We start from the raw sequence: 72,089 nt of genomic DNA, 5'->3' as shown, positions 1-72,089 counted from the left end.
ATCTAACTTCTTCAATATATTATCGCCATTCTTGTTTTGCAGCTCGTTGTGATAATCCAACTTCTTCTCTATAAAACCGTTATGTTCCTGTATTTTCTTTTCCAGAAATCTGTTATAATTCTCAAATTTCTCGAATTTTTTCTCCATTAATGCATCCTGTTGAAGTATCCTCTTCTCCAGAAGATCATTATAATCTTTTAATTTCTTCGTTATGAACGCATTCTGATCTTTGTGTGTTTCCCGCATAAGACTTGTCAGTTCCTGCCATTTCTTTTCTCGCAAATTTTTATCATCGCTTATTCTTTTCGAAATCAGAATATTCTGCTCCTCGAAACGCGTGTCTAGAGTTTTTAATTTGTTTGCCAAGAAACTCTGCTGTTCCTGGAAGTTATTTTCGAAGAAAGATTGCATCGCTTCAAGTTGTGTGTTGTATGTGGCATTCAAGTTTAAGAGTTCTGCCACCGAGCCCTTGAGATTTCCATTCGTGGTATTCGTGATGTTATGTACGACCAGGTTGAACAACTGCAGCAGTAACAGATGAAGAGGTGCGGGCACCGACGTCTGAGCTTGGACTGAACCGATGGACATAGTCTGCAAAAGAATAAATGATTACTGCCAGCGTTTAGAGTATAATGCACATATCATAATATACAGAATGTATCTTTATTAGACCGACACGCTTTGGGACTGGATAGAGAACTTATTTTTTAAAATATTTGTTAAGGAAACCCCGTACTGTGATGTTTCATTTCAGCACAACAGCGATCCATGTAATTACTTTTGTTGGTCAAATTGACACAACAAAATTGAGGAAATCAGATATTTGAAAATTAATGAGTCCAGATCGTGTATTCTGCTATAATTTTTGGCAAATTTAATGTAATGTAGTAAGAATTTGTCAGTTTGGGAATAGTTTCTAATAAATCGTTTGAGTCTCAAGACCATAACCAAATGCCACTAATAATGTCCTGTGCATATCCTCAAACTCGGTCCATAAGGAACTTTTAATGATGTGCCTTGGTATACTCAGGTTAAAAACTGCGTGGAAATGACACTCAGAACAGGGGATGTAATTAAATGAGGACGAGCATACTGTCTAACTTCGAAAATATGCCTCGAAACATGGAAGCATGCACCCAGCGTCCATATAGTCCTTACCAGAAGCGTCAAAGAAAAAGTTCTGCATCTGATCAAAAAGCTTGTCTAATTATTATGCATCCCTGGTATAAATTTGTTAAGTTCTTTCGTTACTTAAATATGCTCATATTAAACAAATGATCAAATATGTAATTCTTTTTCTAATTGATTTTAACTCACAATACTTAAAAAAACGTAAGAGTCAAGAAATTATTTATTTTATTTAATAATTTATAACATTAAAATTGATATTAAGTATATTAACATATCTACCTTTATCTAACACAGAAAATAAGTTGGTTTATATTAATGTGTATTTTTAACGTTGAAAACTGAACAGTAATGAAATTATTTTTTTGTCCATAAAAATGGGGAAAAACTGAAACGGATTAAAAATAAAAATAAGGTACAGATTGAAAAGAATAAAAGTTCCTAATAAGCAAGTATAGTTTTTAAATCACCTCTACATGCTGGATATCAGTTAAGATATGTCTTCTTGCGGAAGATGATTCCATTCCTGAATTAGTAAGCCTGGAAGTCTCCAAGGATCTCTTACATCCTTCATGCAGGATGTTGCAGACATGAATTTTCCATACATGCCTTATAGGATTAAAGTAGTGACTGGGCAAGTCAGGGCAATAGTAAGTCCCTTCCTACTTGAACCATTCACAAATCGTTCAATTAATATGGACACGGCCAAGCGAAACGTTCTCCTAGGCCATTAGCAAATGAACTCACAATTGGTTGCGGAATGAAGTTCAAGTATAAAGTAGGCTATGATTAATTATACTTTTCCCTAAACCGAACACTATGTGTTCTGTGCTTCATCACTTCTTGGTACAACTTGATTATTTCTTGTATTTGTTTTGTTATTTATAGAAAGCGCTGTTTCTTCATTTCAGAGTACGCGTTATTAATCTGATGCTTTCTCCCTATATGCTTCATACTAAAGACGCCATGAGTTTTGTCATTTGATTGGTGGGATTGGGTCATGTGACTCAGACTCACGTTCCGCTGACAAATTGGCCGATGCAGGAACGTCAAGAGACTTCTAGCTAGGGAAGAGGACATGTTCTGAGGAATGCGTCGAAAGAATTCTGGCTAGGGCTTCGCAGTGAAAAGTTCGAGAATGACTGTCGCCCTACTGGACAAGATTCGTAGTTACGTAAAGCCTTCTTTTACGAGTAAGTCTAATACGTATCTTACGTGGTTATTTTTATTTATCCGTTATTTAGCCCGACTTCGTCTTTTAGCGAGCACATATGATTAATGCTGTAATGGAACATTGATAATTTATATATTTTTTCGTGTCGTGTTTAGTACGTGGCTTTAAGTTTAATAATTCATTTTTATGGTTTGTTGATAAGTTAAAATAACGACTAGAGAGCTGAGAAATAGTACCAAAATAGCAATCTTTTATGTGATTACAATTACTGCGTATCTTTACTGTAGACGGTTGCGCTGCAAGATGGGCATATAAGTCACGATGTGCAGTACCTACATAACCATTGCAATTAGTGTTGGTCGGCAAGTGAGCTAATACAGTTGTTTTGTGTTATTTTAATGCTCAAAATTGCCGAAGATAAAAGTTATTAAAACAGACTGGATTGAATAAGACAGGAATTGAGTAGGCCCTACTGAATATTTCAGTAGTAGAGATCATATAATTACGTGTAAGCATACGTTGTGCATATAGTTATTGTACAGACACCAATATATTATACAGCAACATTGTCGAACAATGATAAATATTGTAAACAATGAACGCACTACACAAGCAACTGCGGCTTCATATTGGAATCCCATGTTAAATATGAAACCTGAGTTGAACAAAAATTTGCATAAAATGATGTTTAGCGATAATATTCCATTCTAATTTAAAAAAAAATTAATGATAAGGAAGATTCTTCAATTCAGACTACAAAATTTATACTTCCTCCGAATTTATTAACAAATTTAAATACAATAGAAGTAATCTTTAAAATATGTCTAAAATATGAAACATCTGGAAATATTTAATTTATAAAAGATGAAATAAAACTCTACGTGTTGTGTAAAATCTGTCGCACATCATTGATGAGGATGAGCCTGAACTGATTTTTAAAAAACTGGCGTAAGTTTTTTATAGTGTTCTCCAAAAGAATTGTGGTCAATCTGAACTGTGTTATAGAAGAGATGATCTGATTAATTCTTATCAACAAAGTGGACAGAATACATATTTTAAATTGTGTATCCTATTTTAAATATGTGCCCACCACTTCGTTCAATGTCTAAAGAAGTTAACTGCAATATAAACTTTGACATTGGGAACTGGAGGAACTTCATTTTTGAAAACTCATTTGTATATTGTTGTGGACTGCAGTAAATGACTGGGAAGACGGATGACTTCTGTTTTCTTCTTTTTAAGGTAAATAGATTGCATGGAAAATAAATGTAGATTAATCACGTAAGTGTTCAACATTTGAAATCCCAGATGTTGAATTTATTTTAATGCTAGGGCGAATCAGGTTATAAAATACTATTAAATAAAAGCCTGTCGTATTTAGATGTGCAGCTGTCAGCATATAGCAAAGTATAGAGCATTGTATGCATCTCCAGCCTATCCTGTGCGTTTATGCCTCAGCCAGTCGCTCGCTCGTAGTAAACAAAGCTAATGCATACCTATGTACTCTAACTGAACTATGTGAAATAATATTTTATATAACTTTAAATACTATTGATACATTTAAAATGAATTTCTGATATTGAATACAAATATTCAACTTCCATTACTCAGTATTTTTCCCCAATATATTCTTTCTTGTGTCAATAGCATTCAAAACAGCACAAAAAATTTATTTTCAATTGAGTTAAATTATGGGAAATTTGGCTTTTTATAACTTGCTGACATTGTTTTTGGCTTGAAATACTCCTAATATACCGTTACGTGAAAAAATTAGTTTGGTAGTTTTAGTAAGTTCAGAGATATACAAAAAAAAACTTATTATCTCATAACTTTAGTCAGTGGACTTGTGTTGTTCTGCATACCATGGCTTCAATTCACAAAACATAATGCAAATCTGATAATCACTTTGTGAGAGATCCTGATACATACAAATATAATACAATAAGTAATCTTGGTTTTCATTACTTTCAGTACAAGTTAGTTTTACGTCGATCTTACTAGCTTCGATTGGTACGGAGTGCAAGTTGCGAGTCAACAGTTCACGCTGCAGTGAAGTAGTCCCTCCTCGTGCTCCGATCCTGTGTGTTTACATCTAGTCGTATTTACTAGTGTGCCTGTGTGTGGGTGAATAACAGGAATAGTTCTCATTTACAAAATACCGCTTGTATTTAGAGAAAATAATAACAAAATGTTTATTTAAATGTAGCTTATATGCAATAAAAATTATTTGAACAATGGATAGACTAAACTAGATAATTTTCAGGAGCCAGCCACTTTATTTTCACGAGTTAGCACATTTTGCTTGCCCACAATTTCAATGAGAAAACCATTGAACCTAAGATAAAAATTATTTACTGAAATATATTAAACAATATTACATATTTATGCAGTCCGTGCATCACGAATCTCTGCACATTACAATCAATGGGTATAAATAACAGACTTTCAAATGAAACATTTCTCCTTCTTTATAACAAAATACATTTTCTTCTGTCCTTATGAACTGTTCACTACCAAATTCTTCTATTGGAGCGCTAATCTCCAATCGCCTAGTATTGTTTTGTTTTCTTAAGTTCACTGAACAGCAGACCTGAACTGTTTAAGTAGATGGCGCCTATCTATACTCCATATATGTCTACGCTTTGTAGAGGTTGACAACAGGTAACTTTTCATCATTCTGACATTTGCTGTGCAGCCAATCGTCGTGTATCTTCAAGCCTCCTCTTCAATCTTGATACTGTTCGGTTGTGAGACAGTGCTATAGCATACAGTGAGATAAAGTCAACATTTCATCTATAAAGCCAAAATTGATACTAACAAATATCGCACGTGTTTTGCTGTATTGATATATTTACGAACTTAATCATCTTTTTTACTTGGTTATTTAACGACGCTGTATCAACTACTGCAACAGGTTATTTAGTGTCGATGTGGTTGGCGTTAGTTAGATGATATTTGGCGAGATGAGGTCGAAGATTCGCCATAGATTACCTGACATTCGCCTTACGGTTGGAGAAAACCTAAAAAAAACAACCAAGTAATCATTGCAAACCAAAATCAAACCCACGAACGATTCTGCAGGCAATTACGGTTCTGCAAGCAAGCGCCTCAGCCGACTAAGGTACGTCTGTGGCTAACTTGTTCAGCTTCACCTTTATTAATATAGGCTATAGCCTAATACTTCAGTAGAGTTTTAAGTCTAGACCGCGGATCTTTAGAGGGGAGGGAACTATTTTTGTATTGATAACATAAGGACTTAGATTTACACGTTTCGTGAACATGTATACTTAAAAATGCTATTTGAGAGTGCTTCTTTTTCAGATTTTACCTATTTTTCATAATTTGAAACTAGACAGCTTTAGCAACTGCTGACGAAGCTGAGGAAGAGTTAGATGTTAATATCGTGTGGGACAATATCCGAGATTATATCAAAATTGCAGCTGAGCAGAGCATAGGTTATCATGAAACTAAGAAAAAGAAACCGTGGTTTGATGAAGATTGTTCCATTGTAGTAGATAGAAGGAAACTGGCAAAATTGAAATTCTTACAGGACCCAATTGTGGAGAATAGAGATAATTATTTCAATGAAAGACGGGAAGCAAGTCGTACACTTAGGAATAAAATGAGGGATTACTTGAAGGAAAAACTGAATGGGGTAGAAACAAATAGTAAGAATAAAAACATTCGAGATTTATATAAGGGTATAAAGGAATTTAAAAACGGATATCAGGCAAGGGTAAACGTGATCAAGGATGAGAATGGTGACTTACTTGCAGACTCTCATTCAATCCTGAACAGATGGAAAAACTATTTTGGGCAACTACTAAATATACATAGGCCAAATAGAAATGATCAAGACGAAATTCAAATACAAACTGCTGAGCCATTCATACTGGAACCCACACTTTCTGAAGTCGAAATTGCGATAGAAAATCTGAAAAAGTATAAGTCTCCAGGTATTGAACAAATTCCAGCAGAATTAATACATGATGGTGGAAGAGCATTATCTAGTGAAATTTATAAACTTGTACTTGCAATTTGGGAAAAGGAAATTGTACCAGAACAATGGAAGGAGTCCATAAGAAGGGGGACAAGACTAACTGTAGTAACTTTCGAGGAATATCACTTTTGTTGATGTCGTACAAAATTTTGTTGAATATCCTTTTGAGAAGATTAACTCCATATGTAGATAAAACTATTGGGGATCATCAGTGTGGTTTTAGGCGTAATAGATTGACTATTTATCAGATATTTTGTATTCGACAGATATTGGAGAAAAAATGGGAGTATAAGGGTATAGTACATCAGTTATTCATAGATTTTAAAAAGGCGTACGACTCGGTTAAGAGAGAAGTTTTATATGATATTCTTATTGAATTTGGTATTCCCAAGAAACTAGTTCGATTAATTAAAATGTGTCTTAGTGAAACTTACAGCAGAGCCCGTATAGGCCAGTTTCTATCCGATGCTTTTCCAATTCACTCTGGGCTAAACAGGGAGATGCACTATCACCTTTACTTTTTAACTTCGCTCTAGAATATGCCATTAGGAAAGTTCAGGATAATAGACAGGGTTTGGAGTTGAATGGTTTACATCAGCTTCTTGTCTATGCGGATGACGTGAATATGCTAGGAGAAAATCCACAAACGATTAGGGAAACGCGGAAATTCTAGTTGTAGCAAGTAAAGCGATAGGGTTGGAACTAAATCCCGAAAATACAAAGTATATGATTATGTCTCGTGACCAGAATATTATACGAAATGGTACTATAAAAATTGGAGATTTATCTTTCGAAGAGGTGGAAAAATTCAAATATCTTGGAGCAACAGTAACAATTATAAATGACACTCGGGAGGAAATTGAACGCAGAATAAATATGGGAAATGCTTGTTATTATTCGGTTGAGAAGCTTTTGTCATCTAGTCTTTTGTCAAAAAATCTGAAAGTTAGAATTTATAAAACAGTTATATTACCGGTTGTTCTGTATGGTTGTGAAACTTGGACTCTCACTTTGAGAGAGGAACAGAGATTAAGGGTGTTTGAGAATAAGGTGCTTAGGAAAATATTTGGGGCTAAGAGGGATGAAGTTACAGGAGAACGGAGAAATTTACACAACGCAGAGCTACACGCATTTTATTCTTCACATGACATAATTATGAACATAAAATCCAGACGTTTGAGATGGGCAGGACATGTATCACGTATGGGAGAATCCAGAAATGCATATAGAGTGTTAGTTGGGAGGCCGGAGGGAAAAAGACCTTTGGGGAGGCCGAGACGTAGGTGGGAGGATAATATTAAAATGGATTTGAGGGAGGTGAGATATGATGGTAGAGACTGGATTAATCTTGCTCAGGATAGGGACCAATGGCGGGCTTATGTGAGGGCGGCAATGAACCTCCGGGTTCCTTAAAAGCCAGTAAGTAAGAAAGTACAGCTAAGTTTTATTCTAATTTTTTGTGTTTGTTTGTGAAGTGCTATTAAAGAAATCAAAGTTCTATTTAGTAACAATTGCAACAATTACCTTTATCATTCATATTGTCTCTCTCTCTCTCTCTCTCTCTGTCTCTCTGTGAGTGAGAGTGCTTCTATTATTGTTGTCTGAATCTAGCTAACTTTACTGACAACAATGGGCGCAATCACATTTTGCTTTTAAAATGTGAAATACGCTAGGATTTCCAAGTTCAATATCAATCTGTTGTAAAAGTCTTGTTTTTAGTTGAGTTCAGTTTTCATGTCAGTGCAGTGGTGACAAGGCCGAAAGAAGCGAGTTCCAAAAAAAGCCGTATAAGTCAGTGGCTTCAAGATTTCCCGAACTTTTCGACAGTTGCAAAAATTATATTCTGCCAGGCATGTAACAAAGAGGTTAGTTGTTATGTTTAATTTTTTCGTAGTTATTCCTTGATTTTATTTTAAAGTTAGTATTCCTTCACGACATTATTAGATGAATGCGTTAGACCTAATATTAAAATAAGAAAATATAAAGCAGATGATATTGATTTCAAATCATCTTAAGTAGGAAATAGTTTACTTTCTGCGCACTATATAGGATTCTCTCTTTTTTAGGTTTCCAGTGATAAAATGTCACATTTAATTGAGCAAACACAATGAGCGTTACATAAGGAAAATGTCGAACAGATATCTGAAATTAAGTAAACTCTTTTGACACCATCATCTGAAAAATAAAAAAAATCAGTTTTAAGGTGACTTATCTCATGCTGTTGTGGCAGCTACCATTCCATCGAGGAAACTAGGAAATCCAATATTCAAAGCGTTTCTTGAAAAATAGTGCCATCAATCAGTCTCTTTTGAGTCAACGGTGGGTAAAAATTACTTCGACTCAACCTACGATGACGTATTGAACAGAATCCGATTAGATATTGGAGACTAACATATCGGGATATCGGATGACGAAACGAATGCGATCTTGGTCAATAGTCTTCGTTGCGAATTTAGTTGCCGAAGAATTGAATTCAGATGCTCCATTCCGAGCTTACTTGAACAAGGACACTACCGAACACAAACCAGGAAACACTCGCACACTTTGTCAACATTGGACCGAAAGTACTATATCAAAATAATGTTGACGAAATCAAAGTGCTGCTCGCCTACACAGATGCCGCGGCATACATGGTTGCTGGAATGACGTTGCTTGGAGTGTTCTATCCCGTTATGTTACAGGTGACAAGTCTTGCCCAAGGTATGCGCCGCGTAACAGAACAAATAAGAGTAGAAAGTCAATGAAATTACAGCCTAATCCTCTGCCCTAAATTTTACGCAAGAAACCAATAAAGAACACATTTGTTGGTATTTCCTCTACAATATCCTCCAAGATTACTATTCTAACGTCCACACCTGTGGAGTAACGGTTAGCACGTCTAGCCGCGAAACCACGTGGCCCGGGTTCGATTCCCGGTCGGGGCAAGTTACCTGGTTGAGGTTTTTTCCGGGGTTTTCCCTCAACCCAATATGAGCAAATGCTAGGTAACTTTCGGTGTTGGACCCCGGACTCATTTCACCGGCATTGTCACCTTCATCTCATTCAGACGCTAAATAACCTAAGATGTTGATAAAGCGTCGTAAAATAACCTACTAAAATAAAAAAAAACTATTCTAACGTCTCCCGTTTTCCTGAGTTACGCATTCCAATACTCAACTTCAAATAATATTTTTCTCAAAATTCTGTAACAATAAACAATAATTATTTTAGACTTTTATGTTTAATTCCCATCTCTGATATATATCTCATTTTTAATTCCATTATATCTTATTTATTTGCCACATACAGTTTCGAGTATAAACTAATATTTAACAACAGTTTCAAATAACTTACAGAGAATTTGAATACAAAATTAACAAAGCGTAGAAAATACCAACTCTCTTCCGAAATACTGTAATATAAGGATCAAGACACTAATTATGTTCAATAATTTATCGATCCTTGTTACCTGTACTGCTGCGTTCAATGAAGGTAAATTGTACACCTTCCTTGTTTATGAATATCTTCGCTAGTTTAACTATTCGTCATTAAACTGATATTAATCTTTATCACGCCACTCGTTACATCAAGAATTTTTGTCGAGTCTTTATTTTCTGTATACATAATATTTCAGGGTTACAGTGTTCCTTTCACTTTCGTGGCACATCTTTCCACTTATTAATATTAATTTGTCTGGATCCTTTTTTTAGATTTATTTAACCGGTCAATATCTAACGTAAAAATCGTCACTATCTTGCAGTCGTCCATTTCAGGTAACGGACCAACCGAAACTATAATTTACTTACAATTTTTGGTATTAAACTGTAGGTTGTTGTTTGGGAACACTACTGTATTTTTGACAAGAAATTGGATGATTGCTGAGATCAAACTATAGCTAAAACATAATAAAAAAAAACACAATTATACGAAATACTAGACCTACATTAAGTAAAGAATAGAGGAAGACAGGCCCAGTAGGAAGCCACTTACAATTCTGTCTCCATTATACTATGAGTGACGTCATCGTATTACAATAAAATGGACAATTTTATCCCCCTAGGTTTCCGCTAAAGCTTTTCACATTAAACAATTTTCTCATAGCAATAATTAATTAAGATGTATGCACTCTGTTATAAAACAATGAAAACTAAATCTTATCTAATAATAATCATACACCTTTTCATTCGACCGAATGGGACTTACAGATTATTATAATTTGTCCCTACTTTTAGCCATTTGTTTTCGCTTCTCACACAGAACTTTCCGTAAAATATGACAGGAATCGTTAGAAGTGATTTCTAGTGTGAATTATTGAAACTACACAGCTGCGCATTGCAACTAATATCTCTGCAAATGTATAGTTGAGATAATTTAGGCGAGTTTGGTTAACAGGACGTTTCGCTGTTCTTGTAATTTAGCCTCAAACATTATTTCAAATAACATAATCTTTCTCATGTAAAAAAAAAAATTCAGGTACGTAATTTTTCATTCTTTGTTGTAAGATGCCCCTTAAACATAGTAATAATAAAACATAAATAAATAAATGTAAATATGCACCACTTTTGAAAATCATAAAATATATATCAGCTTTGTAACTTGAAGACCCAATGTGATATTGAATAATTATTTACACACACATACGAATTTAGCTCTGGTTATGAGAATGTATTTAACACTTACTGAACTTGGTTGGATACAGTCCACAATTTTCCTTCTTTGCTTCTGCTGAACTTCACTCTGGGAAGTGAGCTTTCGTGTGAAGATGACTAAAAGCAGAGACCGATGACGGCAGTATTTATAACTGTATATTAAACATTGCTGTAAAAAGATTGCACTTTATTTCTCGTTTGAACTTCCTGTGAACTTCACTCGAGCTATGTGAGGTTTAATTTTGTAACAGATGGCACAATCTCGACTTACACAACGCAATAACAAATAAAATATAGAAAGTCATGTGAATTAGAATAAAAATAATGCGGCACTTTTTGTTTTAACTGTTGTAACCAACATTCCCTCCGAGGTTTATGAAATAATAGAAGTGAATTGAAGCAGTGAAACCAATAGACTAAGCATTCAAGTCCATTTACACAAGTTTCGAGAAAAATGCAAAAGAACTTTTTTTTTATTTTTTACCTAATTATTATTTTTGTACGTAATATTTATGGTTGTTTTAGAGATCAGGACAAAGTAGTATACGAACTTTTAAAGTCGTAACACTTTTGAACATATCCAAAATTTATTTTTAAGTTTGCAAAATTAATGGCCAGAAGTGGACTTGAATGCTTATTGATCACAGCGCTTCAATTTCATATACGATCCAAATTTTGATTTCTCCCTCAATTTCTCCATTATCTGATAATATAAATAAGTTGTCCTATTATCAACACATAGCCTCTTGATGAAAATTCACTTTTATTACTCTTTAGTTCGCTTCATTAATACATGTTTATTACAGTTGTATGTATTGTACGAGTATATGTACACTACCCAACAAAAAAAAATTGTCATACCTCCGCGATGAAAGCAGGTGATTCTTAACGACGAATTTGCAGTGATTTTGAAAATCGCCATAGAAATCTTCTATTACGTCAGGTTAAACAGATATAAACACATTTAAAATCTTATATACGCAATTTCAGATAAAATATTTTCTTAGATTAATTCTTATGATATAATGCTGTATTTCATGCTAGGTTAAGATTAATGCACAAATGTAGTTTTATATGCATGCATTATGTCATATTTTAAGGGAACATACCTGTAACTTTGCTTGAAAATGTTTCTTAGTATGTGATTTTCTCTTATACATCTGCGTCCTCTCCCTCACAAGAAATCAACAGTAATCCCCAGCATTACTGGATCCTTACGATCTTGGTACCTCTTCTTCATAATGGAAATGTCTTGATGAAACCGTTTCTCTTGTTATCACTAACATCATCCAGATTTTTCGAAGAAAAATTAGATGTGAATGAAGGAAATGAATAATTTTTAAGGACATTCGACAACCCATGTTTTTGCAGCATTTCAACAAATTTGACACCAAAGTTTTATATTTTTCTTCTTATATTGTTCCGAGAAAACAACGCACAACCCTTTTAAATGATTGCCAATCTGCTAATTCAACCGTTTGTAAATTTTTCTCAAACATTTCGTCCTCCATGACATGATTTGAGGGCCAATAAAAACCCCTTCTTTCAATTTTGCGTATGTGTACTGTCCTTGTTGAGTGCCTTAACAAAATTCTTCATAAGCCCAGGCTTTATGTGTAAGGATCACAAAAAAAAACAATATTTTGTTAAGCCCTCTTGCTTATCTATCAACAAACCAATTACTTTAAGGACACCACATATATTCCAACAAGGAGCCTCATATTTTAAAACACGCACAATCTTAGCCATACTTTCATAACTTTCTTTAAGACCTACAGAATGGAAAACCAGAACAGATGAAAATTCATTACAATTATGAAGTAACAGTGTTTTCAAGCTAAACTTAGATGAATTTATAAACAATCGCCAGTCATCTGGATTATGCTTAACCTCTAGTTCGCTCATTAAACCATTGAAGTCCATACAGAAACACATATTCTTCTCCATAGCAAAATATTTTTCAAATATCTGATGTCTATTTCGAAACTCTGTAATTTTTATACCAGGTGCAAGTAATTTCCATTGTTGTAGCCTAGAACCTAGAAATTCAGATTCTTCTTTCGACAAATTTAAGTCAATGCAAAATCATTCAAGTGTACTTGTTCTACAAAATGTCTTTCACTTTCAGAATTATCTGTTTGAAAGTCTGGATCTTTGTAAGTAGAGACCTCTGGCTTCGGGGCAACTCAGACCGAGGATCACCATTTCCTTCGCCACTACTAACACTACTCCACGTCTTAGGGGGTACAATTCCTCGCTATGTGGAACAGATCGCATGGCAGAAAATAGGCCTATATCTGGATACTGAATAACGTGTTTACTTTTCCCAGACATGCCAGATATATTTGTCATGCAGAACTAACAATCATTAATATGATTTGTTGGTTCTCGCCACACCATAGCTACAGCACATGGGAACGCTTTGAGTTTGCCATGTAACCACAATCTAATATTTGACATACAATTGATACAACGTTGATGAGGTGACCAATGTTTTTCTTGGTCACAAATTTTACACCCGAAGTATAAAGAATATGCACGTTTAGTAATGTTATAATTTTTCCCTCTGATTTTTGGAAGTAAACTGTCCACAAACGTAACAAAAATTATTCGGATTATTTCTGCACTTCCGATGTGAACCAGCCCTTTGCATTGCACTACTAAAACATTAAATTACTTCTAAAAATAACTCACATTAAGTGAAAAAGAAACTTCACAATATACTACACTGCTGATAACACATTCTCAATTAAACTGACAATTCGTTTCACAGGTGGAGTGCGCATATTTAAACTGGTAGACGACATCACCACCCAGGTAATACATTCAACTTCCGGCTAACATAATGCATTTTCCTGAAAGGAATAAAATAAGCTGTTTCTTCAAATATTTTCATTTACCGACAAATTTCCGGTTCTGTTTTTAGTAAACAGAAATGTGAATAACACAAGTTACAACATCTTTTATGCAGGAAATAATAATACTTTACAACCCCATAATAAATATAAGACCAGTCTCTGCCTGGGTTTATCTCTTTGCGGTGTTTACTTCTAGAAGAAAGGACAGATTTATTACCGGTATCCTGATAACTGATGATATGACAAATAATACATTTTCATCTTTCATTTCGTAAGTATGTAAGTAATCGTGTAGGACAGTGGTGCCAACATATGACGCGTGCTACGAGGTGGCACGCGAAGTAGTTTTCGATGTAGGATATCTAAAATATCTAAAAATTGTGACGTGATATTACTTTTTTTAAGCATTGTTTTCAGAATCTACGAGTGACAATGGACTAACAACATTTATTATCTTCACGGAGATGAATTTCATGTTGAGTATGCCTAGTGTTATTAATGTATTATTTAGGAAACATATTTGGATCGGATAAGATGGTAACTTTCCAAACTGCAATTGTGAAATGTTTGATGTACTAAGTTAACTTTTTCAAGAAGTTTTGTCTGAAATAATAATTAAGGGCTTGATGATGCATTTGAATGTCCTCTACTCCAACAGTTCTGTTTTTCTTCTTCTTTTAAGAATACTTAATGTCCACAGGACTTCGATACTCCATTTTCCAGCCATCCCTATTTATTAATTATGGAATAAGACGGAAGTAAATGTTTTAATAAATGTTGGTGTTTTCTCTCCAAGTTTGTGCAGATAACCGCGAAATATTATTTAAGTTCTTCATCCAAGGAAATATTTCCAAATATTTATTCTCGTATATTTTAATTCTTCCATTATAATTTTATACATAGACTATGCCAAACATGAAATTCATATTCATTATTGTGGCTTTTTGTTTTTAATAAATTTCGCAAACTTTTGTGTCCCCCTGATAAAAATAAACATAACTATGTTTCTTCTGTTTTGATAATCGATTCACTAAATAAGCACGTCCAGGAATATACAGTGTGTCTAAAAAACGTTAACACTTACATGAGCAATGAATTACACATTTATACACTAACTTTAATTACCACACTTGTTCACCATCCTGTCCTACATACGTAGGGAACTTTCCCATGTGGCATGCAGAATCCGCCGCGTCTGTGGATACAGTGCTATCGCGCTGGCCTTCCATGCAGAAGGCCCGGGTTCGATCACCGGCCAGATCGTGATGGAATTTATGGTGGACAAAGGAGACTTTGCAACGGTGTTTTCTCGAATTACTCCCGTTTTCGCTTCTAATTTCATCTACGTCCTCAATAATCAAAATTGGCTTAGTTGAATTCTTGGGAATAGTACGGGTTTCCGATGCTGATATAGGAAGGACTTAGGGCTCCGGTCTCCTGAGGCTCGTCAGGTTACTTGTATGCGGACGGGACCTGGCTCCGTTAGGTGAGGCAGTGATGTCAGGGTCGAATTCACGAATTCCACTCAGGTCACCAGTTGCACTTGGACGATCAGAGCATATTAGGGCGCACAAGGGGCCAAACCGTGCCTAAATGAGCAGACCCGCCCTGACTCGAGCCACGTAAAGCCGTCCAGCCAACCTAAACCAAGTAAAGTCAAATGGTGTGCAGAGTTCAGATGCACTTATCTTATGAAATTTCTGAAATGTACAGTAGCGAAGCTCTTAAGAGGCTTTTGAGGCTTAACTGACCCATAAAATTTGAGTTATTATATCTAGTAACAGTATAAGTTTGGTAGCCCCGCTCATAGGCAGGATCACACGCAAGTATGAGAGGAGTCCAGGGTGTGGTATCTATTCGCTACGACTCAGTATCATGATGAAGGGCTAGCCTCAACCGCGATATAATATTCCGCACTATATTGGTTTTATGTGAATTCTCTACATTCTTCAGTGTTGGTAAAGTCAAAAGTGCATGCGTGTGTGTGTTACATACTGATTTTGTGTAAAATGGCTCGCATTGAGAGAAAATTGAGGTCATTATTTGCAGAATTAAAATAGAAACCGTTTTCAAGCTGTATGTATAAAAAAATGAACTTACAAAAATGGGAGATCGACACTACATTTACATGTTAGAATAGTGGATGGAGAACAAAAATAAATATTAATTTTTAATTTTTCATGGCATAAGAAATATTCTAGGCCAACAGGGTGCTCTCATAATGTCATACATGTCCTATTCCGTTTTGGAGGTGAAAATGAGTGGTCATTACCTTTTTGTAGGGTCTGCGGTTTCGACACTGGCATTTACATGACTTATTCTCTCTCGCAGATCATCAACATTATGTAGCTTCATTACATAATTATAGAGTTTCTACCAAAGGATGACGGCCGTATTACCTGGAAAGAGGGTCATATATACTCATCCCTCTTCTCGCGTGACTTTAAGCTGATCCACTTACCGAAAAAGACATCCCTGAGTTTTAATATAGCCGAATGTGTGAGTGAAATGTCCCGGTAGATTTTTAACTTAGTCCTAAATTGCCGTTACAGTGTTTGGACTTATTAAAACATTAGGATCCTTCTGACATTCCCTTCTCGTGTTTAAGATATCTATCTGAAGTTCCAGTCATTTTTTTCGATCAGGGGATGACGATTACACTGAACAACATGAATTTTGCTCCCACTTAAAACAATGTGTCTCTTATGATTTGATGTGCGCTGAATCCGAAAATGCATATCTTTTCTTCGTATCACGTAAGGGTTTTAAGAAATAACATTTCACTTTTCGATAAGCGCTCCCCCAGGAAACATCTGGTGTTGGTTGCGAGTATAAACCAAAACAAAAGATAATGCATTTTATGAGTTTATGATTTATTTCCGGATTCTTATGGTTGTTGGCATGTCCTTTTGTACTTCTAATAAATAAACAGATATTGGGCCCTTCTATTAAGTAAATTTCATAATAGTTCAAATAAAGGTCTACGCAATGAACGAACAAGAGTGTTGTTTTCAGTACTTAAAGGAAAACTTTACCAGTCTGAGTGAAGGAAAATGAAAAGAGGGCATTTTCATCTATCCATAAATTCACAAAGTAAAGGCTGACCCTTGCTATGAGGAAAAACTTTCCGTTACAGAGAGAATGGCATGGCGTGCTTTCAAAGACGCTTGCTCAAATTTCCTTGGAAATTCTAGGGCAGAGAACTACGTAGAACTTATTGTGAAAATCATGTTAAGTGCATATGACAAAATGGAGTGTAACATGTGTCTCAAAATGCACTTTTTACATTCTCATTTGGATTTCCTTCCTCCTAACTTTCGAGCAGTAAGCGACGAGAAGGAGGAAAGATTTCATCAAGAAATAATTATCTGAAATGAAAAAACGATATAAAGGAAGATCATCATCCAGCATTCTTGCACACTATTGTTGGTTCCTCGTAAAATACAGTCCCGGATCTAGCTATAAACAAAAGTCATCCAGAAAGTTATTTTAAATGTAAATTTCAAATTCCGAGATTTTTCTCATTATACGCATGAAATATTTTTAATGTTGTTATATTTTAAACTATGTAGCATCATTTTTGTATCCAGTATACATTTTTCAAGTATTATGAGGAATTTTGAATCCCTAATGTGTTGTAATTTTATCAGTAGCAGTGAAAAGTTAAAAACAAATAAATTTTGTCATAAAAAATTCAATTCACTTTCCCCGGAAAATTGTATGTAATATGGAAATTTGAATTTTAAATTCAGATTTAGAACACACATATTAGTAATATTCAAATGTTTTTATTTCGGAGCAAGACAAAAAGTAAAAATTTGTTGTTCAGTGTTAATATTGATGTGGATAGTCATTCGAGATATCGGGTAAAAATTAGAACTGATTCTTAGCACACATACACACATAGCTAAACTTCACTTCTTATGTGTCAAGACATTATAACGTATAGAAACATATCGAAGTTTGAAAACATCGACCTTTTCCTTTACAATTGAAGAGTCCACTGCAAGAATGATGGATGTCATTTGGAATACATTTTTCAGAAGAAGCAATTGGATTTCGAAATGCTTAGTGCTCAAAGCTTAACTGTGACTTTCCGATCATTACTGGATAATGACTATCATTGTTAATGCCATATAACTCTTTATGTACATTCTATATGTCTTAAGCTATGCATTGAGAGCCTTGGTTCATTTTCGACAACAAAGTGACATCCATCATTCTTGCAGTAGAGTCTTCAATTGCTAGCGATTAAGATGTAATCATAGAGTAAGTATATAGATAGAATGCTCCTGGTATAACGCGCAGGTTACAACATTGGAAACGTAAGTCACTTGACCTTGGTATGCAGCAGATGACTTTGTAATGTTTTAGACTTGGGTTCTTGCTTATGATTCATTAGTGAAATTTATTCAAAGTAAGATAATAAGTTATTATCTACAGTAGTGGCAAACTAATGCTAATGCTTTGGAAGTAAAAAAATACGTGAAAGGAGAAAACATTAATGTAGCTTAATATCAAAGGCGGACATCTGCCCTCAGATCGAAATTTAGATAGTTGTGGATTCTTATACAATTTTCATGCTTTTTCAGTTATGGTGAAGCCATATGCAAACTCTAGCAAACTCTAACACTACATTTCCAAAATAAATTGTTTTAAAATATTACGAAGAACACTGTGAAACAAAAAAGTGCCTGTAGATCAAAACTATGGAGACGACAGATGTCCGTCTTTGATATTAAGCTACTCATTATTTATTATAAAGAGGTTGCCAAAAAATGTATACACTCTTTAATAGCTCATAACTAACTCACTTTTTTTTTATTTTTCAATTGTGATCGCTTAAAATAATGACTGAAGTCAGACTAAACTTTGAGGGAAGAAAATTAATTCTAAAGTGCTACTGGAAAACTGAGAACATAAGTGAAGTGCAAAGACGGTTAGAATGGAGTTTCGACGAGATTCACCAACACGACTCACAATTGCTCGTTTGCGAGATAAGTTTGAAGATCAAGGAAATGTTCAGAATATCAATAAGAACAATTCCAGAAGACCACAAACATCCACCAGCCCCACAAGAGAAAGAGAAGTCATCGAAAGGTTTCAGCAATCTCCTACAAAATCTGTTCAGCAAGCGGCTCGTGAGACAGGACTTTCAAAATCGAGTGTCCATCGCATTTTGAAGCGTGCTCAATGGAAAAGTTTTATTCCTAGATTAGTCCACGCTCTCAGTGAAGATGATCATGACCGGAGAATTGAATTTTGTGAGTGTACCAAGCAAAATGTGCGTAGCACAATCAATTTCCTTACAAGATTGTTTGGAGTGATGAGGCCATGTTTAAATTAAATGGTTCAATTAATCGTCACAATTGCACCTACTGGGCATCTAACAATCCTCATGTGACAGTGGAACACCATATGAACTTATCAGGAGTTCAGTGTGGGTGGTTTGTCAACATTTGATTTAATTGGACCTTTCTTTTTTGATGGTACCATGACTGATACAATTTACCTCAACTTGCTAAAGAAATCCACCATGCCATGCATCGAAGAGATGTTTAGGAATGAAGAATGGTACTTCTAGCAGGCTGGGGCACCTCCCCACTACCATGCGACGTGAGGGCCTATCTTAACGACCACCTGCAGAACAGATGGATAGGACGAAGAGGTAGTACTGAGTACTCCCCTCGCTTACCGGATTTGACTGCGATGGATTTTTTTCTGTAGAAACATGTCAAGCACACGTTTATGGCACAAAACCAGCTACAATGAATGAGTTGAGAGCAGTCATTGAAAGAGAATGTGCCCAAATACAAATCGAAATGATTAAGAACATTTTGGATTCCATCGGTCAGCGTTATCAGCTGTGCCTGGACCACAATGGCCAACAATTTGAACACTTTCAATAAATGACTGTTTTCTATATTGGTTCACATTATTTTTAATTTTGAAACTTTTCTGTATCATAATAATTCTTAAGTTTGTAGTCATTGAAAGGGTGTATAGATTTTTTTGGCACCCTCTGTATTTTTGTTTCATTCTTAAGTATCGCACACTCGTAACCTCAGTAGTAAATTTCATATTGAAGGCTTAGTTTCTAGTTCTTACATAATCACGTGATTTATAGCCATTATATGGTTTATTTTAAAGTTTTTTTAGGAATTCGTTTAATAATTTATTTTTTCTTCCGTGATGGTTTTCCATAACATTGCTGATTTTTTGCGATTCTCAATATTTTTGCTGAGTTTTCTTACGTTCATCTTGCTTGATCTTTAATTCTTGTAAATTCTAAGTTCAACATTGGCATTAGTACGCATAGATCCCTTCCATTTGTAAACCAAAACAAAAATAAATCATTTAAACAACACAGTCGTAGATTCATTTCCTGACTAGGAGATGTATTCTACATGCCTGTGCATCCCTGATACAGCGAACAATTTTTCTTTTGTACCAATGCATTTTCGGAGTGAATTCTCCTTTTCATGTAGTTCCATAAGTTTTTTATTTTATTTTTCTTTGCTTATTTTTTTAAATCCTAAAATAATACTGATTTTACGAGTAACATAGGAGTGTCCAATATGTCATTTATTAAGAATAAATTAATATATTTAGCCTCAGAACAGTTCTAAAGCAGAAGATTATTATTACTATTATTATTATTATTATTATTATTATTATTATTATTATTATTATTATTGTTCTTGTTGTTATTGTATAAAACAAGCATAACTGTTCAATTTGTTCATCTCCTCTGATAAATCAGACCATGTTCTCCTTTCCATTCATTCTTCACTAGTATGTGTTTTATGCAAAGACTAATAGTACGACGAACTTATACACATTTAGTAGTGCAGCGGCACGAGAAACTTTGAATACAAGTCTGAAGGTAACAATTTTTAGTACAAGTTTGAAGGTGAATTAAATCGGGAAGTTAGAAGATCAATGGTCTTATACCGAAGTCCATGTGTCAGGGAATTAAATTTATTAACCTTTAGCCTAATAATAATAATATTCTCCGACAAAGGCCTACGCTTAGACAAACAATGAAACTTACATAGTTATATAATAGAAACAACGTAATATTTCCACTTATTGTGCTAGATCGAACAAATAATGATATTTGCTTTGAAAAATGTTTACGCGCGCATGTCAGTTAATAGATAACCGCTACGTTCGTCGCAAAGTCACGTGACTCCTCCGTGTTTCGGTGTTCACACATTTCAGTAGCCTTCTGCGCAGCTATACGCTCTTTATATTATACTAACTCTGTGGGTATAATAGAATGAATGGTCTGTGGGAAAGCCGTCATGTGTTGTCACGAAGTTTACACGGTCATTCAGCATACCCCACAGCCGAAAATATCAGAGAGTAAGATCCGGCGAAAATGCTTGTCGTTGCATCGGTCCTCATCTAACAATCCATTTCTGTTGAAATGTTTTGTTAAGATACGTTTGAACATCACGAGCAAAGTGCAGTGAAGCACCATTCAACAGAAAGCATCTATTTTGCAGGATTCGTAGTGGTAGGCGGTCTCTGTAGTTTTATTGATTTTCTTGCACTACGTAAGACAGCCTCTCATACAGCAACTATGTTTCATGAAATCGGCTTGTACGTGTCAACCGCTGTTCGCATTGGAACTGTCAGCAAGTGAGTGGATTTCGACGAAGTTTTCATAAATGCGGTAAATGGTTAAGGTAAATAGTTGATCATTGTTGAAGTACAGTAGACTTCATATTTTTATGAATCAAAGTGGGGGACTGAAACATCATCCATGTCTCTATTTTTCATCTTTGGTGGAAGCTGAATCATGTAGGCTATAGATTACCTGACATTCGCCTTACTGTTGAGAAAAACCTCGGAAAAAACCCAATCAGATAAATCAGCCAAAGAGGGAACTGAACCCACGCCCGAGTGTAACTTCGGATCGGCAGTCAAGCACCTCAGTCAACTGAGCTACGCCAGTGGCCCTGTATTAGTTCCAAAGTTATGATTTTTAAGGTAAAGTGCGGCGTTGGCTATAATAGCTGTTACGTGGAATACGGCATAAGCTTTTTTTTCTTCTTCGCAAACTATGTTCCTTAAAAACCCTTTTCCTGGTAATTCCGAAAGTGCTGGATAGAATCGAATGAAATGTTTTCTGCATTCTTAAACATAATGTACAAATCAGGCCAGAATATTTCCGCAAGTTTATTTGCTGTTGGCGATATCTCTTTCGCGTATTGTTCACATAGTATTCGACGAAGTAAATCACGCATAAAATCGTCTATCTTACCGAATTCTGTTTTAGTTTATTTTCTCTTTAGTTGGTGAACCGTAATTCTTAATTTCTATATATATTTTTTACCATCTCCGCCGGTTGCGTCCGATGTTAAGTGATTAAGATTTGTATTTATCAAACTGCCTCAACTTTCGATTACTCTATGGATAGAATTTCTAACGTTAGACATAATTTTAACACTTCGTTTTCTTAGCTACGCTCCTCTGCAAATAAGATATTCTGTTTTCTTCGACGGTGTTATTTGTTCTTGTCGTGATCTTCAGGCGAATCAGGAGGCCTGACTGCTCCAACACTCTTTAATCATGGCCAGAATAAATTAGACATATTGAAGCGCACAACGGTATAAAACAACACGTCGACAAATGTCTAAAAAGACACTGAGAACGGGTGAAACCCAACAGGTAGATGCAATGACTACTAGATTTGGCAATGCTGGGATCTATTGTATTTCTGCCACGTGGCTAGGGGTTGAGTAGAGGATGGGGGTTTATGAGGGATTACCAATTCCAAGAAGAGAGGCCGTCATGTTTTCGAGCCAAGTATACCTTGTTTATACATACAGGTTTTCTTCTTACCTACACTGTAGGCATCTTTCCCCGATAGTCAGGTAAGATGGCAAATGCTAATAACACAATTACTGATATATGTATTTTACCGAAAATCGTTCGTGCTTAAATGCGAGAGGCTCATATCAGTAGATTTACTGGCATGTAAAAGAACTCCTGCGGGACAAAATTCCGGCATATCCGGCGACGCTGATATAACCTCTGCAGTTGCGAGCGTCATTAAATAAAACATAACATTTAACATTTCAATGTTCTGATATTCAAGTTTGTTAATGATTAGGTTATGTGCTTCTATTCTTTGTTTATTAACAGAGTGTAAAACAGTGTCAAGGAAATTCTTAAAATCCAAATTTGTGGACAGTAAAGCCTTCCTTTCCACAAAAATATATATATTTTTTGTTTTTAATTATGAAATATTATCTCATGTGCTTCCAAACTTAATTTCATTGCCGTTTGTCACATAGACTTGAAAATAGCGCCTGGTTTTTAGAACTGGGTAAAAAAATACCCCATATCCAAGACAGTGTGACAAAAATAATATGTCCCAGGTTGCGGGTTCTTTTATTTCGCGGTTCTTCTCTACACTGTCCACAAACTCTTGTTGGGGATTTTTAGTTCCTCTAACTTCCATCTCATTGTATCCGTTACTATACATTCCTGACTTTCTTCTTGCGTATCAGGACGGTCAAACTGCTTTCGTTTCCTTTCACATTCTCTATCACAATTTTTCATTGATGTTCCTCCGTGCATTCATCATCTCCCTTCCTACCATCGTCATTTGACAACCGTCCTTATCTCGGTTCTGTGTTGTGTGGTTTGAACAGATCACTAATCAACAGCTGTGTTCTGGCTACAGTTGTTATTTTCCTTCTCATAACTTGTGGACAATTCTGCCGCAAATATGTAATCTCTTTACATAAGAAGCATTGTTGTTCTTGACCTTCATACGTGATATAGGCCTAAGTTGAAGCTACTTTTAAATTCGGCGGACTGTGTCGCGTAAAATTTATTAATGCAATTCTAATATCTTAATCGACTTGGTATTTATATTTTATTAACCACTTGTCTTTAGTTACTTATTGCACTTTTCCATAGTTTAACAACGCATTGTTAATTCTGTCATTAGGAACCTCCAGCGGAATATTAAAAAATTTCACTTAAGTAGTTTCTTCCTCAGTTGGTGTTATATGCACATTTGTGGTTGACCCATCTAATAACACTACGTAACAAAATTTGAGCAACTTTTTGTTTACCTTATTCTTTGCTGTTTATTGCTTAATTTGGTCCTGCTGATTATGAATATGGTGTGGTTTTTTTTTCCAATGTCGATATTTTGGATGTAATAATCCATTCTTCAATATTCTTAAAAACAACCAAAATTACATGTTTACTTAATATAACTAGAGAAATAAAGTGAAATCTAACATACAATACATTCTATAGTGGTTCACACAAGTTGAAATAATATTGAATAACATTGAAAAAACGAAAACAACAATACCATCATTCAGAAATGTACACGTGAACGGCTTCTCCTTTTATGTTCTGTTGACTCCTCTGCACGTACGATGCTCCATATATAGTCTCGCATCATTGCACAATCCCAACGACCCTGATACCTTCTTTCCATAAGTTGAATGTCCTGGTGAAACCGTTCCCCATGTTCCTCGCTTACATCTCCTAAATTTGGTCTAAAGAAATCAATATGAGAAAACATAGAAATTTCATAGAAGGACGCAAAATCCTTATGTCTTACACTATATTTTGTTATTTTGCATCTTTTAGCAAGCAAGTTATGTTCCTTAAGATGGGATGCAAGGAGCCTTTGATTTGGTTAGTTCAACTCCCTTATAAGGTCGTCCAATTTTTGTTGAGTGAAGAACTGTGGTTTATTTGTTTGGCTTTCATCACTATTGCAGAAATCATTGTCATCACTAGGTTTTTGTACATCTTTATCTTCAGATATATTCTGTTGTGGTGGCGATGGAATTGGCAGCTCCTCAGAGTGCGGTACTTGAGCAATAGATGACTGTATGCTAGGATATGGAATATGTGTTCTGTTCTTGATAATTTTATAATGTGTAATGTCAACCATATAAAAGTAACAGTTGTCGTGATGGTTGGTTGGCTCTCTCCATATTCGAGGAACTGCAAAAGGCATAGATTTTCTTGTTCCACGTAGCCAACCTTCTATGGTAGACCTACAACTACCGCAAGACACATGAGGAGCCCATCCAACAGTTTGGTCTCCAACCGGTACACCGAAATAAACTTGGTAAGCGATACAGAACTTTGTCCCAAACACAATTCTATGTTTCACTTTTTTAGATGCGATATAATGTCCACAAACATAACAAAATTAGTCTGCAGGCAATTTACAACGGCTGGATATTGACATATTTCACTAAAAAACAACAATCAATCGTTTTTATAATCACTGAACTGCAATAGTTATAATTTAGAATTTCACAATCAACAGGAAGACGTTTTGTGCAAAATATCGATATATATCGATATACATAGATATGACAATTAATGATGTCGATGTATACTGATGTTACTAATGAAAAACGTCATTTCCATCTACCGATAATCGCTTTGAACTACTAAGATTGTCACAAAAGGGCGGAAAATTCAAAATTATTAGCAAATTATTAAAAAACCATAATAGTTGTTGATTTAAAAAACGTATCGACATTTGGAAGAAACTAACGGTATATTCGTGTTCAGCACGTCGATTTCATCCATTAAGTACTAAGAAATGAACATAAACAATTTATTGATACGTAGGCCTAGTGTAATAGAAGTTGAGACATACCTGCATTTTTCTTTAAGAAGGTTTCATAGCTGGTTGAATTGTTGAATTTGATGTAGACAGCATACTGCTTTCCCACAAGTTGCAGAGTCTGCAGATAATCATCTCGTATTTTTAACGTTTCATCTAACCAGTTGTGGATTTCCATTGCTGTAGGTCTATGTTGGTCTTTATTGAAGATTGCTTTAATTGTATTTTTCTTCACTATTTTATGTTCCATTTTAAAGTAACTGGAGGACCCCTGTTGTCTGAATTATTTGAAATTGTATTGTCACTCGTTACGAATAAATTCACTGCCCTGCACTATCACTGGATTTACTTCGAACTGACGCTTTTAGACACATCTGTTTTTATCGGAACCCGATATACACTCTCTATATCCTTCAAGAATTCATTCAAAATTTAGCTTGGTGTAACTTTTCCTGCAGCCGGGTTAGCTCTGTGGTAGCGTGTCTGCCTCCAGACTAGCCGACCATGGTTCGGTCAATGGTGGATAAGAAATTTTTATATAAATTTTCTACCTCGGGACTAGGAGAGGTGGGAGTGAACACTTTCTATTCACTAGATTCTACACTAATATACCTGGGTTAAATCCCAAATCTCTCCGCAATGCATATGAAGAGAAGACATATGTCACTGTTGATAGTGATTCGTCCTTCGGACGGGGACGTTAAGCCTGGCGGCCACCTTGGTGCTATTCGACAGAAGTAGGCTACTTTGCCGGCATCGAGTTTACCCTTCTCTCTTCCTCATCTTTATCATCATCACTCATTCCATACACTATACTTACATCAACACTTACATATACACTCAACCTAGTACACGACATATCTCATGTTCAACGTGTCCTGCTGAAGTAGTGTGAAACTAGAAAATGGGTCATAGTCCTGCTATCTATCCGCAATATGCGACACCCGAATCACGTAAAGTGAAGTTGGAAGGAATTTAATGCATAGCCTACATACAAGTACATACATTTTTCTTGCAGCTTTCAATGTCTGCAGATATATTAATTGAAATAAAAATATTTCGTCTTCCTTTCCTGGACGTACTTCTCTTTTTATGTTGTTTCTTAGCGATTTACATAGTCTCAACATTTCGAGCAGTTGTACCATATATACTGTACATCGACCTTCCTAAAATTTCTAACTCATGATTTACTACTTCGTGTATAAATTCTTCTTTCTCTAAGCCTTTGTAAACTTTTCATTCATCACTTACGATTTTTGTACCGGGTAATATATTTTTTTTATGATTGGAATAAAATTGTTCCAGTGTGTTGAATTTGCCCTATTGATAAAACAGTTTCTCGTCTCTCTCTCTCTCTGTAAAGGTATCCCCATCACATGCTATGAAGGTACTTGGGGGGCATGGAAGTAGAGCCCCATGTTTTCCATACCTCGGAACTAGAATGAGGTGGTGTGGTCAGCACCACGCTCTGACCGCCTTTTACTCCCGGTACTCAATTTTATAGGAGGCTGAGTGAACCTGGGGGCCGTTCTGAAAGTTTTGGCAAACGAGAAAATCCCATAACCACCCGGGATCGAACTCCGGACCTTCCAGTCCGTAGCCAGCTGCTCTACCAACTGAGCTACCCGGCCGCCCCTCTGTCTCTGTATACCCACTTTCATTTAACATATCTACCATGTTGGAATTTTTTAGTTAATATATTATGTGATTCATCAATTTCAACTATGCGACCTTGACCATCAATTGGACATGAATGTATTGTACCATAGTTATCACATAACATACTTCGCGACAAAACCCGTAATAGTCCATTACTGTATTAATATTTAATCCAGTTTCATTACTGGTTATTTCTAACGTCGTTGAATGGAGCCAACGGAATATGGGAGAGATATTTTGCTTGAATGACAAATTTGTCTTTTCAAACCAGGTGTTTTTGTGATTGAAGTTCTTTTTCTGCTCATAGAACGTAATAACTGATACGGTATGTTACGCCTACCAGAACATTCGATTATATTTACGTTTCCTTGTGCCACACAATATACGCAATTTTGACTCTTATTTGAAGGAAATAAATTATAATATTGGAAGCAATGTTCTGTACTGGCACTGAAGTCACTTGATAAATCCGACGTCAATGCTCCCATATCTAACTTCAAACTGATAGTTAAATTAACTCAAAATTTTCTCGGACTTCCAGCCAGGTCATAAGTTGGTGATCCACCGACGTTTCGAGGATGTTCATCTTCCTCATCTTCAGGGTTAAATAATAACTAAGGGCAATGAATGAATGAGGGGAAGTGGGAGGAGAAACTTTAAAGGTACGTGAAAACACGTCCTTGCAAGGGGGGAGTTGGGACTGTGAAAAACTGAATATGTGAGCTCCAAGCCTCTTGGCCACTTGTCTCACTTCGGGTTTCGCCGCTCCAGTGAAGGAGCGCTAGAAATTTCGAGTGGGAAAGCCGAAAATGGACGTAACTGTTTAGCTACAACATACGGGGGGAGGGGGAGAAGTACAGCTACCTGATCCGGAGGAGAAACCCGATGGTACCAACCAGGAGGAAGAGTGATAGAAGTCTAGGCACGAAACAGTAATAGCCAATTTGGCTGTTTGAAGATTCGAACGCGTAGGGATTATTCATACTAACGGCAATAGCCAATTGACTCTTTGATGATTTTTCTCAGATCAGGAGACCAGCCAATTGGCTCTTTGATGACTCCATTGATCTGTACAAGGGGACGATTCAATTCTGTTAGGGCCCGAGTTCGATGTGAAAAATTATTAATTTTGAGCCGTCACCAATGTCTGGGGAAGTGAATGCAGGTCCGTGGCCCATTTCTTTTAGGGCTCATCCCGACATGTCTCTTAACGCCTTAGGAAAACCACGGAAAAACCTTAGGCAGGATGAGATGTCTCAATTTCAGAGACTAGCCAGTTGGCTCTTAGGTAAAATGACTTGATTCGATGGATGTAGACTAGCCAATTGGCTCTATTACAACTCTATCGATCAGAAAAACGGAGTTATTGGGGACGATATGTTAGCTGAAGTTATTTAATCATCTTAACGGTATTAGCCAATTGGCTTTTTGATGGTTTCTGTCAGATCCGGAGACTAGTCAATTGACTCTTCACTCCGTAGACCTGTAAGAGGGATAGAATGGATTTATAGCCCGAGTTAGAGCAGGTCATTTCACGGCGGTTGCTTATTGGATTAAGTCATGAATTAATTATGTACCTAAATCTTGGAGTGACGCCTGCCTACCTGTTTTCCTGTCTTAAGAGCTGTATTTTTTAGCATTCATACATAAATGTCTAAGAAAAACATAGAAAAAATTGGAATCAAAATCTTTTATGGATAGTGAGAAAAAAAATTACTATCTTCGAAGTCACACGTTGAAAATAGACATTGACATATCAAAAGTTGATAAACAACAAACTTTTTTTTTAAGTTAAATTATTGATGTCATTATTATTATTATTATTATTATTATTATTATTATTATTATTATTATTATTATTATTATTATTATTAATGGAATGAAGCTTTGTTTCATTTTCCTGCCTTACCAGGATCAAGATTTGACATTACTATCTCCCACTTTCCTTTTTAACTTTTTCGAATATGTTTAGCACTTCACTTGGTTTACTGATTCTTGAGGTAAGAAGCAAACATTCTCATGGGGGCAGATAAAAAAGTTATTTTTTATTCCACCGTGTTAATAATGTCAAAACAAGTATTATTGGAACAGATATAGCAATGATTGATATATTTTTCAACATATTTCCCATCGAAATTCAGACATTTGTCACACCGTGGGATTAACTTTCATAGCCCTGTGTCGTAGATGTCTGCCGCCTGAGATCGGAACCAGTGAATGACAGCCGTCTGTCTGCACCTCTCTGTCGATTCCATGGTATGACAAATGTCTCAATTCCAGTGGGGAATATATTGAAAAATAGCTCAACAATTGTTGTGCCTGTTCCAATAATTTTTTCAATGAAATTGTGTTTTCTTTCTCTACACGGCCCCAGGGAAACTTATTTTTTACGGCCCTCGTAATTACGTTCGAGTGTCCAAAATTTGTACAAGCACTTGTTTTGATATCGTTAATATGGTGGAAGAAAAAAAATAATTTTTTTGATCTGCCCCCATGAGAATGTTTGCTTGCCAGATGAAGGGTAAGAAAATATTTATTTAATAATATGGAGATTAATATGCAATAAAATATGAAAATATAAATCCTTTTGTTTGGCGGCGTTAAGTAACTTGTGACCTATTCCACTCAATCAGGCCTACAATAAATACCAGTACAAAAGTTATAGTCTAATAATAATAATAATAATAATAATAATATAAAAATTATAATAGTGACAGTAATACCAAGAATAAATTCATTCTTATCATTTTTCTCAATTTCAAAGTATGTTATACTAGTTTTTAATCAGCATAGATGCTATTTATATAGGTACTGTACTAGGAATATTTTAATTACATTTCAAAACTTACGATTAACTCGAAACCTTAATCAATGGAAACATTTTCAACACAAATTTGGAATCAGAGCGATAATTTCTATGAATATCCGCAGTTCTAACAAAAAAAAGTTGTCACTCTGCATACAAAAGCCCGTCACGCAAACCCCCGCATTTAACTCACCGTAATTCGCAAACCGGTTCAGATTTTGAGTATCAGTCACTTTTAAAAGTAATTTCCATTTTTCTAAACATCTCTCTCGCTTTGACCCCCATCTAACGTGAAACATAAAAAAAATTTGTCGCTTATTACTTTTGGGAGTGTCAGTGTCTATTTTGAACGGGTCACTTCGAAGTTTGTAATTTTTTTCTCACTGTGCAAAAAAAAATTTGATTCCAAATTTTTTCTATGCTTTCCTTAGACATTTATACACGAAGCCTAAAAATTATAGTGCAATTCATTGTCACTCATAAGAACTACGACATGTTAATATTTAACGTTGCTGCTAGAGTCTACCAGAACAAACCGTCCATGTACAGATTCCGTCACGTCAACGTCAAAACATTCTCCTCGAGAATCCCAAACGGTCCGTGACGTTGCCTGTATATGTGAACGCTACCATACAAAACGCGTTGTACATTGTTTTGATGTAACGCTGTCGGTATGTGACGTGACGTGACGTTGACGTTCCGTATAATGTGAAACGAGCTTTAAGGACCTCATACACGCAAAGATTTAACTGGAGGTAAGTCTGTGGTAACCTAAATCCACAGGCAAGTCTCCTCGTGAATGGGGAATAAGTATAAGGGACGTTTCACACGGGTTGACACAGGCAAATGAAGCAGTACGCATGGAACATGACGCATGCATCAAAAGAGAATAAACAAACGCCTTTAGGTGCTGCTATTCAGACCAGATAACGCAGGACACAAACAACATGATGCATGTGTCTTGCATCATAGCCAAGATAAAACATGCTGATTATTTGTGTCGTGCTTCATGCAACCTGGTCACTATAGTCCAGTTCAGTGAACACTTTCCGACCATGAGGAACGACCAGAAATTTAATGTGGAATTTACAGGTGTGTTGGAGAGGTATCGAGTTATTTACGATTATACAAGTGCAGACTATTCAAAGAAGAAAGTCATAGATGAAGTCTGGGCGGAGATAGCTGCGGAAGAAAAAGATAACTAAAGGAGAATTGTCCGGCTAAGTAGCTATTTAGTTCTCATGTATATTTTATTTATTTGTTTGTTTCTTTCTTTGTTTTCTTTGTTAATTCGAAAATAAGTAGACACTTAAAATATAAGTTTTATACTTCACGACAAGTTTAATTAAGTCACTGGCAATTAATTGACACTTAAAAATAGTACTTATTCTGCCAAGGGAAAGCTAAACTGGGCTTCAAGAAATAAGAAACTAATCTGTCTCTCATATACACGCCTTCATCTGTAGGTCGCCCATAATACTGTGAGTGGAAATTATTTCGAACTACTGTTGCATCAGTGTTTGGAATATTTTCCATTGCAGGTTGGCACATTTTTCCTTCTCTTGTTTCAGAGAGTTGTGTAGAATAGACCTACATGTACACTTGATAATATCATCTACAGTTTCCAATTTACAGTTAATTGCTGTGTCCAGTACTTTAAATTTAGAACATAACGTCCCAAATACACATTCTACACTCTTTCTAGCCCTAGATAGCCTCTATTGTTAAAAACACGGTGCTCCATTGTCAATATTCTCTTGGAAAATGCCTCATCTGCGACGAAATAGAATGGAAAATTTGGTTTATCTACTTCTGTTGGTAATGGGCAAGAAGGTGGGAAATTTGTCCCTTCATTAACAACCTGGTACATGTCAGAATTTACGCCACAGGAAAAACTCAAATTTCAAAAAAATGTACTCGATGCGATATCCAATATTCATGATCAGCGGACACAACAACCGTATGATCTAAGATCTAGGGTTTGTCTGGCTTGTCCCATGGAAATCAATCCATCGACCCCAATATAAATAATCCTCCAGCGGACCATTAGTGCCAATTTAGTGGCTATACTGAACAAAATTCCTATTAAAGTTCATACTAATATACACAGTGAAAATGATATAACTGTGCAGGCAGAACGAGGCGATAGAATACATTAAAATAAATAGCTAACCTATAATGTGTTTTGTAAATTAATTTCATGGTTAATTAGAAGTTTGTAGTTTGGCATCAGCGCGTCGCCGACGCACCTACGAATACACGCGAACTCATGTCTGAATGGCAGCATTTCGTCCCTCTGTCACTGCAGTAGGGTGCCAGACTTCTTAATGACAGGAAATAACTACACGTGTTAATATTTTTATTTAATTTGCAAGAAAACCGCCCATTTTATTGAAAAAACTGCAAAGGGATAAATCATTCCTTATCAGTTTCTCTAATGATAAGAATAAAAATCAGAATCGTACATTTAGTGCTATCTTGTAAAACAAGGAATAAGCTGTTAAAGTCTGCACAGTTATATTACTTCCACCTTGTATAGTGTAAGACAATGTACTTATTGTATAAATACATCAGTTCAATATATGTTATTTATTACTTTCACATCTATCTAGGTATATTTTATTGAATAGATAATGTTTCTGTGCATACCTTAGTGTAACGAGTAATCTTTCAGCAGACAAATTGCACAGCGGTAGTTAGTATCTTCCTTCTCAGTGGCTGGGGTTATAAGACAGTAATTCTTGAAATGATGTTTCAGACATTCTGTAATATTCTGCGAATTTATCTGGATGCTGTGCTAACTCTACCGATGAAACACTATAAGCACCATGACTTTCAATGTTTTGAACAAATAGTGGATGAATCCAAAATCTACGTACACCTTTTTGTCGCCTTCTGATTATTGACAATAACAAAAGAAGTCATCATCTGACGATTCCATACTGAATGACTCATTAGCATCGTGCAACATAGGTATTATCCTGTGTGAACATGCATGTTGCAGCGTTATGTGTCACGCTCCATATGCCATGCATCATGCTTCTTGCATCATCCGGTGTGAAGCCCGACTAAAGATTTCTCTCTCGCCTTGAGACAAGCCTCCTGACTTCTACGACTGGTTGAAACATTCCGACTGTTGCGCTCTTAAGCGGCAGAAAAAGTAAACATAGAAACAAACATACTGCAAGCATTCGGTCGTTGTTCCATTTTTATTTCTCTGTAGTGAAATGGTGGCAAGCTATGACAATTCAAATTTAGATACTTAACTATTATCACGCATTCTGTTAGAATTTATAGAAATGTAAAAATACATCCTTTTCGTGCTTATGGAAAGTCAAAGTAAATAATATTCCAATAAAACGCAGTTTGTGTGTGATCTGTGTTCGATTTTAAGGTATAGATCTAGCTATAACAAAGAAAGTACAAATGTACTATTCCAGAATACAGGTAAGGAATCGCGAACAAATGAACGCAGAACCATGGAGGAATAGCATTTCTCGAGTGACAGCATTTCTACATTGGAAATAATTGACTCCAACAACCTCTTATGTATTCTTGAAGAACTATATGTCTACGACAGGCATGTCAAGGTCAAGGGCAAGGTTACGAGCAATAGTCTGTCAGAGTGCACTTTGCGAGCGTTGTGGATTGAGTGGGCATAAAAAACATCAGTCAGGGGTATACGTTGTACAGGGAATAAATTAATATAGGAATGTAAAGTTAATACTAGGTTATACATAACCCTACCACGATCATTTAATTGGAAATTTTGTTTCGACAATCATTTAAAATAATATTTATTTATTTGGAGATATACCTGACAATAATTCATAATAATTATTTCACATGATAACACAAACAATTTAAAATATTAATATATTGTAAATGAAAAAACCATTCATGAATAAATGCGCAGTAGGCTATAGCCTAATACGTTTTCAGAATTTGTATGTATTGACAAAATTTGTCAAAATAAAACTAAAGTAATTCAAATATTATCTTTGATTTTAGACACACATATATAAACATCACATATGTCATGTGCTCAAGGTCAGTTCTGCTGGAATCTATCCACACAATGGACTCTGTGTAAGAATCTGTCAAACGCGGTCTTTGCCTAGTTTTGTTGAGATTCATTTGTAAAAAAACGTTGTTCGCACCTATAAGTGATCCCAAAAATTGACATTATTTCTGTTGCAAACTTACGAGAAAATGAAATTTGAACAAATAAATAACAACCAGAGTAGAATTTTAAAATTGTTAATAACACAGCATTATAACTTCTAGTTAAATTTTCAATAAAATAGTAAAATTCTGGACTGCTTTCCGTTTCAAATTTTTTTCATTATCATAAATTATTTTCATCCTAACCACATCTGCAAAGTTCTTGTATCCATAGGAAGTATATACATCGTAATGTCGGTGTACATTAAATTTCTTACAGATAATGTGTTATACATTGTGCCTCTGCATCGTGATTTCCGTTTGAAAGCTTGGATAGGAATTCTTCATGCTAAGATTGAATAACAGTTACTGCTGATTCTAGAAATAGTATTGCGATTTGAGTGCCAATTATTAGTTTCTTAATTATGCTGATACTCCCAACATAATTTGAAGGGTTCAAAGCCATAGTGTGCCAAGCGCCATTTATTACAAACGGAGAAAGCAAGGGTTAAAGTTAAGTGAATGCCATAGTTTAATGAAGATTGGCATATCGTTTAGTTTTATATTACTTGCTATATATTTCCATTAAATTATGGTAATAACTTCATTTTAACCCTTGTTTCTACGGTTTTAGTAAATGGCGCTTGGCCCACTATGGCTCTGAACCCTTCATTTAATCATATAGGGCAATAAAGAAAAATGGGTCAGCTTCCCATAAACAAATGCATAAATATTAAAAAAATAATTATTCCCATCACCACAACAAAATAAGTTACATATATTAAAACAAAATAGTCAAATAGACATAATACATAAATATGTAAAACTCAGTAGGATCTCATAACAAGTGTCATCTTGTTGTTTTCAGTACTCACTGTAAAGCAAGAAATTGTATGATTCGTACCAAGAGTGTCTTATTTATTCCTGCCTCGTCTCTTGTAGCGAAAGAAGTGTATCGGTGCACGCCAGCTGGACTGCTTGCACCGCTGGAGGCTCACATCGTGCTCATACGGATATGACTGGTCTAGTTGGTAAGTTTGAGAGTGTTTAAGCAATCATTTACATAACTCTCAGAGATAATGTCTGCATAGACTTACCTGAAATTAAGTATAAGGCCCTTTACAATCGTAAGACGCCCTCTCCAGCCATAACTAATTTGGTTGCGAATTATTAATAATTGTTAATTATGTCAGCATGTGCGGCTTACAACTGTCTCGGTGCTACTTGACGAGTACACGAGTAAGATCGTCATTTAATCATTTATTTATATTCAAGTGTTAAAAGTAGTGTACGAAAGATTCAACAAGGATATTACATTCCATTCATGTAACATTAGTGGTCCGATGTATATTTTATGCTCGACCATGCCGAATTGTAGTAATTATACACCTGGTAGCAGCCCTTTAATGGACCTTATTAAAGTACACCTATTCATTAAAGTTCACTTGTTCAGCCAATCAGAAATCACCATTGTAGCATTATAAAAGCGCAAGTATCGATTATTCTCGGATATGCAATCGAAAGACAACTAGCGAAACGTCACGGAGGCTGGAAATCCAATACTGTCGCAGAAGGTTATGTTCTGTTACTATAATAATTAGCGTCAATTGTATAATAATATTCAAATAAATTCAATTTGTCATCTCGTTTTTCAATGTCTAAATCAATTTCCAGGTTATATCAAGATTAATGTTCATGTTACGCTCTAGATTATATCAACGTCAATGACATTCGTTCTCGGAAAAAATCAATATTTTCGCGTCTGCGCACATCTCACAATTTAGAAGGTCAGTTCCGCTCCTCACTTAGATAATCATAACATGAATACTTATGAATAATTTCAAGTTAGAAATATGGTCGAGCATAAAAAGTCGTATGAAACTTGCCTATAATGGTAATTAAGACGCTCGTATGAAAATTATGAAACGAGCGCCGTGTTGTATTAAGTAGAGCATGCAATGGAAGGTCGATCGAAACCCGATGAAACCATGGTAAGTGTAATTTATAACTAATTGTGGCTTGTAAGATGGAAGACATAATAACAAAATAAGGAGTAGGGAATAAAGAGATATAGAGAGAGAGGAAAAAATGAAAATTTTTCTTTTGTTGTAAGTTATGTAGAATGATGTAAACTATGATGTAAGAACCTCCCAATCTAAAAACTCCCGTTTCCACGCATATCCCATAGGAGGATTTAGTACATCGCTTCTATTAAATTACCAAAAATCGTAGAGAATGAAACATACTCGTAAATCATTAATAACTGGCATCGCATGCACAACGAAGTGCGCCAGGTCACTTAGGCCTACCACATAGCAACTGTAACATTGAAAACACAGCCATTGTTAACATAGCAACATGACTCCCACGCTATTTGATATTAATATGTTTTTCAGAGCACAAGTCCAATGCATATCCCATATGTAGAAAAAAATTGGTAGATTAGTGACAGACTACAATCGCTAATGCGATTACCAATATCGAGAATAGAGGAAAGAGTTTCCAATATCTTCACACACTCTCGATGTATTTCCTCTTGGATAACAGCTGAAGTTCATACTGGACCATGGCTCAGCACAATTATCTATCTCTGAAAACAGGTTTAAGCTTCTCATCGCGATCGGAACGTGTACAACTGTACACACTACAACTATGATCGAGATTTAGTTCAGCTAAGCCAAACCTGCATTCAGTGAGCCAGTTAGTCTCCAGTAAGTCATTCATTCGAGTTGTTACCCACACTGCTGGTTGCAAACAATATGCAGGCATTCATCGGGATATTTTATCCGTTCGTCAGGTTTGGTGGACGATTACAATCATGTAGACCTACAATCTTAGAAAAAAGTTTTGTCGCATAGATACTTCATAAGTTCCAGAAAGGAGGCAGTGCGCATGATCAGAGGACGAGTGACCTGGTTCACAAGAGAACGACTATTGAGGTAATAAATTTAGTTTTGTTTCGTTGCATGTCTAATCATGCGCAATGCCTCCTTTCTAGGACTTATAAAGTATCTGAGGGACAAACGTTTTTTCAAAGACTGTACATAGTAGCAAGTCAGATATCAAAATTACTCAGTCAGCAAAATCTGATAGTGAATCAATGAGTAAAAAAGATTTTACATCTGTCAGTTCAACGTTCAGTCTCAAAAGGAAACCTTCCATATTCGTTAGGTCGACTACCTCCTTGATTATTTGTACATGCAGAAGTTTTGTCATAATTTGTAAACCGCATGTAAGTATTGCGTCATTGATTTTCTATTAACAGATGCGTTTGGGAAATCCTCACAAGTGTTCAATGAGGTCAAAGTGTGTATAATGGGGCATAACGCAGCTATCCATAAGAAATGAGTTTATTGTAACATTGCCAGAACAGAATACAAGACCATTATGCTACTTATATAGTAGATGTTTCTGTGTATTAGAAATGGTGTTAATTGCTGTTAGCTTTTGTGAGCCGACTACTTTAACTGTAATTACTCTTTGGAAAAGTGTTCGTAGTATTTATTATATAATTTGGTACAGATAAGATCATCAGGCTTTGTCTTTACCTCTACCAGGATTTGGTTTCTACACTGTATCAGTCCTTAAGTCAACTACTACAAACACAGTGGTAATTGATAAAAGGGGTAGTCAATTTAAACACACTGCCAGTCAGTTTGAGAGGCTAGCCACTTTAGTTGTAATATTAACCAATCACTGAAGACATCATAACGTTTATGCCAACTATTTTTAAAATATGAGGTATGTTATGGTAATCAATGTCATCGATAAGTGTCAAGGGCCAGGTGTACCATTCCACTGAACCACTGAATGCCGCTTATGTTAGTTGTGACTCCAACTGCGACAGGAAGTCCACCAGAGACTTGTGATTCTTCTTTTGCGCCTGATGCAGTGGTGTACTCCCGCCATAGGTAGTTGCATGGATATCCGCTCCTCTTGCTACGAGAGCCTGCGCACCTTCCAGGTGGTTATTCCATGCTGCCCAGTGGAGAGGTGTTCCACCATATTCCGATCTTTCCTCCAAGAACGCTCCACGGTCCAACAATAAGTACAGCACGTCCGGAGAGCCGCAACCATAGTGCATGGCAGTAGCATTCCACTGCTTAGTTTTCCCGTTAATAGGCGCGCCGGCGTCCAGCAAGATTCGAACCACATCCACTTGGTTGTTGTCTGCTGCCGCGTGTAGAGGAGTCCTTGTGGTTTCATCCGCGATGGAGAAGTTTGTGCCCACCTGCAGTAGGCCCATCACCAGTGTAGCGTTACCGCTTGTGGACGCCTCAAGCAGGCGACGCTCCCTCTCAGACTTGCTGAGTGCAGCGAGTTCCTATGACAGACAAGGCGAATTACTGCATTCGTACCGGGTTTAATGACATTAGGCCTACCTTGATTTGCTGACGGTATAGCTTACTAAATGTTAATAAAGGTAGAATATTGTAAATTATACTAGAGTCAACCTCTGTGTTATTAGTATTTGTAGTCTATAAATAGAATTAAAAGCAGATATAATCAAAACTTTTATACAGAATGTCTAAGCAGGAATATAAAATACTTGACGATAATGTAGTTTGCGTCAACTTACATCAAGTTAACCTGATATAACTATGTTCAAAATTTTACGGTTGGGGAGATATAAGGGGGAGAAATACTGGAACGTCTTGCATTCCTTGTACTATGCTTCACGTGGCACGTTAGATCTTTTGCATACAGTAGCATCTGAACAACGGAACGCCTGCCGCAACACATACGAGTGAATACACGTTCAAATGACATTTAATTAATCTATTCGCATAGTGAATATGCAGACATCCTTTTTGTTTATGGATGTTGTGATGGCAATGCATTGGCTGCTGTTGAAGAAAACAGACGACGTTTTCACAATCGAAGAGCTCCATCTAGCTGTGTTTTCACGTGTTTACTGAATGTTATCTGATACTGGCAAGCTACCAAGTGTTCGTTTCATTGAAGTTGGAAAGAGAACCTGTACCAGCAGGCCTGCCTGATATTAATTTACAATTGAATCCTATAGATCACCTGTATCCAATTTCACAAATTGAAGTATTTTGACAGTAACTAGTGGCAAATAGTAGGAAATTTTCAACCAAACAGTGACTTTTAACAAACCTTTTGCTTTAAATTTATTGGCGTTTTGAATTCAAACTATATAAATCATTAGAATTCATTCTTAGCAAAGAATATGTGGGCATAACTCATTTGTGAACAAAATAGTCTTTAGGGGATCTTGAATCTAGAGAATTCAATTCATGGAATCCATAAAAAGGGCAACGTTAGTAATTTGTCTTGTGAAATTATTTTATTTTCTTACCGAGTTTGTACTAAAATATGAAATAAACTAATTTGAACAACACAAGTTGCAGCGTTTTCAATGTTCTAAAACGTAGAAATACACAGTGGCGTGTATTCCATAGAAGAAAAGTAAGCAGTGCGTACCCTGCATTTATGAGGAAGAAAATGATGAGATATACATATTATTTTGTACAGGATAGTCAATTACACTGATATAATTATAACATAATAGAAGTAATATTTACTATCGAAAATGTAGCAAGTGCCTCCTTTGGGCCAATGTCCATGCCATAGCTTAGTACGGTATTCCGTAGTATTATCACCACCATCCAGCACTGCGCGTCTCGCGGAGAAATCCCTACCGCAGTCGAGTCTCATTCATCCCACTACCACTTTCCAAACTCGCATGCTGTTTCGTTGGATGAAAGCAGGAAGCAATGTTTTGAACTGTTTTTCTTTCGCGCGCAAATAAAGTCTTGTTTGGTTTAGTGGCATTGAATCTACGCCCAATCCGAAATGATTTTTTTTTTTACAAAAATATTTATGGTTAACATCATATGTTGCGTTTCGTAAGTGTTTGTAACATTTTTTTTTAACTTGTTTAGTGATAAACTGAACTAGTGTTACAGTGAACTACTGTGCTGTATTAGGTGGCTGAGGTATCCAATTACATAAACTGATTATAACATTGATTCTTCGAAATGGAGACGGGTACCGGACCTCCAGCTAAATGTGATTGTGTAATATGTGATTTTCCTTGGTGTAATTTTTCTTCCCGGTCGTTTGAAAACAATCAATTAATTTTGCAGCAAGGTCGTCCAACTGCTCAATTAAATATTTGTACCAAAGTTAAAACTTGCGTGAGGCATTTTAATTCTAATTTGTATGTCACTTGACTGGTTATTCTTCAGTTCAAAAATTATATTACTTGACCTGCCTTCCTTTTTGAAACGATAAAATTATTTGGAATCACGACGGTTATAAAATGAACAATGTGCGCAAGGCTATAACAAAGCACAGTCTTTATCAAAATCACCTGCATGCAGTAATATTGAAAAAAAAAAAAAAACGTTTGGTACATCTATGATAGATCACGTGATAGATAATCAAAAATATGAGTGAGTGAGCAAAAGCATAATGAACTTGTTAGCAGAAACAGAGACATTACGAAACGTTTGATCGTTGTTGTTTGTGTTTAGAAAAGCAAGAACAAGCTTTCAGAGATCATAACGAGGGCAGAGATTCTGCAAATAGGGGAAACTATGTTGAATACTATACTATATAAGTCTTTGAACTGAACTTAATATTGTCACAATCGGTTTCTTATATCAAAGACTGCAGCGTATCCTCCTTAACTTTGAATTTACTGGCAACCATTTTTTAATCAACTAAGAGAAGTCATGTGATATATGAGGAAGTCAGGAAAAGATTGCCCAAAGAGTGGATCACATGCAGGAACATCAGTTCACGATTAGTAGGAACAGTTCGGAATATCGCGACCAGCTAATCTCATTGTTTTACAAAATATTTGGGGGTCACGGAGGCGTTGATTTCTGTCCGTGAGTTTTTAGTTTAATTGAAGGACTTTAACTTGTATTTTATGTTGACAGTATTTGAAAGTAATACTTTCCCTCTTACTGACGTGTTCTCTATATTCCAAACAAAGTCTCGTCATTTTGGTTATTGAGTAAATAAAGTCAAAGAGCTGAAAATAAAACTTGAAGCAAGACATGAGGTCTTTGAATAAATATGAGCCGTGATGGAGCTAAAAGGAGATGTAAATGAACCAGACAAAAAAGGGGTAAGATTAAATAAAGTACCGGATATTAAGATATCCTACAAATACCTGTTTTATAGTGGTACAATTTTATTTTTTAATAGCTCAACAACAGGTTCGAATTCTCTACGCTTTTCGAAACGCATGCCATTAATTCAGATCGGAATAAAAGGATGTGTCCCGAGATCGGTTTTGATTGCCATAAGGGTTAGGTACAGCTTACAGCAGTAAAATGTTTAGAATTATTCAACATTTTTTCCTCCATTACTGCACCTCGTACAAAAATGAAAATTGGTATGTCTTTCAGCTATACGAAAAAAATACTTTTACGATTTTAAAAAAATTATTGATATATTTTTTTTTAATTCATAATGTTGGTAGTTCACTGTGTAGTGATGAAGCGTTTCCCTCATAACTCATAAACTTGTTAGCTTTTTCATGTTCTCTCTCTTTTATTTTATTGCTGAAACTCATGTTTAAAATTTCGTGCTCTTTCAACAACATTCCTTAATAAATAATATTTTTTTTATTTTGTGTTAGAAGAAAATACTGATATTTGACCACTTTTTAAATTAATTTATTTTTATCAGACAATCTATCAAAGGCAGAGAAGACGTAATCTTGCATCATATTGTAGATATGACATGCATAAATTCACACAAAACATTTCATCATAGAATGTTGGATAGTTTTTGAGTTTTGTGGGAAAGGCTTTATCACTGCACAGTGAATTGAATTTTGAAAAAAAATAAATAAATAACGTAACATTTTTTTAAATAGTAAAAATATTTTTTTTCATATAACAGAAGGACAGTGTTTTACACACACTAATTTTCATTATTGTACAAGATACAGTAATGGAGGAAAAAAAATTGAATAGTTCCAAAATTTTACTGCTGTAAGTAGTACCTAACCCCTTAAAGAGAGTTACCCCAACATGTTTGACTTTTCTGCTCTTCGAACTCAATTAACTGCCACATATATATCCGACAACCTGCATAAAAAATGTTAATAAACTATTAGTTTTCATCTAATCAATCGATCTGAATGCAGCATTAGGAGAGGCAGTGAAATTCTGTGAATTTATTCTATCAATTCTTGCTACAAGTGCTTCCATAGAAAGAAGTTCCACTGCTTTATTGTTATTACTGTTATTATTATTGTTATTATTATTATTATTATTATTATTATTATTATTTTAATATATTATTCCTTAAGGATTCGGTACATTCAATTTTATGCTACAAAAAATCTTGCATTTATTACTGTATCCTTATTTATTTGTATCGTAATGTTTAAATTTACCTTTGCTTAAGGTCTACTGCTTACTCTATATAAAATACCATCACATGCTACTGGAAATACGTCTATAATACATCTCTCCATTTAAAAGCTCGAACGTCAATAACTTCCTGTTATATTTCGGACATAAATATAGGCCTATCAGTTTCTAGGCCTATCGATGTAGGTTAACTCAAACTACATTATCCTGAAGTATTTTACATCCAATCTTGAGGCACTCTGTACAAACATTTCTAGTTTAATAGTCATATTAATGTAATGATAGGCTACTGAAGTATTACTATGACGTTTTAACAGTTTTATTATATATGAAGATACATGAATCAATGTTACAGTGCTATCCAACGAAAAGTGGACTTCCCAGCTGCGCACACTAGGTCACTAATATTATCGGAAGATATGACGGAGATTTCCGCCAGTAAGCAGCTCATTTCCGTGTAGTTCGATATATATTGATCGTGTGTTGTGTTCATTGTGACATACTTTGTGAGTGAGTGTTAGTGTTTGGCAAATAAAAGAGAATGAAATGGCCTCCACTTTAGCAGAGAGAATGTTCGTTGTGAAACATAAAGTAAGAAAGAGAGATTACAAAAGTTTGAAGCTATCTCTTACGTAATATTGTTCCAAAATATTACAAAGAAGAAATTATTTGCCTAAGAGTAATATTAAGTTTCATTTATTTATTTTTTATTCATTTTTTATATACCATTGTTATTTATTAATTCAATATACTCACCATTATTTCATTGATTTATTAATTTAAACAATATTCTATATACTGTATTATATAGCACGAGCGGTGATAAAATCGGACAGCCGATGGCAGGCTCCAATATCGTTGGATATGTTTATTCAGACCAAAGATGTAAACAAAATTTTTTCTTCCTTCAAACATGGGTGAGACTCATATGTCAGAATCTCATGAAAAGAATTCCGCAACTGAGAGAAATGGGCTACTGAAGCATTTGTTTAGAAATAACTTAGTTATGTGCCTTGTGTAAATTCACAGATTGCAGAAAGTTTTCATCCATACGGTGTAGGATACAAAGTCAACGATTCTCAATATTTTTTAAGTCAACTGTCCGAAGACAGATTGGAATGTCACGAGTGACAACAATAACGCATAATTCATGAGGCAACTAATCCAAGAGATAATGAAGTATGTTGGCCAGTTTCTTTCCCCTTTCATTGCACAAATCGCTGACTAGTGACTGAAACGTGATTCTGAATTAATCTACCAATGATTTACTGTTCGCTCAACAAATAAAGAATCCTGTAAGCGATAGAACTATAAGTTACTTCTTCTTTTCATCTTTCCCCCATACAAATAGTGACAACTTTGATTAGTTTCTTTAGCACAATGTAACAATATTAGTTACACAGTCAGGCAGTAAGATCCATTTGTTTGCCCAACAAACAAAGAGACGCAGTGAAGGTTTTTAGCACTTTGAGACAACGGGGTAAGTGTTGCGAACAGGTTGTGAGAAGCAGTAGAGGGGAAAATTCGAGGAGTCATTAAAAGCAATATTGTTCCTATAGAGCTGAAGAATGATTAGCGGACTGAACACGGTAGTAATATCCAGACTTTATAACAGGAAGGTACTTGTTCTTACACTCATAAAGCACTGACATACAAAACCGTGTGCATTTGTTATACAAAATTTACTCACCGAATTTTTCACTAACAGACATATTTGAACAGAATAAAGTACTAAAGTGTAAATATAATAGTGTAATTTCCTAACGGAGGCTATAAAGTTATATTTTGTTATAGACTTCAATTCTTTACTTTGTTACACTAAATAATTTATTGTTTGTTTAGTCAAATGTCCATACACTTGTTTCAACCTCATAAGTGACACTAATAAGACATCACTCATGAGACAACTAAACAGACGATAATGGGAAGGTTGGCCAGTTCCTTTCACCCTCCATTGCAGACATAGCTGACAAGTAACAAATTACGTTAAGCAATATCGGAAATAATATATAATAGAATTAGTCGCAAAACCATTATACCATTGACTCATAGAAATTTTGTATTGTGTCCAAAATTAGAGGAAAAATTTGAAGTTATATGAAACATATTTTCTGAGTAGCTACCTGTAGGAAAATTAATTACTTGAATGTTATTATCAATTGCACAGCTAATGATAAAGATAAGAATCGAGGCATAATTAGTAATACGTTTTAAATATATTAATAGAAGAAGTGAAATATTATCCATACTAAATTTACTTGTGGCAATAGTAATATTATGCAAGATAACGATGAGCGATATTATGATTATTGAAGTAAAACTCTCCAGTTACATAATATATTAGCTTCACAAGTGGGAAGGCAGTATTTGTAATGAATATTAGAAGAAAGAGCAAATTGCTGACTTACCTTTCGAAGATCTCTCAGAGTGTCTTTACCATAATAAGCTTTTGACTGACTCTTCTCCAGTTTATCTAACGTCTTCAGTATATTATCTTCCTTCTTGTTTTGTAGCGCGTTGTGATAGTCTAACTTTTTCTCCATAAAACCGTTATGTTCCTGGATCTTCTTCTCCAGAAAATCTTTATAATTCTCAAATTTATCCCTTATAAATTTATATTGTTCCTCGAACCTTTTCTCCATTAATGCTTTCTGATCCAGGAACTTCTTCTCCAGAAGATCATTATAATCTTTAAATTTCTTCTTTATGAATGCATTCTGATCCTTGTGTGTTTCCTGCATAAGATTTGTTTGTTCCTGCCATTTCTTTACTAGCAAATTTTTATCATCGCCTATTCTTTTCGAAATCAGAATATTCTGCTCCTCGAAACGCGTGTCTAGAGTGTTTAATTTCTTCTCCAAGAAACTCTGTTGTTCCTGGAAGTTATTTTCGAGGAAGGAATGCGTCGCTTCAAGTTGTGTGTTGTACGTGGCGTTCAAGTCTAAGAGTTCTGCCACCGTGCCCTTGAGATTTCCATTCGTGGCATTCGTGATGTTATGTACGACCAGGTTGAACAACTGCAGCAATAACAACTGCAGAGGTGCGGGCACCGTCGTCTGCGCTTGGATTGAGCCGATGGACATAGTCTGCAAAAGAACACTTAATTACTGCCAGCGTTTAGAATACAATGCATATATCATACACAGAATGTACCTTTATTAGACCGAGAAATTTTGGGATCGGGTAGAGAACTTATTTTTAAATCATATTCTTAAAGAATCCCCGCCCGTACTCAGATGTTTCTTTCAGCGCAACAGAATATGCCTACCATGTAACTAATTATGTTGGTCGAACTGACAGAACAAAATGGAGGCGATCAGTTATTTCAAAATTAATAAGTCCAGATCGCGTATTCTGCTATAATTTCTGGCAAATTTAATGCAATGTAATAAGGATGTTGTCAGTTTGGAAATAGTTCCTAGTAAATGCTTTGAGCATCAAGACCCAAATACTACTAATCACTGCATGTGCATGTCCTCAAACTCGCTCCATACTAAACATTCCAGGATGTACTTAAGTATATTTAGGTTACCAAACTGCGTGGAAAGTACACTAAGCACAGGACATGCAGTTAAATGGAAAGGACCATGGTGTCTAACGTTAAAAATATGCTTCGAAATATGGAAGCATGCACCCTGCGACCTTGCTATTCATACCTGAAGTGTCAAAGGAGAGGTTCTCCACCTGATCCAAAAGTTTGTCAATCTAATTAAGATACATCCCATGTATAACTACGTACTCTCTTTCGTTACTTAGACTAATGATCAGATATGAATTTATTATTTTAATTAATGTTAACACACACTACTCAAAGATGTAAGCAGCAATAAATTATTTATTTTATTTGATAATTTCTAGGAATAAAATTTATATTCACTATATTAACATCCTAACTTTATCTCACATACAAGTTAAGTTAGTTTATATAATTTTTTTTATTTTTAGAGTTGAAAACTAAACAATGAATTAAATTGTTGCAAGTTCACTAAAATGGAGAAAAATTTGAAACAAAGCAAAAATAAAAAATGATACAGATTGAAAAGAATAAAAATTGCTAATAAACGAGTATGGCTTCCTGGGGCATATTTTAATACTAAACTTTTGGAATTCTCTGGTATCAGATAATCAATGTCTTCTGTAGAAGAATAGTGTGGAAGACTCCAAGAGTCTCTACATCCTCCATTTAAAGCCCTATGAATCACTCCATATATGCTCTATAGGGTTAAAGTCGTAGCTGGGCAGGTCAGGATAATAAAAAGACCCCTTCCTGCATGAACCATTCAGAAATCGTTGGAGTAGTGTGGCCACGGGGGTTTTCATGCGTGCAAGTGTAACGATCTCCTAGGGTATCAGCAAATGAACTTACAAATTGGTTGCAGAATAGAATGGAAGTAAAAATTATGATTCATTATTCTTTTTCGGAAGCCAAACACTGCTTATTCTGTGCTTCATCACTTCTTGGTACACCATGATTGTTTCTTGTATTTGTTTTGTTATATAGGAAGCATTGTTTCTTCCTGCGTTATTAATCTGATGCTTTCTCCCTATATGCCACATACTAAACGCACCCTAAGTTTTGTCATTTGATTGGTGGGACTTCGTCACGTGACTCACGTTCCACTGACTGGTTGTTCGATGCAGAAACGTCAACAGACTTCTAGCTAGGGAAGAGGACAATGCTCTGAGGAATGCGCCCAAAGAATTCAGGCTAGGGCTCCGCGATGAAAAGTTCGAGAAGGACTGTCGCCCTACTAAACAAGAGTCTGTAGTTACGTAAAGCCCTACTTGTACGAGTAGGCCTAATGCGTATGTTACGTGAAAACTTTCTAATTATTTGTCTGTGAATTAGCCAGACTTTGTTTTTTAAGAGGACATAGGATTAATGATGCATTGGAATTTTGATAATTTAGAGCTTCTCTTTGCAAGTTTAGTATGTGGCTTTAAGTTTAATAATTAAGTATTACGGCTTGGAGATATATTAATAAAATGGCTAGAGAACTGGGAAATAGTACCAAAATAATAGTCTTTTAAGTGTTCAGAGTTACTACGTGTCTTTACTGTAGACGGCTGTTCTTCAAATGGGCATATATGTCACGAAGTGCAGTGACATTAGTACTGTACCTACATAACCAATGCAATAAGTGTTGATCAGCAAATGAGCTAATGGAATTGTTTTGTATTATTTCAATGCTCGAAATGCGGAATGTAAAACATATTAAAATATAGACTGGATAGGATCAGACAGGAATTAACTATTGAAAATTTCAGTAATAGAGATCATAAAATTACATGTAAGCATAGCCTACTTCGTGCATGTAGGAATTTTACAAAAGAGGCAGCACTTATAGAGCAACATTATCGAACACTTATGCATATTGAAAGCACTGAACGTACTACACAAGCAACTGCAGCTTCAAATTCGAATCCCGTGTTAAATATGAAATCTGATCTGAACCAAATATTTGTGTCCATTGATGTTTCGTGATAACATTCCATTCAAAACGTTAGAAAATTTTAATGAGGAAACTTCTTCAGTTAAGGCTACAGAATCTATACTGTCTCAAAATTTATTAACAAATTTGAATATGATCAAAAATAATCTTGAAAATTTATCCAAAACATAGAAGTTCTGGAAATATCTAATTTGGAAGCAATGAAAGTTCTACAAATTGTGTTAAAACTGCTGCACATCATTGATATGACTGGGCCTTAACTGGCTGTTAAAAAAGTGACGAAATATTTTTGTAGTCTTCTCCAAAAAAATTGCAGTCATTCTGAAATGAGTTATAGAAGACATGCTCTTGTTAATTCTTATATACAAACTGAACAGAATACAAATTTTAATTTTGTGTCTTATCTTAAATATACGACCACCAATTCGTGCAATGTCGAAAGATGTTTATCGCAATATAAACATTGTCTTGGCAAATGGAGGGACTTTATTTTTGAAAACTGCTAGTTATATATTACTGTGCACTGCAGTAAATTACATAGAAATATGGATGACTTCTGTTTACTTGTATTCATATAAATTGAATACATAAAAAAGAAAATGTGGATTAATCACTCATGTTCAACATTTGATATCGGAGGTACTGAATTTATATTAAAATGCTACTGCGAATTAGTTTATAAAACATTATTAAATAAAATCATGTCTTATTTCAAATGTGCAGCTGTCAGCATAAACAGACTATAGCAAATCACTGTATGTGTCGCCAGCCTATGCTGTGCTTTTATGTCAGCCAGTCGCTCGCTCGTGGACAAAGTTAGTGCGTACCTAACTTCATTTCTACACAATTTTCTCTGGCTCTCTAATAATGAACGATTCTGAAAAAAATAAGTTTTTGTGCATTTGGTGTTCGTTGGTTTGAAGTTGCAATAATGCACATATTATGTACACTAACATTGCCACTGTTCGGAAACATTACCTAATTATGAATTAACATGGTCCCAAATCAATAACCATTTTCTGCAATACCATTACACCACAAATCACAAAACACAATACAGATCTGATAATATTTTTGTGGGAGATCATGATGTAAGCAAATATAATGAGTAGAGTCCTGCTTTTGGTTACTTTGAGCACAAGTTATGTGTACGTCTCCCTTTGTACGGAGAGCAAGGTGCGAGTCAACAGTTCTCGCTGCAGTGAAGTATTTCCCTCTCATGCTCCGGTAGCCCTACTTTGTGTTGACATCTACTCGTATTTACTCGTGTACCTGTGTGTATATGTCGCTGAATAACAGGAATAGGACTTATTTACAAAATACCGTTTGCAATTAGTAACAATAGTAACCAATGTTATTTCAATGCAGCTTATATGTGATAGAAATTACTATAATAAGGGAAAGACTAAACTAAACAATTTCCTTTCAGGAGACAGCACATTTTTTCCACACATGCAATGAGAGAACCATTCAAACTGAAATAAATATACGTTTACTGAAATATACGGTGCTATTCAAAAAGAAGGAGCAGATTTCAAATATTTATTTCTTCCAAACTATAAGAGATAGCAACACAATTCCAACGTTCCTGGACAGACGAAAGTCTAAATTTTGAACAGTCCGGGTAGAAGTTCTAATCACGACCGCATTGGCGCTATTGCTTGTTATGCGCGGCCGCATTGGCGCTGTTGATTGTAGTAAAATGGCGACACAATAGGAAAAAGCATTTTGTGTACTGTAATTAGCAAAACTAGAGTCCATTATTGAAGTTCAACGTGCTTTTCGCCGCCAGTTTAATAAACAACCACCTCGTCATAAGCAGATTTACCAGTAGCATCGAACATTTGTAGAAGATGGTTGCATCTGCAAACAGAAAAGCACGGGACGTCTACGCACATCGAATGAAAATGTCGAGCGTATTCGTACAGTTTATGAAAGGAACCAAAAAAAAAAAAAATCCACAACACGAGCAAGCAGAAAAGCGAACATTCCTTAACCAACGGTATGGCGAGTCTGCATATGAAGCCGTACAAACTGCAGTTATTGCAAGCATTGCATCCTGACGACCACAACAATGACACCATTCCAGGACGTTGGATTGAAAGAGGAGGAGGAGGAGGAGAAGATCAACTTCATTGCCGGTGGCCTCCCAGGTCTCCAGACCTCACTCCTTATGATTTTTACCTCTGGGGTTACGTAAAAGACCATGTTTTTATCCCCCCTATGCCTGACATTGGCCTTAACACTGAGTCCAATTTAATTCCATTCCGCCTTCTTTATTTATCAAACATAATTTGAAGCGTAAACTAATATTTAAATAAAATTTTCAAATAACTTACAGATTATTTGACCACAAAATTATTATATTATATTATGTGCTATAGAATATTTTTATATATTTATCAAAATATGTATTAATATTTTAAAATAAATATATTTAAATCACATTAGTACATGTATGTATTAGTACATCCTTTCATTGGTAGCGAATACTTGACAATTTACTGGTAAGTTACACATAGGCCTATTAGTACTTTTGTGAAACACAATCATTAAAGTTGATTGGTAATAATTAACAAAATAAGCAAAACACCAACCCTCTTCCGAAATACTGTAGTGTAAGAATCGTCCACTAATTATATTCACTAAGCTATCGATTTCAAGTCTGGAGCGGTAAAGTACTACTTAGAAAAGTCTTTTGTAGAACAGAAACTTAGTATTTTTACTACCTAGTAATAATTTACTTGTAATGTAGAACACCATACCTTTGTGGAATGGGCCACTGGCCTAGTTCCTCATAAGTGGTGTCTAGTTAGTATAACTTGAGAGTTTCAGAACTGTCTTCGGACAGTTGACTAAACGAAGAAACAAAAATATAACATATAATTATGTATATATAAATCACATACCATATTATACAGAGTGATTCAAAAGTCCGGCGACATAGGTGAATTCTGTTATTAGTGCAGATAGCGAAAAAGGGAAAAAGGAGAAATTTGTTGGAAATATGTAGTTTTCAATCCAACGTGCTTGAATTTCAGCATAGAATATACCGTTGATACTGTACACAAGTACGACTCTCCTGCCAGTCATAATGCTGCCAAATAGTGAATTTACGCCAGTTTTACTGGATTTTAGATACCTACGTATTATTTAAAGGAGGCTTGTTTAGGGGTATTGTAACAAGCTGTTTGTTTTACTATGATGGTTTATTAGCCGATCACCCAACCCTTAAGCTGGAGGATCACGCCATATCGGTTGTCCGCGACTGCTTATTCAATAGGCTATATTCTTATTGAATTGGAATTCCTAAGAAACTAGTTCGCTTAATTAAATTGTGCCTCATGAGACGTACATCAGAGTCTATATAGGTCAGATTCTGTCTGAAATTTCTGTAGTTCACTACGGACTAAAGCAAGGAGATGCACTGCCAACTTCAAATTTTTAATTTTGCTCTGGAATATGCCGTTAGGAAAGTTCAGGATAACAGAGAGAGTTTGGAATTGTAAGGGGTTACATCAGCTGTTTGATTATGCGGATGACGTGAATATGTTTCTTTAGTTAACTGTCCGAAGGCAGGTCTGAACCTCACAAGTGATACCAAGAAGGCATTATTGATGAGGCAACTAGGTCAGGAGATGATGTGGTAGGTTGGTCAGTTCTTTCCTCCTCCATTGCATGCATCGCCAACTAGCTACATATTACAGTATTCAGATTTCAGATGCTTACAAACAATTGTCCTTCCTCTGACACATATCGTCAAATGAGATGTACTGCTTGATAATAGATATAATCAGAATCTCAATCAGAGGACAATACGTTAGGACAAGATCCACATACTATTGGGTTAGGCCTAAATACGGGAATTTTACTAGACGCAAGTAAAGAGATAGGTTAGAAAGTAAATCCCGAAAAGACAAAGTACATAATTAAGTCTAGTGACCAAATCATAGTACGAAATGGAAATATAAAAATTGGAAATTTATCCTTTGAAGAGGTGGAACAATTCAAATATCTATGAGCAATAATAAACATACAATATGTATGTTTATTATCTAACCCATTAACATTGTTTTAATTGACCTTACATGTGTGAGTTATCTATGAGCAATATTAACAAACGACACTACGGAGAAAATTAAACGCAGAATAAATATTGGCACTGTCTGATACTATTCGGTTGAGATTTCGTCATCCAGTCTGCTCTCAAAAAAAGCTGAAAGTTTGAATTTATAAATACATTAGTACGTTATTTTTATGACGTTTTATCAACATTTTAGGTTATTTAACGTCTGAATGAGATGAAGGTGGTAATGCCAGTGAAATGAGTCCGTGACCCAGCACCGATAGTTACCCAGCATTTGCTCATATTGAGTTAAGGGAATACACCGGAAAAAACCTCAACCAGGTAACTTGCCCCGAGCGGGAATCGAACCAGGACCGCTTGGGTTTTGCGGCCAGACGCGCTAACCATTACACCACAGGTGTGGAGTGGACAACAGTATACTGTTGGTTGTTCTGTATGGTTTTGAAACTTGGACTCTCATTTTGAGAGAGGAACACCAACCAAGGATATAAGAGAATAAGGTGCTTAGGGAAATATTTGGGATTAAGACGGATGAAATTACAGGAAAATGGAGAAAGTTACACAACGAAGAACTGCACGTATTATATCCTTCACCTAACATAATTAGGAACATTAAATCCAGAAGTTTGAAATGGGCAGGGCATGTAGCACGTATGGGTGAATGCAGAAATGCATACAGAATGTTAGTTCAAAGATTTCAAGGAAAAATACCTTCCTTGAGGCCGAGACGTACATTTGATGATAATACTAAGATGGATTTGAGGGAGGTGGGATATGATGTTAGGGACTAGATTAATCTTGCTCAGGATAGGGACCGATGGTGGGCGTATGTGAAGGCGACAATGAACCTATGGGTTCTCTAAAAGCCATTTGTAATAATTAATTAATTAAGTTGTGTTGTTTAAGTGAGAAAAATAGTTGACATGCAGAGTTAAGCGGTTATTTAAATTATCATATTACAAAGAAGCATTTCTTTACATTGCTAGCATAAGAATTCAGGGAAATGTCATTGTTGCCTGGTTGTTTTCCCTGAACTTGTATTGGCAACTGCTAATTTATTATCGTCATAATTTTGTAATTTACTCGATACGCTAAGTATTTAAAATCCGTTAGAACTATTGGAACAGTCACTAATGTGGCAGACTGAGACAGGTGGTTGAGTCGTACTACTGTGGTCTCCTATTTGTTTGAAGGCTATAATTTTTAATATTCCACAATAAATCATCTTACAGACATGAAAAGAAAGTTTTACATCGCCTGTTCCACTTCAAGCAATGTCCACAAAAACATTTGAAAGCTACGCTTTTAACTGTCTATAAAACGTAAACAATGTTGAGAAACAGTAGAAGTCTACTCTAGAAACCGATTGAAAAAGTAAACAGATGTAAACAGAAGTGCAAGAAATTTCATCTCTCAACCAATAGCTCAGGGTAAAACAGTTTTATTTCATTCCATGGAAGTTGAACAATGACAAGGCGGTCAATTACGAACTTCAACCGTGTGAGGATTGTTTCTCTGTCAGGAAGGACTGTCAAGGCAAGTAGCGAAGCGCTTAGGATTGAACCAGAGTGATGTGGTACGAACCTGAAATCGCTTCCGAAATAAAGGTAATGTCGACGACATGTCTCGTAATGGTCGTCCACGGGCAACAACAGAATGTGATGACCGATATCTGCGAATTATTGCCATGAGAAACTCTGAGAATACTGTTGGCATGATTAACAATGACTTTCAAACTGCGACAGGAAGACGCGTATCCAATCAGACTGTACGAAACCGATTACATGATATCAGACTGCACTCCAGACGTCCATGTCGAGGCTCAACTCTTATACCTAGACACCATGGACAACGTTACACCTGGGCAAGAAATCACCAATGGACTGTACAAAATTGGCACTAAGTTTAATTCACGGACGAATGTCGAATATGTCTTGTGGCAGATAATCATCGACAACGTGTGTGGAGAGAATCAGGTAATCCTATACGACTCAGACACCCCTACAACCGAATGGAGCATGTGACGGGTCAGTGATGTTTGGGTTGGCATTATGTGGGGTCGCCCGACACAATTCGTGTCGATCCAAGGAATGCTGAGGTCTCCACAGTATAGGGACAACATTCTTTAAACCATAGTAGAACCGTTTAATTAGCACTTTGGAGAAGGATTCATGTTTATGGACGATAACTCCAGAATCCTTCGTGCGGCTGTCATCAATGACTTCCATAATCGTCAAGGAATTGCCATCGCGTCCTGACCCTCCACGCAATCTCGAAGACATATGCAGTGTTGCTGTTGAAGAATGGGACGAATGGATCAACAATTGATAAATGTGCTGTAGACAGTATGCCACGAAGAGTCCAAGCATTAATCAATGCAAGAGGAAGCACTACACTCTATTGAAGTTTCTAGGATAGAGATTTGGTACTCCAGCCAATACTCAATTTTCATTTGACCATCCACACTATTGTTATAATTTTGTCTACAACTGTTAAAAATAAATAAATCTTAATTCCTTACCTTTCCTTGGTCTTGTCTTTTATTGAAGGTCTGGTTGACAAGTGATGCAAAACTTTTTTTGATGTGTGTACATATGGAAGCTTTGACAAATACTTGTAGAAATATTAATTTAATATTTTTAAAAATGAATTATAAGAATAGGTGTAAATTTATGAATTTTATTAACGTTTTCATTGTTTAGATTGTGGCGAAAACTTTGCTAACATTTTACTTACCTTTATCAATATTGTTAAACTGTTGGTTCTTGTTTGGGTTCACTACTGTATTTTTGACAATAATTTAGATGATTGCTACAACATAATAAAAAAGAAATATAATTATACGAAATATTGAGTGTACATTAAGTAAAGAATAGAGGGAGACAGATACAGTAGGAAACCACTTACAATTTTGTCTCCATTATACTATGAGTGGCGTCATCGTATTACAATAAAATGGGACAATTTTATCCTTGTATGTTTCCGCTAAAGCTTTTCACGTTAAACAATTATCTCATAGCAATAATTAAGATGCAAGAACTTTGTTATAAAACATTGAAACGGGATCTTATCTAATAATAATCAGCACATTTTCATCCACCGAATGGGACTTACAGATTATATACAGTATGTCCCCACTTTTAGCCATTTACTTATCTCTTCTCGCAAGAACTTTTCCTAAAATTTGACAGGAAGCGTTAGAAGTGATTTCTAGTATTTAATGGTACTGAGAATACACAGCTGCACATTGCCACTAATATCTGTGGAAATGTATGGTTGAGATAATTTAGGCAAGTTTCGTTAATAGTACGTTTCGCTGTACTTGTAATTAGGCTCAGAAATGATTTCAAATAACATAATCTTTCTTCTCTAAGGAAAAAATTTCAGGTACCTACGTAATTTTTTATTTAGAGTTGTAACATGCCCTTTAAGTTAAACATATTAATAACAATAAAATACTTTATGTAAATAAATACTTTTGGAAATAAAAAAAATGGAAGAACCAATGTAGGCTAATGTTGAAGATTTATTTACACACACATACGAATTTAGCTCTCGCTATGAGAATAGGCTATATTTAGCACTTACTGAACTTGGTTGCATACAGTCCACACGTTTCTTTCTTCGCTTCGGCTGTACTTGACTCTGAGAACTGAGCTGTTGTGTGAAGGTGACTAGAAGCAGAGACCAATGACACCAGTATTTATATCTGAATATTAAGCATTGCTGAAAAAAGATTGCGCTTTTTCTCTCGTTTGAACTTTCTGTAAACTTGAACTATGTAAGGTTATTTTTGTACCAGATGGCACAATCTCGACTTACACAACGCAATAACAAATAAAACATAGAAAGTCATATGAATTAGAAAAAAAAAATGTACTTCAGTTTTTGTTTTACAGTTGCAACCAACATTCCCTCCGAGGTTTATGAAATGTAGACTAATATTCACCACATGATTGTAGTAGAAGTGAATTTCATATACGTTCCAAATTTTGATTAGTCCCTTAATTTCTTCATTATCTGCTAATATAAACAGGTTGTCATTTTATGAACACATATCCTCTTGATCAGAGGTCTCCAAAAAGCGTATCGTCATTCGTGCTCTCGATGCTGCCCGCCGAACACAATGTGCTGTAAGGCTAGAGAAGAGGGAGAGACTGGTACCTCAACAGATGGGAGCGATCAGTGGGGGATCGCGGCAACGGTCTGCTTATGTTTACAAATAATAACATCAAAATAATAAGAAATATCATACGTTTGTTTATTATTTTGACATACTAATAAGCTAGAGCACCGTCTGTTACTATTGTCACAAGCCATTGCAAATTCAACCTGTTCTATGGTGCTTTCAGTGCCTGGAAAAGATCTTCTCTATTTGTATTTTGTAATTACATCTAGAAGACATTCAGGCACAGTAAAATGTTGACTAACGACTCGGATGAAAATGGCTAGGTGAGCTTTGTCATTTCTGACTGTGCTTTCGTCCAATGCATGTGAGTAAGCTACAAACTGGTTAATTGTGGTTTCGACATCAGATTTAATTACATTTACAATCTTGAAATTCCTTCTCTGAACTGTAATTGGAAACAATTTAATTTTCTTAAACTTTGACTTTGTTCTGGACACAGTATTTTAGTAACGTCCTGTATGCACTATTTTACAAACGATGCTTCTGTAAAGGGCTTCATTGATTTTCCAATGTTCCAAGCTAGAACACAGCTAGCAAGATGCTTTTTCTGTTTAAGACTGAGGACACGTGTGTGATTTGTGTTCGTATTGTCTTGTTTTATATTTAAAAAATTATTTGTAGGCCTACACATCTCACCCATAATTAAACGAAAACTATATGTTTGTCATGCGGAACTGAGTGTAAACGTTTTGTAATATACTGATTATTATGCATAACCAATAGTTATACAGATGCCCCAAAATAAATTATTTTCACATGTCCAGCATACCTGTAATTGTATGATATTCTTTGTGAAGAGTCGAGTATTGTCGTAGCATGTTGAATTTTAACACACCCTTAAGAATTTTCAAACAAATTAAGCATTTCACATTCTCCCCACTAACACAAAAAATTTCTCTTCCTATTCATCCTTGAATGTACTATGTCCATGATTAGAAGACATTGTGAAACGGTAGAACACTCCGACCAACACAATTATAATTTTTTTTGTTTTTTTTTGTTTTTGTTTTTTTCTTTGTTTTGTTTTGTTTTTTGTTTTGTTCTTTTTTTGTAATTTTTTTTTCTCTCTCCAGTCATTTACCATCGCAAAGATATGAGATATCACAGAATACAATGCATTAATTAACAAACAAAACAGAAAAATAAGATCACAGAACAATCCGTCTTTTCTAAATTACTTACAATATTGTATTGAAAGAAGAAGATTATATTTCAGATAGAGAAAACAATAATAACAGGGTCACCAATTAAATTGAACACCTCGCTTATAACACTTATGCAATAGAGGATTGTAAACCTAAGTGGATTAGCAGGGCATAGTATGTTCAAACTATTTCTCCTTACTCACATATTATTGAGGAAATTGCCATAAAATTTTTTCCCGTGTTTTTTATTATAGGCTTTGTACCTCGAACGTTTTAGAATTTCCATAAATTCTTCCATTTCCATTTTCCTGTTGTAGTCCATTATTAGGAATACTACATTGCTAATGATCCAAATCACAGCATTATGTTTTTGAGATTGCAAATAATGAAAGTCAGGTTGCGTAATCATGCTAGGTTGTATTGATGTATATGGTGTGTTAAGCCATATACTTATTATATGTTGGATTTTGTACCAGATTTCCTTAACTTTGTTACATTCAGTTAGACGGTGGATAACAGTATCTATCTGGGCACATATAGAGCATAGCATAGTTTGTGATCTTTTGATTTTATATAATCGGAGGTTCGTTGGATATATATCATGAACAGCTTTAAACCAAGATGTTTTTAGTTTTGCAGGAATCAGTTTATTTGTAATATTGGTCCACACTCTATTCCAATTAACCTGGGGGTAGTAAGACATTATTCTCATAGGTTTATCGAACGGGGAAGCGTTACAAACCGTTTCGAGATACAGTTGGTATATTAACCTTGTTGATATTTGGTTACCATAGTTTGTGAGTTGTAAACTATTAATACTTTTTAGTATTTGATGTACATAATCAAAGTCTGTATCATTTTTGGTACCTGACTGAAGGGCGTTTTGGAAGAATGTAAACATTTTAGCTGCTATATTATCCGTCTGTTGTTGTTTTAGGTAACGGGATACTAATAAGGAAGCACATTTAGTTGGAATTTGTATGAAATGTAATCCTCCTTCTTCTCTTCTCTTAATGGCTGTTGAAAGTGGCACCCTAAATATGGCCCCTTTCCAGAGATACCATGTGATTGCTGCTTGTAATTGTCTGGAGTAGTTCATGGGAATTGGTATGACTTGAGCCACATACCATATGAGAGACAATATATAAGTATTAAGGATTAAGATTCTGTTGTTTAGACAGTTTTCTCGCGGGTAAGATGTTTAAGTTTTCCCTTGATCTCTGCTACTATGGGATTCCAATTCAGATCTTGAATTTTATTCCAGTTCGATGAATATATGACATCAAGAATCTTTAGCTCGTCTGTTGTGAGAAGTGGAGGACAGTGGGGTGGATTTTCCCATTTCCCTAATGGTAGAACACGTGATTTAGAAATATTTATATTTAAACCCGAAACTTCTTCAAATTTTTGTAGTATTTGCCACATTCTAGGTATTTCTAAGTCATTATATAGTAATATGTTTACATCATCAGCATATGACAGTGTCGTTAGACGTGTATTTTGCAAATTTAATCCTGTTAGACTTTGGTGGAGATATTCCAGTAAAGGATTAAGTGCAATTACAAAGAGGGACATGGATAAAGGGCAGCCTTGTCGAACTGAACGGTTTATAGCTATCGGTTTGGAATAATGTCCATTAATTTGTAAGGTTGATGAGATATTGGTATAGAAAATGTTTACTTTTTTTATAAAATTAGTATCAAATCCATATCGTTGAAATGTATGAAATAGGAAATCATGTCGAATTTTGTCGAATGCTTTTGAGAAATCTATGGAGATTAAGAGGCCCTTGTGTCCCAATTTAGTATGGTATGCTAACAGGTCTCTAATGGCATTTGTAGCATCAAAGATTGATCTTGTTTTAACTCCAGCAAATTGAGTTTCATGTATGATATCTTGCAGTATTGATTTAAGACGATTATTAACAATTCGGGCTAAGATTTTATAGTCAGTATTTAGTAGGGTAATCGGCCTATAGTGTTCAGCTGTTTTGGGATGTGGAATCTTTTTTATCAGTACCATTATTCCTTGGCGTTGAGAAGGGCATAACTCTCCTTTCTGAACTATTTCATTTAAGACATGTGTGAATTCATCCCCAAGAATGTCCCAATATTGCTGATAAAATTCATTAGTGATACCATCCGATCCGGATGACTTGTTTGCTTTCCCTTGAAAGACTGCTATTTGAACTTCTTCTTTTGTGATAGGTGCATTAAGCTGTTTATTTTGTTCAGGTGTGACATACCTTATTGGATTAGGATTAAACGTTTGAGGAACATGTGCAGATTTATAATCAAACATATCGGTAAAGTACCGATGAAAGATAGTAATTATATCCTTTTGTTTACTATATTCCATTTTTCCATCTTCGATTTTAGTAACGAAGTGGGATTTGCAGCGTTTTCTTTCCTTTACCAAATGGAATATGTTCATTTTATCTTCTTCTTCTGCTGAAATAATTTTACTAGTCACTATTGTTCTCTCCATCCTTCTTCTGTATATTGTTCGTATCTGGGCTTTAATATGACTTAACTTTGCTTGCATGGGAGCATACTGAAAATCTGGACGTTGCAAATCGCGGATACATTGAAATAGAAAATTTAATGTTGTATTCTCATCCCGTTTCCTTTCCATCCTCTATATTTGAAGAAAGAATTAATCTGTTTTTTTTACATATCTATCCCACCAGTTAGTTTTCGTTACGTATTGGGCCTGTTTTCTTATCCATTTTTGCCATTCAATAGTGAAGTCTTCTTTTATTTTAATGTCTCGTAACAATTGACTATTGAGTTTCCAAAGTGTTCGTCCACGCGTGATGAAGGAAATTGGGATTTTAATCGACACAATCAAAGCGTTATGATCTGTAAAAGGGGCAGGAACAATTTCGGAGCTCCTTATACTATTTTTTAAATCTGTGGAGACATATATTCTGTCGATACGTGATGCCGACTTGGTAGTGTGATACGTAAATCCCGCAGTTTTATGCGTCACTCTCCAGACGTCGGTCATATGAAAGTTGTTGATAATGTAATTTAGGGCCGGTGATTTAGGTGTACTACCGGTGCATTCGATTGAGTCAAGTACGCAATTGAAATCGCCTCCCATAATATATTTATTGTGTAGTTTCGAGAGTAAATACGTAATGTCTATTGTGAAGAACTCTTCTCGCAATTTTTTCTTGTGAGTACCAGAAGGAGCATAAATAGAAATAAAATGAGTCCCTTGATACTCTCCTAGGATGGCTCTACCATAAGGGAGTTTTTCTATATTTGCCATTTCTATACCCTCTTTTACCATTATTGCTGTGCCTCGTTTATTTATGCCAATATTACTGTAGGTATTATATCCATTAATTTGGATTATATCTTCGTCAACTACTTCTTGTATGAGGGCTATTTCTATGTCATGAGTATATAAGAAGTGACGGAACATGTCCTTCACTGGTGAATATGATCCACATATGTTAATGGTAGCAATTTTTCGAACTAAAATATTAGGGTAGGGGTAATTCATAAGTAGATTGGTACTGATAATGTTATTAATAGAAAAATAATAGCAAAGGAAGGTTAGTGTTGTTATTGCAATGGTAATATGGCTACCGAGGTTAACAATATTATATGAATGAGGAAGAAATTTCCTATGAGTGCCATTATAGAACAGCTGGCAAAGAAAAAATAGCTTTCATTACACTTATTATTTCCAAATAAGGCACTGACATTTGCAAGGGGATAGCTATAGCCATGCAATTGAAAAGAAAACATTGTTTCCTTGCGTATATGGTATGCCAGGTTTGGTTAAATTAGCTATTCCTGACAGGTAGGTTCGATATTAACATAAACATTATAATTTTAGATACAAGTGAACTCTGAATTATGTATTTCCTGCATAAAGAGTATGGCGATGTCGTGTGCTTTCGGAATTTTATTAAAACCATGGATGTTTGCTGGCGAAGAACTGCCACCGGATTTTAAGGTTGTTACAATCAAACGTAAGCGTCATAAAAAGCATCTAAATATTTTAGCATACGATATGCGCCATGTACATATGTTATAGAAATACTTATGCAGTGATGACTTATGATTTTTTTAAAGTAGGAAGAAAGATTTGCCTTCTTCTGATTTATATGGATGCTTTCTATTACTAGTATATGTTTTTGTAGATTTGGCAGGAGCTTTGTCTACGTGTCCATGTTCATTACTTCCTATTTTCCTGGTAAGGTTATGATTCACAACTTCCATTTCGTCGCTCCATATGGTGTTATTGGTCGCTGTCAGTGTTTGTAGTCGAGGATCTTGAATGCAGTCCATTGAGAAAAAGGGATCCTCCCCTCATCTTCACTTGGAGCAGCTCCTGTATCTTGAATCATTGTTTGTGGGTTGTGAATGTCACTTATCCCATGAGGTGAAATCGCATCAAGTCTATCTCTAGTTTCTTGTGAACTGCTTTTAGTTTGCTTGGGAATTTGCTCCGAACGCTCTTTCTTACGACGTTTATTGTCAGGAGTCTCATCCTCATTTTCAATTGAACTGTTCTCAGTAACTAATACGATATCGTTTTCGTCAGCCGAGTCGGTTTCAGATTCGTTCTGTATATTAGTAACTTCATCATGTATGCTTGGTTGAGTATTCCGATGTACGTCAATCTTGTCAGCTAACTCGGGATAATCAGCAGCTATATCTCTATGGCTGTCGGATAGTCGTTCCTGATGAGATACTAACATCTCGAGGTCATTGGTCTTGTTTACAGTGGATGTAGTAGGCAATGGGGCATTCGTCTGTCCGTGTGGTTCATTCTCGATATGATTACCAATTATCTCATCTGTAGACCCTCGCGATTGTAGTATATCACTAAAGGTAAGCTTTTTTCTTGGAGCTACAGTGACGGGCTGACGGAAGATACGTTGTGGGCAATGAGAGCGAACATGTGAAACACTGCCACATTGATAACAAGTTTTTTCTTGCCCGACATATGTAACATACGCTTCATAGTTGGCAATTATTAAGGAAGATGGAATAGGCTTTTCAACTGACATCTGTATAATACGTATACCAGTATCAACCGCGAAACGATATTTATGTGTCCACTTTTCATTGACAATTGATTGCACTTTACCATAATTCATTAATGTATTTGTAATCCTGTCGTTTGGCACCTCTGGTGGAATGTTAAATACCCTAACTGTAGTCATGTCGTCATCTCCTGATGTTATTATAACTGACACAATTTCACCATTTTGCAATTTTATATTTGTTGACCCTTCATCTTTCCGCAAATAATTTTCATATACACTGCTACTGGTAAATTTCAAATAAACCGCATTCTGTTTACTAACTAATTGAATAGCTTGTAAGTCCAATTCTCGTACCTGTAAATATTCTGCAATCCACTGGTGAATTTCTATTGCTGTTGGTCGTTGTTGTTCCTTGTTGAATGTTACTTTCATGGTATTCACTCTATTAACCTTAGAGCTCATATTCGAAGCACTCTGCTCTATGTACTGTATCAAACTGGACGCACACAGCAGAGCTTCACCACACAACCTCACCCGAGCGCTGTCAGAGCGCGACTGATTATGGCAGTCCGCCACTGCTCTTCGTTTGCGCATAAACATTGAGTACAGTACAGATGGAGATGGGTGAGTCAGAGCGCGCTCATTACGTACTGGCTTCGGTTCTGTTCAGGGGCTTACTCGCGAGTACGCTTTTGGAGACGTCTGCTCTTGATTATAAGTCACTTTTATTATACTTTAGTTCATTTCATCAGTACATGTATATTACAGTTGTATGTATTGTACGAGTATAATTAATGTATTATTTAGGGGACATAGTTGGAAGGAAAAGATAATAATGTTCCAAACTGCGAGTGTGAAATTTTATTGTTTGATGTACTAAGAATATTTTGTTTGAAATAATTTTTTAAGGGTTTGAGGATGCATGTGAGTGTTCTCTAATTAAACAGTTCTGTGTTTCTTATTCTTTTAATAATACTTAATGTTCACAGACTCCATGTTCCATTTTCCAGGCATCTCTATTTATTAATTATGGAATAAAAGACAGAAGTAAGTGTTCTAATGAAGGTTGCTGTTTTCCCTTCAAGTTTGTGCAGACAACCGCGAAATATTATTTATGTTGTTCTTCCAAACAAATCTTTCCAAATATTTATTCTCGTGTATTCGAATTCTTTCATTGTAATTTTATACTTCGACTACGCCAAACAAGAAATTCACATTCAGTATTGTAGTTCTTTGTTTTTTTTTTTTAAATAGATTTCGCACACTTTTTTGTCCGCCTGAGAAGAAAAAGACTTTTTTCTTCTTTTTTGATAATCGATTCACTAAATAATCACAGGCAGCCACTCCCATATCACCTGTCAACACTTCTTCTGCTGTAACTTAAAATAAATTAATTTAGCGAATTCAAATACCGATACATAACTTTAAAAATTTAACACCTTCCTGGAAAACCTCGGCAACCAGACTAACCATCTCCTGCTACCGATAATGTTTTATCATATTATGTTAAAAAATATAAATATGTTTCCCTTTTATCATCTTAACATTTTATAAAAATTATTTGGTGCCACTACAATGCTCACAATTTTATTATATTTTGTCGTACACAGATCTTCAAAATGTTTCAAAATATACTCATTAACTTGATGCTATTCGCACTATATAACGTAAAGTAGCAATGCACGCATACTTCTTTTTATAGACTACTTTCTGTTCTTCTCCCCGACATTTTTATGAAAGTCATATACACACATTACAGCAATCACAAATTATTTCAACAAACAACGTCGTGTCATTAGGCCTACCATAATAACATATTTTTAACTAAATTTTGCACATATTACAATACTTTATGCTCTTGAATCATGAGACATTTATTGTTTTATTTTTGAAGTTCAGTATTATTCTATATTTCAAAGAATAGTCACTGACATGAGGAAAAATGCTTAAAAAATTCTGTAGGTTACAGTTAGGGCACAAACCTAGGTGTATTACACTACACTTGGGGTATCTGCACATACATCTTATATTATAATCATGTATGAAATATAGTATAGTATACTATACCCTGAGGACTGACTAGGTAAAATAAGAGTGGAAATGTATTAGCAACAATAAAATCAGTATTTTCAGACTCTTCTCAACTTATCTTCAGCACTTCTCAGAGGATTCTGATTCATAAGAGCTATAGTTTAAAACATTATTTTGCAACCAATCACCTATTATTTCCTTATTAATTTCTGATTACAATTAAAATAATTTTCGTGCAATTTCATTACCAAATTCGCATACAACCTCATTAATATCTGATTCTAATAATTATTCAAGGAATGAAAAAATTTTCGTGCTATTCCTCATTATTCCTTTACTTTCCGGATGATATTCAAATGCTAATATTGGTTGACTGTGACAGTCTATAACATTACTAGCTATTCACAGTTGGTTTCATGGTAGAAACTATATCTGATTCTAATAATTTTACTGTACTTGGGAGTTTTCATTTTACATTAATATATATATATATATATATATATATATATATATATAATTTTTTTTTTTTCAATATTTGACTTTGTTTACAGTCTCTCAGACTTAAAATGTAAGTGGCATAGAATTTCCCTCACCTTGACAAAAGTCCTCTTTGAGAAAATTTAGCCCATTTCCTACAACATTTTGGCGATCGAGATCGATTCGTAAATGTAAGAAAATATTTGTTCTTACTACAATCCTCAGATTTCACTTTTTATGTTTCAGCCATACACATTGAACAAAGGTAGTTTTCTTTTTTTTTTTTTTTTTTTGTAATTTAAAAAAATTATAATGTGCAGTTTGAAAGCGTAACTGAAGTAAATTAAGAACAAGAATATGCACCTTTAGGCCTAATGTGGCAATATTAGCAAAAGAATTCCAACCGTCTGTAATCCAATGACGTCATGGCTAGTTATACGTATTTCCTCATAATGCCGGCAAATGAAGACCTCTCTGTATGTACTTAGCAAGCATAACTGCCGAGAGCACTAGATAATTGGAATAGTTTTAATATTGTGAATATTACCAATTATTACTATTTTGGCAGATAATTGCAATGGATTTAGAATCTTTATATATACACTTTCTATAAATAATACAGTGCGTTCGTAGCTCTGCTGGACAGTTCCTGTCGTTTACGTGTAACTCTGGCGACAGGCGCGCCAATCTTCACCCAGTCCAATGCCGCCGCGAAACGGTCCGGCCGAGCTACGAACGCACAGTTGCTCTATAGAGCTGGTAGTGAACGCATCGCTTAAGCAGTGTAGTGTAGTGAGAGTTTGTTTACATAGTTATACCTAATTCAGACTAATATAATATACCACAGACATACGGTAGTGCCTTTAGTTTAATATATACTCTACATATTTTTTCTCCTTTTATATTTCTTAAGTATATCGTGCAAGATCAATGGCTACCATTGAAAGAAAAAAATAAAGTGAAAATAGTGTTTACAACTGAAGCGCAGAGACCGTCGGCATTAGAAATCCATAATTGGATTGATGAAACGTTACACATCATAGCAGACCAAATTGATATGATGCAGCTCAAAGGACACTGGAAAGGTCAGTATATATAAAACTGATATCAGCTGTTCATTATGATCGCTTGTTGAATAAATATACAGAGCCAGTTAACTTTCAATATGATAACGGAACTATAGTAAAAGTGGCCCTACAGCGTGCCGATGTCAACACACTTACAGTGCGACTATTTAACTTACCCCCAGAAATAGACGATAATACAGTGGTCCAGTCTCTCTCACCATACGGAGCTGTTTGACACGTCCGTTCCGAGGTTTGGAGTACACAATACAAATACCCCGTACGTAATGGTGTTCGAGCGGTCCGTATTGAGATCAAGAAACACATACCGATCAAATTGGTCATTGCCGGCTATGCTGTCATAGTGCATTAGCCAGGACAACCCCAGCTATGTCATATATGTGGCGAAGAATCACATCTCCGATCACAGTGTTCGAATAAAAAGTTTAAACTGCCTGTCAACATTACAGGAAGTAAGCTTTTGTTAAGCGATGTTGAACGTGGAGGGACATCTAATGTACGGGAGCCAACAAGGGTGACCGAGGGAGAAGAAGTCACAGTAGACGAGAGTAAACAACAAAATGTGGATATGATTACGGAAGCTACTGTAGAAGAAGAGACCGACACATCCTCGGAGACAGATATGGCAAAATCAGTGGTACCAACAATCGATCATCTTACGCTAGGCGAACTAGACCAGCCACAAGATACCGAGATCGAGCAGGAGCCCACCACAAGACAAGCAACAACTGACGAATGCATGGAAACAACTTCAGTTCCTACTATAGTAAAACCACTCCATTCTCCTGGAGAATTGCCATCAAACACAGATGGCAACGAACAAGAGGAATGATCTGTAGGTACTCCCTCTAAGAAACTGAAACAAACACAACACGACTTCCCACGCGACCCACGCCTCAGAGGACGTGATTCGGGGTCTAGTGTTACATCCCCGGAAAAAAATTATTTTCGACTCATACAAGCAATATAATGAAGACTACCCAATGCCCTCACCCATACACTATACAGGGTGTTTAAAAAATACGGGGCATAATTTCAGGTATGTATTTCCCACATGTAGACAATCAAAATAGTTCACTACAACATATGTCAGGAAATGCTTTATTTCCGAGTTATGGCCTTCACAACATTGAAATTCACCGGAACGTTTTTCTTTCCGCAGTTCGTTGCCGTCAAAGGAGACATTAAGAGGCACTCTGACAGTTCATTCCGAGGCGAAGGTTACATTCAGTGTTGTGTAGGCGTTAGACTGTGTGACATGTATTCAAATCAAGAGCTGGCAGAGATACACTTCATGTACGGTAAGGCGGACGGCAATGCTGCGCTGGCTCGTCGTTTGTACCAGAAGAGGTACCCACAGCGACTATGTCCAGATCGGAAGACATTTGTACGTCTCCATTACCGTCTGTGCGAGTATGGAAAATTTAACTCTCCTGGTTTGGGAAGGGGACGACCAAGATCTACAACTCCAGAAGTACAGGAGGAGAGTCTGGAGGCTGTGAACATGACTCCTTCTATCAGCACACGAAGGGTAGCGTTGCAAGTCAGTGTTCCTCATACCACTGTCTGGAGACTGTTGAAAGAGTATCAATTGTATCCTTATCATTTGCAACGTGTACAGGCCCTGTCACCAGCAGATTACCCTGCACGAGTTAGATTCTGTCAGTGGTTCTTGCAGCAGTGTGGTGTAAATCCGAACTTTCCTGCCTTAGTATTATTTACAGATGAAGCACAGTTCACACGAGATGGCATAACAAATTTCCACAATCAGCATGTATGGGCGTATGAAAACCCACGTGCAACTGTTCCATCTCATCACCAGGTGCGGTTCTCCCTCAACATGTGGGCCGGTATCATTGGTGATCGATTAGTTGGACCCCATGTACTTGTAAACAGACTTACGGGGCAGGCGTACACAAACTTCCTGGAAAACACCATACCTCATGTTTTAGAAGACACTCCACTGATCAAGCGTCAACACATTCACTTCTTGCATGATGGCGCTCCTGCACACTTCAGTCGTACGGCTCGCCGGTACTTGGATCGAAGGTTTCCTGATCGATTGATAGGTAAAGGTGGCCTCCACGCTCACCTGATCTGAACCCTCTCGATTTCTACTTGTGGGGCCATTTAAAATCATTGGTTTATTCGTCTCCGGTGCCTTATTTGGAATCCCTTCGGAATCGAATTGTGGCATGTTCTGAGGAAATACGGAATACTCCTGGAGTTTGGGATCGTGTTCGCAGGTCAATGAGACATCGATGTGAGATCTGTATTCAAGCAGGAGGTGGACATTTTGAACATCTTCTGTAATGACAACGACCTGCGGAAAGAAAAACGTTCCGGTGAATTTCAATGTTGTGAAGGCCATAACTCGGAAATGAAGCATTTCCGGACACATGTTGTAATGGACTATTTTGATTGTCTACATATGAGAAATACATACCTGAAATTATGCCCCGTATTTTTGAAACACTCTGTATATGGACGCACTAAAGAGGGCGGTAAGGAGGACAGCACCGACGAGAAATCCGTTCCCCAAGACAATCTACAAACTTCGAATACAGACTATACTAATGCCTTGGACACGTCCCAGACTTAACGAAGCTGAGGTTCACGAGATGACGTTCTTTTCTACAATAATGATATTGATGTCCGATACAGGAAATAACATACTTAATAAATATTTTTCAGCAGCACATCAGCATGATGAAATATGATCATTTTCGTTTAATTTTAATTTTACTATTGATGACTGCAATTGAAAACATCGCAACCTTGAATATTGATTGTCTACGAAGTCAAGGTAAAAAGCACTTATTACGAGAATTTATTTATGATAATGACATCGATCTTTTATTCCTACAAGAAGTAAATATCGACAATTTTGATTTTATAGGTGCTAGATATAGTTCGGTGTGCAATATAGGAGAGGATCAAAGAGGCACAACCATAATCTATCGTGCAGGCTATACAATACAACTGAGTGAGATTCACCCTAGTGGGAGATTTACAACTGTATTAATGGGCGATAACACACTTTTAATTAATCTGTACCTGCATTCCGGTTCGAACAGACGACAGGAAAGGGAAGATTTCATATCACGCGATTTACCCTATTACTTAAGTCAGAGATATGAGAAATTGATCATTGGAGGCGATTTTAATTGTGTTCTACATTGTAAGGACCAAACAGGGACATATAATCCGTCTCTCGCACTGGACCGTCTCACCAATGACTTGCATTTAGTTTATGTATGGGAGAAGTTAAGAGGCAATGACGTTCAATTCACCTTTCATCAGGGCAACTCAGCATCAAGAATAGATCGATTTTATATTAATAGAACAATGTAAACTTTTCTACGGCGGATAGAAGTTCACTCTGTACCTTTCTCTGACTACGATTGTGTACTGATGTTTTTATCAAGGATTCATACTGCTCCACAAATTGGGAGGAGTTACTGGAAACTCAATTCTAAATTAATATGTGACGACGAAGTCATGAACGAGTGTTCTTCTTGGTAGGAGACGTTGAGTGTTCGAGCAGGAAGATCGAAATATACTGAATTAAGGAAAGGGATGTACATATATAAACCAGCCATAAGATCTTTCTTTCGAAATGAAGGGATTATTAAGGCAAAAGATCGCAAATCCAAATTACAGTTCTATTACAACGTAATTTATGATCTATATAAGTAACAGTGCGAAGGGAAGGACGTTACTAAACATATGAATACTGTGAAAACAGACTTTGTAAACTACAGGAAGACATATTAAAGGGTTCCACTGTTAGATGTCATACAGAATCGACAATTTCTGAAGAAAAAGCTAATTATATCGCATTGCGTGCGAAAAGAAACGAGGACAAACGAAAGTTATGAAAAGTTTGTTATTAAAAAATAATGAGAGGACCACTTCAACTACAGAGTGTTTAAAAGAAGATGAAAGACACTTTATAAACATCTTTTGTAGAGAAAATTGTTCACCCGACGACCAGCAAATCTTATTCAACAATATTCAAAATACAATTACTCCAGACGGTCAACTGCGGTTAGAAGAGGATATAAGTGAAACCGAATTGAAGGAAGCAATTCTGACAGCTAGCTCCAAATCATCTCCTGGACCAGATGGTATAGACTATAATTTTTGCAAATAATGCTGGGCATACATTAAACGACCTCTACTAAATATAATGAAGGAAATTTTTAAAACTTCTGTTGAGTGTGTAGGATTTAATGAAGGAATAATTGTGTTAATCCCTAAAATCCCGAAACCTCAGATGATTACCGATTACCGACCTATCACTCTCCTCAACACTGACTACAAATTATTTATGAAAATATTAGCAAATAGATTTCGACTTTACATGGATCATCTTATTGGGCCCGGACAAACCTGTTCAGTGCCAGGAAGAACTATAATCAATAATCTGGTATCAATAAGAGACACAATCATGCAAGGTAGTGAAATGACCATGCAGAAAGTTGCTATTTTAAACATCGACACGGAAAAAGCATTTGATAGGGTTAGCCAAGAGTACCTGTTCACAATTCTTGAACAATTTAGGTTTCCTCGACTAATTGTCCATCCAAAGATTATATAGAAATGCTCATTCTCGTATACAAATCAATGGATATTTTACAAAACCTATACCGATACAGAAATCAGTTCGACAAAAATGTCCACTTTCAATGGTATTATTTACACTTTGTTTGGAACCATTTCTTCGGATGGGGTATACCAACAGTTCAAGCTTATGCTGATGATATTTCTGTCATATGTAGGAATGAAAGTCATCTTGGCAACCTGGTGGATATTCTAATATTTTACTGTAACGTAACAAATGCTACAGTTAGTTATAAGAAACCATCTCTATTACCCCTTGGTGAATGGTATCCAGCAACTTCGATAGCACACATACCAGTCCGTTTTGAAGCACGCATATTAGGAATTAATTTTTCTCCACGATGATATAATAGAGAATAATTGGCAGTCTACGTTAAATAAACTGCGTGGGACATTACATCAGCATCTAAGTAGGAACCTAAACTTACTACAGAAAGTATGGCATGTTAATACATTTGCCCTCTCAAAATTGTGGTACCTTGCTCAAGTATTACCAATTCCGGACAAGGTATCTCAGAAAATTTAACAGTTAATCAGATACTATATATGGCGTGGATATCCATTCCGTGTTGCACGTCCGCAGTTGAGACGGAAAGTTACAGAAGCCGGACTGAATCTAATATTTGTAAGCATAAAATGTAACTCTTTGTTAATGAAAACCATAATATTAGCTAAAATGATATTGGTCATCCACAAGATATAGTTTTTTGGAGACAGTTCTTCCAGCAATCCATCAGTTTTCCCGTTCTTTGCCCACCACGAGAATGGTTTCTGTAATATGCTGCACTAAATATTATTAACTGGATTTATTCATCATCGCTAAAATCATACTTCCTTTTGTCTCCATACTTTTGAATTTACAATCCCGCATTGTAGAGGCTGAAGATGGTTTGACAGCACTAAAAGTCATTCTGCTTTAGAGATGCACCCTAGCCTCGAAACAGGTATTTCACAAACATAAGCAGACTACCGTTGTCATGACATCCGGGTGTAAATATGCAGCTCCTTCTCACTGCTTCTGCACAGAGCTTTACTTACACCCCAGCCGAGTTGGGCTAGCTCTTATAGCCTCTGGCTAAAGACCTTTCCGTCGGTGGCGGTCAGTACCTAGTACACAAAGCTAGAGAAAAATTCGGGGACTTGATTAGAAATAGGAAGTCCAAATTTAACATTTATATTGAAAGTTATAAGATCTTATATGAAAATACCGGTATATGCTGAAAACATGATATGTAAATTTAAGAGGTGAAGTGCAGCTTCACTAGCTTCACTTGAGGAACCACCCCTGCTAAATGTAGCATTGCTATTTTTAAGCTGTCAGCCAGATCGAACAGTATTATTTTATTACTTACTTCCAATAGTGAAGTATCCTAAAACCAGCGCTGTAATATATGATGAATATATACATGCTCCAATATATTTTTATTTGAACCACAGCCTCCAGTGCTACAAAAACAGTAATGTACACGACACTTGGCCGTGAAGTACAATAGTACAATATGATTGAAACTGTTACGTCTTTGTGTGAATATTTACTTATAAGTAGTATGCGTTTTTTTTTACTTACATTGCTCCC

The 72,089-nt window shown here is 35.7% G+C and overlaps 1 protein-coding gene across 1 annotated transcript; it reads right to left on the bottom strand.

Annotated features, from left to right (window-relative positions):
* Window positions 1-37,380: 37,380 nt before the first annotated feature.
* Window positions 37,381-64,812, bottom strand: LOC138691368 (ankyrin repeat domain-containing protein 1-like). Its single transcript, XM_069813271.1, has 4 exons — window positions 62,649-64,812; window positions 55,538-55,623; window positions 44,818-45,495; window positions 37,381-38,370 (listed from the first exon to the last, which is right to left on the bottom strand). The coding sequence occupies exons 2-4, from the start codon at window positions 55,550-55,552 to the stop codon at window positions 37,864-37,866; spliced, it is 1,200 nt and encodes a 399-aa protein (XP_069669372.1). The 5' UTR covers window positions 55,553-55,623; window positions 62,649-64,812; the 3' UTR covers window positions 37,381-37,863.
* Between the last annotated feature and the right edge of the window lie 7,277 nt (window positions 64,813-72,089).

This window comes from Periplaneta americana, chromosome 16 (assembly GCF_040183065.1).
Source record: "Periplaneta americana isolate PAMFEO1 chromosome 16, P.americana_PAMFEO1_priV1, whole genome shotgun sequence".
NCBI lineage: Eukaryota > Metazoa > Arthropoda > Insecta > Blattodea > Blattidae > Periplaneta > Periplaneta americana.
This window is presented reverse-complemented; position numbering and strand designations above follow the sequence as displayed.

Coding starts and splice junctions, on each gene's coding strand:
- LOC138691368 (XM_069813271.1), bottom strand. Junction 38,371..44,817: donor CTCTGAGAGATCTTCGAAAG/GTAAGTCAGCAA, acceptor TGTCTGTCATAG/GAACTCGCTGCACTCAGCAA.